The 68,709-nt window shown below is 36.3% G+C and overlaps 5 protein-coding genes across 5 annotated transcripts in view; all 5 read right to left on the reverse strand.

The window, feature by feature from the left end:
* LOC130743674 (NAC domain-containing protein 83-like) overlaps window positions 1–136 on the reverse strand; it is a 964-nt gene extending 828 nt beyond the window's left edge. Inside the window, exon 1 of the mRNA XM_057595905.1 lies at window positions 1–136. This exon is cut by the window's left edge and continues 48 nt beyond it. Coding sequence (XP_057451888.1) covers window positions 1–136 — 136 coding nt within the window.
* Window positions 137–30,347: 30,211 nt separating this feature from the next.
* On the reverse strand, window positions 30,348–32,120 carry LOC130743676 (uncharacterized). The gene is made up of 7 exons (XM_057595907.1): window positions 31,847–32,120; window positions 31,522–31,760; window positions 31,236–31,442; window positions 31,061–31,153; window positions 30,861–30,962; window positions 30,471–30,758; window positions 30,348–30,383 (listed from the first exon to the last, which is right to left on the reverse strand). Exons 1-7 carry the CDS (start codon window positions 32,118–32,120, stop codon window positions 30,348–30,350), a joined length of 1,239 nt encoding a protein of 412 aa, XP_057451890.1.
* Window positions 32,121–32,316: 196 nt separating this feature from the next.
* LOC130743677 (uncharacterized) lies at window positions 32,317–35,988 on the reverse strand. Its single transcript, XM_057595908.1, has 4 exons — window positions 33,671–35,988; window positions 33,271–33,585; window positions 33,129–33,198; window positions 32,317–33,015 (listed from the first exon to the last, which is right to left on the reverse strand). Exons 1-4 carry the CDS (start codon window positions 35,986–35,988, stop codon window positions 32,317–32,319), a joined length of 3,402 nt encoding a protein of 1,133 aa, XP_057451891.1.
* Window positions 35,989–40,978: 4,990 nt separating this feature from the next.
* Window positions 40,979–42,595, reverse strand: LOC130743678 (NAC domain-containing protein 2-like). Its single transcript, XM_057595909.1, has 3 exons — window positions 42,400–42,595; window positions 41,767–41,912; window positions 40,979–41,113 (listed from the first exon to the last, which is right to left on the reverse strand). Exons 1-3 carry the CDS (start codon window positions 42,593–42,595, stop codon window positions 40,979–40,981), a joined length of 477 nt encoding a protein of 158 aa, XP_057451892.1.
* Window positions 42,596–53,173: 10,578 nt separating this feature from the next.
* Window positions 53,174–54,655, reverse strand: LOC130743679 (uncharacterized). Its single transcript, XM_057595910.1, has 2 exons — window positions 54,004–54,655; window positions 53,174–53,844 (listed from the first exon to the last, which is right to left on the reverse strand). The coding sequence occupies exons 1-2, from the start codon at window positions 54,653–54,655 to the stop codon at window positions 53,174–53,176; spliced, it is 1,323 nt and encodes a 440-aa protein (XP_057451893.1).
* Between the last annotated feature and the right edge of the window lie 14,054 nt (window positions 54,656–68,709).

The raw sequence follows: 68,709 nt of genomic DNA on the forward strand, positions 1-68,709 counted from the left end.
CAGGGATTATTTGAATAGGAAGACGCTGAGAAAATACCCTCCTCTTCAAGTAGAATTCTACAAGAACCCCATCTGTGGGATCAAAAATATACCCAGGTAGCAACCTAAGAGTCTCATCATCATCCTCATAAGTCATGATTAGGTCCTCCATGGCTTGCTTGAACTCTTTGGGTGAATAACTGTTAAAAACTTATGTGGTTTGCACATCAATTTATAATGCATTGTCATATTGACAACAAAGAATGATAATATTAATTCATTCTTCCTATAATGACCATTGTTCCCAAACAAAGAATGATAACATATAGATGACTAATGTATTTTTCTCAAACAAAGAGGTCAACGTTTTTTTAAGGAAAAATAAAATATATTATAGTAAAAATATTTAAAAATATAAAAATTATTATTTGAAATATATTTCTAGTTTTATATTATTTCTCTTCCTATTGTTATGGTTATTAATATTTCAAATAATAATTTTTATATTTTTAAATATTTTAACTATAATATATTTTATTTTTCCTTAAAAAAACGACCTTTTTGTTTGAGAAAAATACATTAGTCATCTATATATATTATTTTGAAATTATCTATATATTATTAAAGTTGACTAGAGAAATCATGACTTAGTTAAATAGATCAAATTTACTCAACAATGTTTAATCATATGTACCATAAAAAACAATGTTTAATGGTTCTTTATAACAATTATCATAATTTTAAAATTTTGAAATTTATTTATTGTTGACGTAAAGAATGAATAAAATTGTTTTGATGATATTCCTTATTTATTATTGAAAAAAAATTAAATTGACTTAATGATATTTAATATAATTTTTGTGAACATTTTATTAATGAGAATATACTAATTAATAATTAATGCTCCTTTAATTTAATATTAATATTTCTTAGAAGAGGGGGTATCCTCTTGCTTTCTTTCCAATTAATAATATTCTTCTGTTTTAAAAAAAAATTAATATTTCTTAGAAAACTCCTCAATTTATATGATTAAAATAATAAATTCAATTGAAATAAAATGAAATGAATTAATACCAATTATTAAAATAGATATTAAAATTAGAAATAAGTAACATCTTTATAAAAATATTTTTAAATTATTCTTTTTCGAATAGGAGGGAACACATATTCCTCGTGTGGAGATAGTGGTTATTCTCCATGGGCTTTATTTGACCTAAACCCATGGGTACGAGCAGGGGAAGAGCCAGGAATTTTAGAAGGCGGTTAGGATCTAAAGGAGTATAATTTGTAAGAAAATTTTAAGTCCTATTATTGAAGGTTAAATCTTAAATGAGACTTTTTACAAACACTTGGTGTGTGCATAATTTTTATCACTTTTTTCCAAGCAAAATACAAGCATTACAAATTCAATCTCATATAATCAAACCAATTAAGCAACAAAAAAGAGAATTCAACTTATAAATTCGAGTTTGAACTCATGAAAATTTGAATATCCATAACAAAATCTTCTAAAACAACACTTAAAAAGGTGGAGTATATCCACAGTCCAGTGCCCAATACAAATGGTCACTCAATGCTCTGAAGCAGTGTTATCAGACTCGGACCGGTGATCGACTCGGTCGAGGTACTGGGTCAATGAGTCAATGGTTCAACCACTGGGTCACTGGTTGAACCGTTTAACTCGGTCGATACTAAAAAAAATTAAAAAAAATTCATAATACCATAATAAAATGTCACAAAATACCATACACATAAAAGCAATATGGAATTTTTTACCACAACAAAATGTCACAACTCACAAATAACTAAAATAAGTTTTAAACATCATCAAACAACATCGATTTTACGCTTTAATCACAACAAAAAGCGTATAAACAAGTTTAAAACAGAATCAACAACTAAGATCTTGTACATCATAAGCTAACAAATGATATATACACATGAAACAACTTGTATATAATCCAGTTTCTGATTCATGCTAGCTAAAAAGATTATCAATTTTTCAATTTTTTACAACACCAAAGCTTGTTATTCATATTCTTTAATTTGTCCTCAAAGAAACGACAAGAAGACTTTGCAAAGAAATTATATACAGAACAACTTGACTCATTCTATATTAAAAAATTAAAATAATTAATAATACTAACTAACATTAATTAATAACTTCATAATAAAAACACATAAATAATTATTTTAACTTATTGTTAAATAACGTTTTTGAAACAATTGTTAAATAACGTTAAGAAATAGTTATTGTTATATATATATATATATAAGTAATTATTATAATGGTTGGGTTGTGTTTTAGTTATTTTGTGTAACACTAATTTCGTTCAAAAAAAACTAATGTTTACTTGTCAAAGATTTGTATAGTATTATTTTTGTTTATATAAATATAATTAATTGTAACCATTATATCAAAACACTTGTCTAGCCTAGTGGTAAGGTTCACAGCATTGAATCTTGAGGGAATGGGTTCGAATCCAAGCTAACCACTTTTCCAAATTTTTTTCGCAACTAATAAATGCTAAGAAAAAAAAAAGTGCTATGTTCAAAAAAAATGTAGGAAAAATGAAAAGGCCGGTTCTAAGAAAAAAAGTGCTCTGTTCAAAAAAAAATGCAGGGAAAAAAATAGGTTGGTTCTAAGAAAAAAAAATGCTCTGTTCAAAAAAAAAAAGGCCGGTTCAACCGAGACCGGCCGAGTCTCTGGTTTAATCATAAAAACCGGCTGAGTTGACCGGTTCACACCGGGCGGCTTGCATGGCCGATCCGATGCTCGGCTCGAACCGGTCTAGGGTCCGGTTCCCAGTTCAACCAGTCGAACCGGCCGGTTCGAGCCGAGTTTTATAACACTGCTCTGAAGAGAAAATACATTGTAAGTACAACTGTACAAGCTTTGTATTCTCTTGTTGGGCTTTTGTCCCACCTTTGAAATGAAAACCCGAATTCTTTGACAAAAAACAACAACTGTACTAGCAATGAACCATAGTGCTCCTCTGTTCCTTTTTAAGTGTTGTTTTAGAAGAATTTTTTTATTCCTATTTAACTATCGTTTTGATGTTTTAAGGTTACAATTTGTCAATTATACCCTTAATTTTTAATAACTCTATTTCACATTTTCCATAAAATTCTCCTTTCTTAATACTAACTCTAACAATCCACTATCTTGTTTGGAGAGCTTTATGACTTTATGATTGGGATGTGAGATGGTAGAATGGAAATAAAACTCTAATAATCCACTATCTTGATTTGAGAGCTTTATGCTAAAACGACACTTAAGAAGGAACGGAGGAAATATCTTACTAGGACAAAAAACTAGTGCAAATCAGAGGAATTGAAGACCGAGAAACATTATGACTTTTCCTTGCGAGTTGTAGTTGACGTGCACCTACTTCCTTTGGCAATTAATAAGAAAATTATCATAGCCATAGCATACTAGCTTAGCTATGATAATTCTGTTCTGATCCAAAACCCGCCCACAATTGCAATTGCTTTTCCCCTATCATAGCAAATCAATAATGTTACTTACACACTTCTTTTTAACAAAGAAAATAACTTTGTTTGTCTTTGCAAACATAACACTTGGCTTGCATACGTAGTTTCAAGCAGGATAAAGTTAATTTTTACAGGTTTGATGTTTGAAAGATTGAACCCATGATATAAAACAGACACAGAGGTATGCAAATAGAAGATGAGTGTAAGTAAAAATAGAAAACAATATGGGTAAGCCTTAACTACAATGAGGGTTGATAGAAGCACATACATGTATAGAAAATGCATCAACGACAGTAAACAATACCAGAAAAATAACATCAGGAGCAGACAGCAAACAGTACACCATCAAAACAGGAGACAACAGCCACAGTAAACAGCAAATAGAAACAACAGATCAGCAAGCAGCAGCCACGCAATTCTTAATAAATTTCATTTTTTCTATTTAAGTTGATTTATGCTCTTTAACTCTTGCTTGCCTTGAAAAATATTTTGGTTTTGAAGAATTTCGAATTCAAACTAATTGCGTTTTAATTGTTATTATCCAAGCAAGTTCATTTAGTTAGAGGATTCTTTAACTGCTGATGAGACGATGAAGCGATTGTGAATTTATTCTCTAAGAACGTAAATCTCTAATGCTGATCGGTTGTTAGCTTTGAGGATTCAGTGATAATAGATAGTTCTTGTACTTTGAAGCAGCGATTGCTAACCTTCTTAACTTGAACAAATCAAATTTTGAACAATTTTTCAGTGGAGAATCAAGATTTCTATCTCATGATAATGAGTTGGGATTCGACTCAAAGACTTAATAAAGTAGAATTAATCTTTTATAATCAAGTTTATTGCACTTGAATGTTATAATTCGAGGACTAACGCTTTCTCTCTTCTAATTGTTTTCGTTTACTCTGTCTTCAATCAATTGTTCATCAAGTCCTCGTGATATCGATCTTGTGTTCAACAAATTGTACTGTATTCAAAGCAGAATACTTTGGCACACATCACGACAGGGCGTTCATCACCTGCCACTGAGCAAATAGAGGATTTGAAACGGGAACACCATTACGCAAAGTTGGGGTGATAGTCTGTACAAAATTTTGCTGAACAAATTTTGAGAGAGGATCAACTATAACATCAACAATATCATACAAGTTCTAATTCTGAAGAAGAGCGGTAACATGTTTACGCTATAGAAGAAAAGTATCTGGTTTGAGTTTCAGTGTAATCACGTGCACCAAGGTGGAAAATGGCGGAGGAGTAGTATTATCAATCATTTGAAAAGTCAACACCAAAAGTCAACGGTCAAAGTCAACGATGCGGAAACCGAGGAGATAGGTCGGCAATGGAAGCGTCACGAATCCTGAGACAGGTCGGCGCATGGAAATCGAGACTGGTCGCTACACGCTTTGTAACGCCCCGATTTCTCGAGTGTCACACAGTAAACCAAACATCACCATTTTCGTAAAGAATTTTCGCCGTTCAATTATTAATCTTGACTTAATGACAAAAGTCCAATTATTACGAAACTCTTGAAAACTTTACGATATAAATCTGCGGAATAAATAAGACATGTACTTCTGAATAAAATACTCGTAAATAAAGAAAATGTAATTCCAAAGTACATAAATTAAACCTTGGGCTGAAGCCCTACATCAGAGTACATCAAAAGAAAACCAGAAAGTAAAAATGATAAATAATAGTTCGACACGAATTCTCAGCCCCACAGAAAGGAACCCTATAATTCTGATCCCGCTCCGGAATGTCAGCTCCCGCTCCACGCGCTCTCTTCTTAGACTGCTCCAGCTTTATCACGCTCTTCCGAGGTCCCACTCTAAAGCACTTTGGACGCCCAGGTACACGCTGCGCACAGACTCCCGACTTGGCCTCTGGTGGTGAAGACTCCACTGCCTCCTCCTCCTCGACCAACCGTGACTCCACTGTAGTGTTCTCCGAAGGATCTTCTTCCTCCTCGTCCACTGTAGTCTAATGAAACCTAGCGGGAGGATGTGGCAGCACAACAGTCCCATCCCTAAGGATCTGCCTCTCCACAACCGTCCCAGATCTGTTCCTCCCTAAGAGCTCTGCATCGCCGACGTAGACTCTCCGCTGGCCTACTCAGAACGATCTCCCATCTCACGATAGTCCCTAATATTGTGGTGGTCACCATATACCCCCCCCCCCCATATAAGCACATAAACAAATAACAGGGTCAGATCACATGTTATCATAGAAACATTCACATGTTCATGTATTCTCATAAATAACAAGGTATAATAAGCATAATCTTTTCGTTATATCACAGTCAGTCACCTAAGTTCAGTTAGGCTAACGTCCTCACCATTCACACAACCACCTCAACACCAATGGCCATAATCACGATCATCCGCAGATGAACAATTCTCGGAGGGGACACACCGTACAACCCTCATTCATGTGGGGGGACACACCGTCCGTCCACAGAATCACAAGGTGACCGCAGTCAACCAAATCACGTGGGGACACACCGTACAACCCACAAAACACCCTCTCATGCAAGTAACCGTTTGTCTCTAACGGTACCATCGTTCTCATGGTCCATAGTCCTCACTAGACCTATGTTCCAATTACATCACATTTTACTTGCAAGCGATTAAGTTCTCATTTCTCTTTATTAAGGCTCTATTAGTCAACCTAGAGTCTTAACATTTTCACAAGACTTATACAACTTAATCACAATAATAACCACAGCACCAAAAGGAATTACACAGCTAGATGAGCGACCTTTTGGCAATAATCAAGATAGGCAACATATAAGTCATACCAAGGCACTTAGACATGTTCTCATGCATATCAATACTTAGATCATGGCAACTTCACCAATCAAGCTATCACATAAACTTGTGCATGAGTCGGAAGGAAGAAATCTTGCCAACAACCACAAAAGTGGCTCGGCTGAACCCTACAGGGCTCAAGGGTTTTCAAAACAATTCCTTCCTTCCATATCAACTTCACAAGTCAATGTCCAGCCAACAAACATAAGCATATACTCTCCAAAAATCCAGAATTGATCATGTTACAAATTGCTTGTTAAAATCATGTGAAAATCTAGGAAAATTTGGCATAAAATCATGGTTTTCATACATAAGACCTAGGGTCATTTGTCAAACATTAATCTATTGATCATGGCGTCACCCAAGCTTCACAAATATGGTAAAAATTCCAGTAGCAATCAGCAACAATCAATACATCAAGAAGCAAAAGAAAAATCCACCAAAACCGCATTTTTGTACACATGAAATCATAGCTTTTCACATAGAAATCCCTAAATTCTACCCATTTCCTAGAGATCAGCCCTTACCTTGATTTCTTGATCTGAAAAGAATGGAAGAATGAAGCTTGGATAATCTGCTCCTTGCTGTCCAAGTTCCTCTTCTACTCGAACCCTAGCATTTAGACAGCAGGAACAGTGTGCATTAAAACTGGTCTCCAGAATTCATTTCTCAGCCTAAATTGACATACTATACATGCCTGGAAAGATATTTTGAAAATCTACAACTTTATAGTTTGTCACTTTTTCATCTGAGACCCATAATTAGGTGATATTAGGCTCTGAAGCTCGCTGTCCAGTACAGAAAACTGGCAGTGATACTTTTACCTTCAAATTAATTTCTAACCATTTGAGTCCAAGGTTTCTAGGCCATGTTCCAGCAAACATACAGCACATATTCCTCCTCTAAATTCCAGTAGCAACATCTCATCATAATCATTAAGAATTTAATCAATCTTAGGCATATGAATCATCATGAATCGGATCTAAGCAAAACTCATAGCAAGGATGACATCTATAATAGTGATTTGCAAAGAGGCATGGCATCCATCATCTCATCATCTTAAACAGTAGGCATCACGAGCATATGGCAGATAGTCAAGCCCTAAACCCCTCATGCATTCCCATACATCATTTATCATCACAAAGATTCAACCCTTAATCATGCTTTCATGAAATTTTCATCAAGAAACCTAGACTCTACCCTTACCTTGGCTGCTGGGAATGAGAGAGATGATGAAAAGATGAATGAAGAAGCCCTCTCCTTGCTGCACCTTCAGCCTTGGCTTGATCTACTTCTTTCTCTCTTGATCTCTCTTGCTTTCTCTCCTTCTTCTTCTTCTTTCTTTCCTTGCCGCCACCCTCTCTCACTCTCTCACTCTTTCTTTCTTTCTTTTTTTCTTCTGAATGTGTGTGGGAAAATGAGGGTTTGTGTTTGGGTTTCTCACTCAGCTCCTTTTGTCTCTCAAAAATCAGAAAACTCTCCCCCTTTTACCCTCAAACCGGCAGCTATACACACCCCTCCTAAGCCTTCACAAAACTTCCACCAATTTGAAAAGAGACAAGGCATTAATGGCTCATCATTTGCCTATAATTCCCTTGTCCCAAAACTGATCAGCACTTAACTAAGAGACATAACTCCCAAATTTCCCCTTGACTCATGCACACCAAGTCAAACAAGTCTTCCCTCATTCCTTCCTCATGGAATTCGGCTAGCATACATCATGGGCTAGGTTTTCCTTTTCTCTTCTCCCTTCATAACTTGGCCCAAGTCCCACTAATTACCCTCCTAACTACTGAATAAGAGGATAAAATAATTCAAGGCAAACTCCTTCCCTTGATTTTAAAGAAGTAAATTCGGAATTAAGAGAATTTCTTCTTGCAAAATTGCTTGTACAGAACAGTCTGACCTTCCGTCACTAAAACATGGCTATCTCGGGCTACAGAGGTCGGAATGACCTGAAACCAACGATAGAATTTAGCTAACTCAGAGAGCTACAACCCTCATGAAGGAAGCTTTTCAAGATTAGGTCTTTAAGACCTCTCAAAAATTCACACAAGGTCACAGACAGATTAGCAATTAACTCAAACTTCACTAGAAACTTCACTTTTATTCAATAAATCACTTAAGCAATACATAAGCAAGGTTAGGGTCTTACACGCTTCCTGAGGCGAGTGGTTTTTTTTGTAAGCAAAATGAATTCATTAAAATAGCACAAGCAGTGCTGAAATAACAGTTCACATCACAACACAGGCCACAAAAGCCAAAGAATAGAAACAAAAACGAGAAAGGTAACAAAAATAGAAAGTAGAAAAAACCAGCAACAAATACTGGTTTACAAGTATTTGTTCCTGAGGCGGGTCGTGGCACGATTCTTGAGGTTGTCCGTACCACGATTCCCAAATCAATGGCGGACGGCAGCGGGGTCTGAAACTGAAGAAGAAGGAAGAAAGGTGGCGGCACAAGGTATGGAGGCTAGGGTTTGGAACCTAAACATGATATCATGTAAGATTAATAACTCTCACCACAAATTGTATGTGAGGTAGACAATGTTATTTATAATAAGAAAAACACAGAATATGCTAAGGAGTATTCTGAAGCATAATTTATCAAATAAAATAAAAAATATCTCTAACCGTCTCCTAGACTAAACCACTTACACACAGTTGAAGGCTGCATTTAGAAGGTTGGGCAGAGTGGGGGGAGTTTTTATACAAAAACACGGGAAGAGAAATATATAGGAGGACTAAATTTGGATTTGTGAGATTTCTTATGAAAGATTTATTGGTTTACTTGTCAGTCACTAAAAGTTAACAATCCAAAACGCCAAAGCTGCTTTTCGTGGCCGAAAATAATCCATTGATACATGTTGGGAAATAATCTGTTGGGGAAGATGTTGCAACTCCTGGATTGATGAAGATGTTGATGACAGAAGCACTTGAAGATTCAAAGCGTGCATACGCACTAACCTTTAGATTCAATTTGCCCCCACAAATTAATGTATATTGGATGCAATTGAGAAAACCAGCGAATTCCCTTCAGGATACCTTGAATTCCTTGATGTGGTTTGCACTAACACACCAAGCCTATCTTTGATAATAGTTCACAGAAGTATGATTCTCACACTTCACTCATGCATTAGTGAAGTGAAGGATGATTTGAAATTGGCCAAAATGAAGTCCAATTTCGTGCATATGTTCTGTCTAGTTTTCTGCCCAAGTATCTCTTTATATAGAGATATTAATATCCCTCGGTGAAGAGAAATATCCCTTTGTGAAGATTCTCTTAAAACTGACATATTGTATTAATGTTCAAATTAAAATATATCCCTATTGTCACGTTGGTTCATCTGACAAACATGTCCAGTCACATGGACGCGTCTCGCGAGTTCGAATCCCGTCTTTTGCACCTTTTGGCTAAAATTTTGAATTCTTGATAATTCAAATTAAATAATGCAAAACGGAACCAACAAGATTCAAACCAGATGCGACGGTAAGTGGCTTGTTAGCCATCCGCTAGTCCACTATCAACATAATGATATAATTATGAAGTTTAAACATTATAACCATTAGAAAAGTACATATTTCCAATTTATATTTTGGAAATATTTTCTCACAATACCTTATTCCACCTCCATTTATAGTGTGGGATATAATTAAATAGAAGTGATGAGAGAAGTACTAAAAGATATGGTGTGTGACGCGATATAAAAAGAAGAGAAATATAGAAATAAAAAATGATGAAAATAATAGGAAAGAGTATATAAATTGTAAATATATCAAAATTATTATTTGGGAATCAAAACCGGAATACTGAATAAATGCATTTTCACTGCTAAACTCTAAACCTTAAACCATAAAATTGTAATTTAAGTAATTAAAACCAATGAATAAAAGGATCATTGACCAAAATTGTGATGATCACCAGCCAAAATAATCAGATTACTTTACTACCTACAAAATTGATGAATCCAAATTCGTGAAAGGCTTTTTTAGAATCGTTTGGTTTCACTTGTTCTATATAACTTCACATCACATTGCATCCCCTGGTGTTCTCCTCGCTGAAGTAGTTCCATGCTGGCTGAGTCGGAGGCTGAAGTCTTGGCTGATCAACAAATTGGTAGTGTTGGTAGTGCTGTTGATCTTGAACAAAAGCTGGAGGAGTTGTATATGAAGTTGGAGGCGGCATTACATAATAGGGGGCTGCAACTGCACAAGGTTGGTGTCGGTGAATGCAACAACCCTGAGGATGATGATGAGTTTGGATGTTACTATTTGGGTTCATGCTTGGAGCTGGAACCAGGGAATTATTCACTTCTGGATTAGAAGAAGAATTTGCAAGCATGTTCTTGCTTCCATCACCACTATCTTTTTTCTCTTCTTTCTTTTCTTCTTCTACTTTCGCAACGCTGGACAGTTCTGCAATCTTTCCAACTTTTCGAAGCTTATTAATCAAAAGGCGTGGATGCACCTTTCCAATTATAGTTATCTTCGGCTCCTCAGGGTCTATAGCTATCACCGAAACACCTAACATAACAGATTAACAGTGTGAACCAATTACCATTAGAATGCATTAACCGCAGAAATAACAGAAAACTAGTAGTAAATCAAGATTTTTCAAAAGGTGCCAGTGCTAGTTTAGTTGGATTGAGAAGAGAAGGTTACTTCGGAGGAACACCGACACCCGTACGACACCTATACGACACGTGTCAGACACTTTCTAACGTGTCTGATTAAAAAAATATTTTTTTCAGGTTCAGACAGCTGAGCCGACACCTCTTCTTGGCTTGACACCTCTAGGACACTTGTATTTTTAAAAAACATATAATTTTTAAGAGTGAACCATGACAAAAAAATTAATTTATCACTTGAAGAACCAGAGTCAAAGACATTTTCAATGATGATAATCAATAAAGGAGTAAAAATCAGTAGATAGGTTAGTTCTTTTTGTAGACAATTTGTCTTTTTACAAAGAAAACATTAAAGCAATTTCTTAAGCTTTATGATCAGAGTTTCATAAAAAATAACAAAGATATATATATATATATATATATGTGTGTGTGTGCGGTGGCCCCGTGTCTTGCTTTTTTTACTTTAGCCGTGTCGCGGTACCGGTGTCGTGTCGTGTCAGAGTGTCCGTGTCAGAGTCCGTGCTTCCTAGTGCAGCAGGCATATTTCAATAAAAAAATTCAAAAGGTTTTATATTAATGTATTGTATTTATATTATATACCTTCAATGCCTATTAGTGCCTTCTTAACTTTCTTCCTGCATCCATCACAGCAGTTAACGTACACCTTCAATTCAATCTAGTGGAGTAAAGTCAAGGGAAATTCGTTTTAGTTCAACTTCCATCATGTAGGAAAATATCACAAAGAAACAAAGGAAAATCACAAAGAAAATATAAATTATTTGTCGGGAAAGGGACCTTTAGTTCCACTGTAATCTGGGCAGTACTAGACATTCTCTTAGTGGGCTTCCCAAAACAGAATGAATGAATGCCTCTTAGTCTCTCTGCGTCTAATGAAAATTGGAATTACAAACAAAAATTGAAATAAACAAGCAAAGCTTTGCAAAATTGGGAAAAAAATAAGGCTTAAATACTCTAGGGGTCCCTGAAATTGTACCCCGTATCAAAATAAGTCCCTGAAATTTTTTTTTCCGATTCCGGATCCCTGGAATTGTTTTTTTAATCAGAATAAGTCCCTACGCCGGAGAAGACAGTGGTTGACGACGGCGGTCATGGCGGCGCTACGACCAGGGTGTTGGGCCGGCTTCGTCTCGTCCTCAGGAACTCAGTGGTGGTGGTCTCGTGGGCTGGGTCGTCACAGTTGAAGAGAAAAGGTCAGTCGCAAGCTGATTTCTTCTCGCCGGAATTTATGGAGCTTCTCGGTTTCTTCGTTTTAGCTTTGTTTCTTGCGATTTCTTCGCCCAGATCAGATATATGAAGGTCTAGGAGTGTTTTAAACATGTTATTTCATGGTTTGTGGAAACAATGAGGAGGCAACCACTGTCTTCTCCGGCGTAGGGACTTATTTTGATCAAACAAATTTTTCTAGGGACCCGGAATCGGAAAAAAAAATTTCAGGGACTTATTTTGATACGGGGTACAATTTCAGGGACCCCTAGAGTATTTAAGCCAAAAAATAATTAATAAATGAATGAGAAGAGGAAAAGAGAGAATTTTTTTTAAAGAAAAATATATTGAATGGAATTATGGTAAATTTCTTAGAACATCTCTCTCAATAAGATTGATAAACAATCCAAAAACCTCCAACAAAATAGAATTGAATATGACAACAAAGACCAACAAGTATATATTAGCCCACCAAATCCTAGGAATAAGAGACCACGCACAACCCATCAACACACAACTTATACAAGGAAAAACCTCCCAAAATCATCCAAACCCTCCACCCAATCGAACAACAAACAGAAAGGAGCCTTTCAGAAAAGAAAAAAAACACCCAAAGAGCCCAAAATCACCCAAATACACAAGAAAACAGTAACAATATCCCAGAAACCAGAAACATGCAGATTTAAAATCTCTTCCATAATAAAGCAGCAGAGAAAAGGAGAGAATGATACAATTGATGCTCATAAAATAGTATTAGAAACTAAACAAGAAATACATGGTAGAGAGAAATAACCTCCGGAGGATAAAGAATACTAATTGTAATTTCAGAATTGAACTATGCGTCTTATTAATAGGCTAGATAGAGCATAAAATTGAGTTAATTATAAAAAGATCATTGAAGATTGAATTTTATTATATTGAGTTTCAGAACTTAATTTAAATTAATATTTAAAATCAATCATTTATTAATTATAATTTAGTGCTTGATCTCTTTTTTTTTTATAAACCATCTATATTAAAATTAAAAATCCTTAAACACTGGGTAATCCTTCTTGATAAAATTAGATTGACAAGATAAGACGATAATATTTTTTTATATGTGGAAAAGAGAACACAAAAAAAAAACTAAGCTAAAGCATCTTGACAAAAAATCGCAATAATACTAGAAAGAGGTAATGCCCAAATTCGAATGATAAGTATTTAAATATGCTAAATTAAATATATGAGTTGGTTTTTTTACTATATATATAAATAATTCCTATCTTACTTAATTTTCACATTTTAAATTAAATAGTAGTATCTTTTATATTCATTAATTAATTTCGCGGATATTCTTCTTCTTTACGACATAAGTTAAATTGTGTTTTTTTTTATACACCGGAAATTAAAGATAAATGACATCCGTCAGGAATCGATCCATGGACCTTCCTCTATTCAACTCATATGTCCTCAGCTTCTACCACTTGAGCTATCTTACAGGGACTGTGTTATTTTTATTACATTATTACTAGAACTTTCACCCTCGCACTTTTAAGTTTTAGTCACACATTTAAAAAATATATATAAAATTTTGTGAAAAATCTCAAAATTTCTAATAACCGATCACTAAAAAAATGTATTTTTTAGTGGCATTGATATTGTTAAATATTGTAGCATTTAATATGCCACAAGTGTTATTACCGACATTCATTCACCTTCAATGTCACTATTCCAAGTACCACAACTACCTTTGTGGCAATTTTTGCTTAAATGCCGGTTTTATATGCCACAAATCGATTTAGTAATTACTGACACATTTTAAATGCCACAAAAATGCAACAAAATCCAAACTTCACATCTAGCCTTCTGCAAGTTAATTCCCAGGTAATTTTCGCAGCAAATTGTTTTGCAATAAAATAAAATTGTAGGTAAATGCGCAGATAAACTGTGTGCAAATTTTTCAAATAAATTTGCAAGAAATCACATAACGATAAATTCAATTCATTTCAACAATCATCTTCTCGTGCAAGAACTAAACTAAGTAAACACATTCATAAATCTACATCTAAATAGTAATCAAATTCTTATTCTCTTGAGGCATGTGCACTTTTTCTCAAACAAAAATAAGGAGCGAGCAGGGTATGCTACATGCTACGTGTGCAACATGCTGATCAACAAACAGAGTGATCCATGAATTCTAGAAAATTATCAAGATATAAACGAAGAAGATGAACATCCACATACCTAAAATTCAACAGGTTATAAATACTAAAGAATCTGCTTGATAAATACTAAAAGTCTACTTTCGGAAACAGAGTGATACTTACCTTTCTCAGATTTTCCTTAGGGCTTGTGTTCTTTCTTTCCTTTCCTTTCCTTTATTCAGTTCATCTTTTCCACTTCCTCTAGTGTTCTCTTGCTCTTTCTTTTCTTATGAGTCGTAAATTAACACAATAAAAAATAACAATAATAAGAAATAAATAATGGTTAAAATAATTCATAAACACAAAGCCAAATGTGATTGAAAACTTTGCAATAGAATAGATAAATACCTTGACCACAGTTTGACTGAACCTAGAAATGAGACAATATTGATTCAAATACCAGCCACTGCAATAAGGGCACCAAACTGCATTAGAGCATCCTAGGAAACTCCCTCGGCTAAGCACTCCTTCCATGTAGAGGTTAGTGTTCAATTCACATTGTTATCAATATGGAACTAGAAATAAATACAAGTAGGGACTATATAACTGCAACAAATATGCAACAAATATCTGCTTCCCATTACATGAAGTATCATTTATACGCTCTTTCTTTGATACTAATGGATTTTACAATGTATATTCTTAGGAAAAAAATCTTCAACATGATAGTCTTAAGTGTGCTACCATGATACCTTTTTCAAATAACCATCCATAGAGATTTTCTTGCACATCTGTAGATGTCAAAGAGAGAAAATACATCAAGTCAAATGGAAAAACAATATTCCCATAATCTAAAATGTACAAGATTAAAATTTACAAGCAAAGAAAAAAGAGCTAAATACTGCATAAATACTTGGCATTTCATCAAACAGTTCGTCCACAGTTAGTCGATATTGGTCATTTCAACACATATTGAGAAACAAATAAGGTACCTGATCTAGTGATTGTAGATAAAAGATGAAAAATAACACAATAAATCAAAGAAGGGAACGTTGAGCAATTGAAGCTACCTGGAGACCACCACAACCTGCTGCGATTAGTCATGATTTACTTGTGGAAGCAGGGAAGCCCAAAACCATTCAAAGGACTAGTAATTACTTGAATTTTTTGTTTGTGACGTAAAAAGCTTTTAGAAACTTAGTAATGAATGTTTGACAATTGAGCTTTGCAGAGTCTCTAGCGCACTAGTAATTAGGTGATATCACCACTTTAGAAAATTTGCTGCCAAATAGCTACTAAGTAGTTAGGAATGTGGTCTTAAATTAGTGGCATTCTAATTAAATGTCAGAGTAATATCAGTTTGTTGCCAAATAGCAACTAGTAGAAGTAAAACATGAAAGAGAGAGAGAGAGAGAGAGAGAGAGAGAGAGAGAGAGAGAGAGAGAGAGAGAGGGGGGTATAGGACGGTGGCAAAACAAGTGGTTTGATCAGGAGGTAGCAGGTGGAGCTCGAAGAGATAGTAGAGGGGAACCGCGAGGGGATATAACCTCATTCTTCTTCTCCAATATTTCAGAGAGCGTAGGTGAGTTGGATCTTTGGCAAGCCTTTCAAAAATGGGGAAGGATTTGGGACATTTTTATTCCTCAAGAGAGATTGGTGGGGAAGGAGGTTTGGCTTTGTAAGGTTTATCAATGCTCTGAACCCCTCTTTGCTGGTAGAACATATGGACCAGCTAGTGGTGGGTGGAAGGAAACTTCATATGTGAACTTTCCTAGGTTCTCTAAAGCAAAGAGCGACACCATTAGGGTATCTGAGTGCAGCGCAACCATAATCCTGGTGTGTAGGGTGTGGATAGAGGCCTAGTTTGCTCCAACGCTAATCACGAACATGGCTATAGTACAAAGAGGAGATCTTATGCAGAGGCACTCGCCAATGTAGGTAACAGAGAGACTGTTCTGAGTGTAGACAAGCACTTAGAGAAGAAGCTCCCTCGAAGAGAAGTGGTTAAGCAAGTTTTTACCCAAAAAATGGACCTTGATATCCAAGTGGATGAGATCAAATGTGAGTGGTTATCAAGAAGCTTTGTTGCAAAACTTACAATCTATGGAGGTGAACCTTTTCATGATATCGACTTGCAATATCAAGGTCAGGTACATGGGTGACAATTTGGTGCTTTTGACAGAAGAAAAAGGGGATGAGTTGGATTACTTGCTTAAAGAGGAAGATGGTTGGAGTAAAGATCTGTTTGATTTAACTAGCCATGGAGCCCTTTGGTGGTGCCACAAAGACGTCTTGTTTGGTTGAGGTGTGAAGGTGTTCATTTGAACCTCTGGTCCAAGACTTGTTTCGAGTCTCTGGTGAGCAGGTTTGGAGAGTTGGTGTCGCTGGATGAGAGATCTTCATCTCTTGAAAAGATTGATGTGGCCAGGCTTTGTGTTCGAACGTCAAGACTAGAACCCATCCTCAGCACTCTGCAAGTAAGACTGAATAAGAGACTGTACAGAATCAGGATGTTTGAGAAGGTTGCCTCTTTTGAAGGTGCACGATGTCGTTGTTCGTGCCCGACGATGAAAACATAAAGAAGTCCCACATTGCTAAGTTGAGAACAAGTTGAACAGTTTATAAAGCTGGAGAGTTGCAATCCCAATTGACTTAAGGTTTTTGGGTAAATCTTCTACTCCATCGTCACAAGTCCACTCTCTCTGATCCAGGCCCGCACGCATCCAGACCCAACAGTGGTATCAGAGCCCACTTGCCCAAAGGCTATGGAAAAAAAGCCTGAAAAAAAAATCCAACCAAAAAAAATTAGAGAGAAAAAAAGAAAAATGGGTTCTAAAGAAAAATAAATAAAATCATGGGCCTCTAAGACTCAGGTACACACAGAAAGAGCACAAGTCCACAACGACGGCCTCTGAGGTTCCGCTTGAGTACAAGCCCAGGTAGAGCAACTCTAACTCGACTACTCCAGTTAGACTTGAGGGGAAGTGATGAAAACATAAAGAAGTACCATATTGCTAAGTTGAGAACAAGTTGAACTGTTTATAAAGCTGGAGAGTTGCAATCCCAATTGCCTTAAGGTTTTTGGGTTAAACTTCTACTCCAGCGTCACAAGTTCGCTCTCCCTGAGGCGTGGTCTGTCAAGGACGGTGATGTAGTTTCCAACGACCAAGGTGAGGGTTTCGAGCAGTGGGTGATGGAGGCGCTAGTAGCCGGCGACAAGGTGCATGCAGGTGGCAGCGGCGAGGGAGGTAGCCAATTGTCTCAACGGTTGGGAAATAGGGATGATGCACATGACGATACTTTGGGTGCGTCTAACAGTGACATGATTGATCGACAGTTTAGAGGCTCCAATGATGTTCACCAAAGAGGAAATCTGGCCATGTCACAAAGCAGGGTAGCCTTAGAGCAGAATGAGAGGCTAGTAGTCAACCTCATCTCTGAAAATAGCTTGGTACTCAAGGGTGATGACAAGGAACCTTTGGGTATTATATGTACCCATCTTTATTTGGAGAAACTGTGCATACCCTACCTAATCTTAACCTAGTTATTTTAAAAAGAGGGAGGGCCCCACCAAAGGAGATGTTGTTAGCTAAAGGGGAACATGCAAGAAGTTTGTAACAGGTTGGGCCTTTTACCCAGCCCAGTGAACCTTTTAAAACAAAATTTAGATGATGCAAATAACTTCGGTGTGTTATTGAAATTCTGGCGATAGTAACTGGAATGTTCTACCAGATGTCTAAGACATCTTGTACAACACTATGAACAACACAACAAATAATGCAGCAAGATAACAACTGAAAAACAATAAAGAACACAGGAAGTTGTTAACCCAGTTTGGTGCAATATCACCTACGTCTGGAGGGTTTTCACCTAAGAGAGATAATCCACTATTATAGAGAAATTGTACAAAAAGATCTCACACAAACTGCCCCAGTTCAACAATCTTTTCTACCTATCTATACCCGTGGACTATTACTTAGGTCTCCCCCTAAGTATGAGCACTCCCTCTCACTCTCTCACACACTGCCACTGTGATTGAACTCAAGTCTGAGTTACAAAGACAGATCTCAAGATCACACACTGAACACTCACTCTTAGCTCACAACAATGACATAAAGCTGCTAAGAGTACAAACCGGTATGAACTCAATGAAAACCCTAATACAATCAAATGTTCCACACACAGAGTATAGGTCTTGAGTCTTCATATATAGTCTTCCGGGCCTTGTCTTCATTGGGCTTGAAAGATCACACGGTCCATACACACATCAGGAAGTTGTTAATATTGAAAACCAATCAAGCAACAAATCTGCAGAGGATCCTCGGCCAATTAACACTAAAAGCAGATTTCAACTTCCATATTTATCTTCAATTTAAACCCCCTTGAACCAGGTTTAAATACACCACAGGATATTCCTTGACAGCGCACAAAAGCTTCCAGTAAAACCTAACTTGAAAACGAAGCTTTACAAAATACCAAATAACCAACTAACATCAGATACTGCAGGACAAATGTCGCAGGCAAGATGTTACAACATCGGGTTCGACAAGTTGGCACATACAGACTTAGCTAAAATGCAGACAACCAAACAAAGGAACAACAATCTCCCCCTTTGTCAAATTTTAGCTAATACACCACACTACCATAAAGCATGTTCAGAACCCCAGTATCAACTTGAAATACCAGAGAGAAGTGAAACAAATTAAACCAAGGTAGCTTCCAGCATCTTACAACAACATAGCTAACCTCAGCAACTATAAACATCTTGATGCAGTAACAAAGACTAACAGAGTATAGCACAGTAGAAACAGAAGCATGTCTATATAGCATCAGAATCATACCATTTGTCCCCCTTATTAGCATAATTTGGCAAAGGCTCACCAAGAATAGCATACTATTATAGAACATCCAGTAGAGAATCCAGGATCACAAATCCACAAACAGACTTATTACAGACCAAGAGCAAATGTAGTAGATAAAGAGCCACACAAGGCTATTGCAAATACAAAAAAAAACTAATGAAAGGTGCTACGAGGGCTAGAACTGGTGGAGCCAGTTACATCCTCCTTCTCTTCTTCATCAGATTCCTCATTATCTCTGTCAGATTCATCATCTTCCTCACCAGCAGTTTCATACTGAGCCTCTTCTTCCTCAACAGCAACATGATCACCCTCAACCGCCTGAGCAACTCCTTCACTGGTACCTTCCTCAGCAGCAGGAGCAGGACTCAGTGTCAGAGCCTTGATGAGCTTGTCCACATTCTACTTTCTAATTTTGCAGGCCTGAATAGTGGCATCCATAGAAGTTGAGTACACCCACTTCCAGCAGCTATATATTCAGCCTCAGCAGTAGACAGTGATACACAATTCTGCTTTTTGCTGAACCAAGATATGAGATTATTACCAAGAAAGAAACATCCTCCTGACGTACTTTTTCTATCATCTGCATTTCCTGCCCAGTCTACATCACAGTAGCCTATCAAATTTGAATTAGAGTTGTGAGCATAAAAAATTCCATAGTCAGCAGTTCCCTTAATGTACTTTATAATCCTCTTGACTTGAATCAGATGACTCTCTTTAGGTGCAGCTTGATATCTGGCACACACACCAACAGAAAAAGCAATATTTGGTCTGCTAGCAGTGAGGTAAAGAAGACTCCCAATCATGCTTCTGTATAAGCTTTGATCAACATCAGTTCCACCTTCATCTTTAGTTAGTTTGATATGAGTAGTTGCAGGAGTTCTCTTATGAGTTGAGCCTTCAAGACCAAACTTCTTAACTAGTTCCTCGACATACTTGCTATGAGAAATGAACATGGAGTCTTCCATATGTTTTACTTGCAACCACAGGAAGTAACTTAAATCACCAACGAGACTCATCTCAAACTCAGATTTCATATGTCTAACAAAATGTTCCACCATGTGGTCTGACATCCCGCAAAAAACAATGTCATCTACATATATATGAGCTATCATGACTTTTCCACCATCACTTTTCACAAATAGAGTTTTATCAATTCCTCCCTTGTTGTACCCTTTACTTACCAGGAACTCCGTTAGCCTTTCATACCAAGCCCTTGATGCTTGCTTTAATACGTACAAAGTCTTTCTCAACTTGTAAACATGTTCTGGACAGGTTGGATCTACAAATCCCTTAGGTTGTTCTACATAGACTTCCTCATTCAGGTATCCATTCAAGAAAGCACTCTTCACATCCATCTGGAACATCCATTCAACAGCTAGTCCTAACAACAATCTGATAGATTCCAATCGAGCAACAGGAGCAAATGTTTCATCAAAATCAATCCCTTCAATCTGAGTGTATCCTTGAGCAACCAATCTGGCCTTGTTTCTTGTCACAGTTCCATTCTCATCTGACTTGTTCCTGAAGATCCACTTGGTACCAATTACATTTACACCTTCTGGTCTGGGAACGAGATCCCATACTTCATTTCGCTTGAATTGACTTAATTCTTCCTGCATGGCATTGATCTAGTATTCATCAGTTAAGGCTTCCTTGATGTTTTTTGGCTCAATCTTGGAGATAAAGCAAGCATTTGCAATATTGTCTCTTGATCTAGTGATAACTCCTTCATTCAAATTTCCAATAATGTTTTCTCTGGGATGTATCTTCTGAATTCTGACTGAGGGGACAATCTCCTAAGATGACTCATGTTCTTCTCCTTCTTCAGGTTCTATGTCTGACTGGATGTCACAGTCATTTGGTCTCTCATCAACTATCTAAGGCACATTATCATCTCCATCTGCATTGACTTCATTCAAACTACTTACTCTGTCATCCACAACCACGTTTATGGATTTCATCGTAGTTTTTGTGCGAGAGTTAAACACCCTGTAGGCCTTGCTCCTCAAACAAAAGGTCATGACTTTCATTCAACAGGCATGGTCTTTGAATCCTCAAAAGCTCAAATTTCAAGATTTCTCAAGATTTTAAATTGAAGGATCCAAAATTAGAAATGTGATGCCCACAAAAGAAAAACACAACAACGATACTCATGCACATCCATACTGAAAATCAATATGCATACAATTCATTCCTATCTAACCAAAGAATACTCATTCACTCATCAGTTCATTATGTTCAAACTAAGGTGAATGTTTCACTCAGTTCACTCACTGAATCACATAAATCAATTTTGTTATCCGTCTCCGCAGTTATCAAGGCTGCATGTTCAATCAAGGATCTCTAAGGTCTTTGAGGGTTGTAATTTGGTTAGGCTTCAAAGAAAATTGGTTTTTCTGGATATGCAAGGTACTCAACAAGCTAAGAGAGCAATCATAGCTCAAACCAACCATAAATGATAAGTTACTCTAGTGCTTTTACCAACTCTCTCATTCACCATTCTTTTCTTTTCTTTTCACCCTTTTCATCAATCTATCTTTTTTTTTTAATTCTCTTTTTCTCCTTTTTCAACTTTTTCTCTTTTTTTTCACTTTCAAGTATGTACAAACAAATTGATACACAAACCACACAAAAATAGCACACTTATTCTTCTCCCTCCAACTTGAATACAACCATATCATGAACAAGTGCTCTCTTAACCCATTCAGCTTTGGTGAGATCATTGTTTTTCTTTTAAGGCTCAAGGTTATAAACACGAACAAATCACAAAAATATTCTTTTCCAGGCTCAAGGGGGCTAACAATGGAATTAAAATGTAAATGGTAGGTTATATGGCTAAGTGGTTGTATATACCGAATAAAATATGCCTTGATCATTTCCAAGAAATTGCATACAACAATGATAATCGGAGACTCAAAAAAAACCAATCATGCAACACAATGAGGAGTCTCTCAGCTCACAAGTGTATAGGAACACTCCCTCACATTGGTTTGGATTCAAAGCATTCCCTAATTTTCAAAAAATTTCATGCTATGCCTATGAATTCCATGCGAATCATACAATCATATCAAATCATGCTATCTGTGAGTGCAAACACCAATTAAATCAGGGAATCAAACAATTCAAATTGCATTTAAAAGCATATCATGCAATTATATTGATGTTTCATTAACCATGCCAGTTAAAACCAGTCAGCTATCGATGAAATCTACACAAAGTGTTAGTTAATATATATACCAAAATGCTAATAAGATATTAAAAACAAAAGAAAGAAGGACAAAAAATACTCCCTCATGATGCTTTGCATTTAATCCAAGGTTGCTCATCAAAGCTCTCACCCCCTCCAAGAGATTAGGAATGTCCTCAAGCCAAATGTAAATATCATCATGAACCTGCCTTAAAGTCACTTAAAATCAAGTTAGAACGCAAAAGAGGGGTAAGAATAATCAAATTATGAGCTTAAGCATAATAAATTTCAAAAAACACCCCTTTTAGCACTTCAGAACTCAAAACAGTGTTTTTGAGTATGTATTTCGCTTAAGCTTCGCTTGAGCCAACCTTTTCCAGTGGAAGATGCATTTTCTGGGCAAGTACTTGGCTTGAGCAAAGTTGTGTTGGCTTAGAGTTTGCTCAAGCCAAGTTTTTCCAGAATCATGAAGTCAAGTTCGCCTAGGGGTTGATAAGTGTTCGCTTGAGCGAACTGTATGTGGGCTTGAGCGAACTACAAGAGAATTATGCAGATTTGACAGGATTCCAGGGAATTTCTCAAGTATTTCACAACTCCATACCCCAAAAACCAATTCATGCTAAAAATTTACCCCAAACTTGATTGAACATGATATAATCATCAAGGAAAACTTGTGGAAATCTTAAAATCTAGCATTTAGACATTGAATCCACAAGATCAAAAACTCAGTTCATAAAACTAAAAAACTGAAACCTCAAGAGCTGCAAAGTGCTAAAATCAAACCAAACTTGAAATTTAACAAACCAAAACACCAATACACAAAACACAATGCATAAATATACTAAACTAACATTGAACATGAGAAAATTCAAAGGTCTTGGAGAGCAACCTGCATAATTGTGCAGAAAATTCACTTAAAGGCATGATTTTCTTCTATTTTACCACAACCTTACACCTCAGATTTTGCAATACTTACCATCCTTGTTTTCCATTCCTCCCTATGCATGAAAAACACTATTTTGGACCTGTGTCAAGTCTCAATTGCAGATTGTTAGAATCAAAAGCACATAATCCAATTCACATTCCATTCCACATGCAAATTCAACAAGTCACACCCCCAAAATTTGATTTTATCACATTTGTTGCATCCAAACCCATTGAACAATCTTAATATGCTAAATAAAATTTGTGAAGCTCATAAAAACTCAGATTTTGGCATAACTTCACAAAATCACTATCCTAGTTCTAAAAACACATAAAAAAAACTCATGGTTTCCAAGACTTATGGTGATATTGTGATTCAAATAACTCAAAATAGGATATTCATATAAACTTGCAAAAGATCACTCAAGAACCAAAAGTGAGGAATCCTTAGGGAATTTAAAAACAAAAAGAAGAAAACAAGAATAAGAAAACAACAAATATGTACAATTCACATACATAAAACAAACCTATGTATCAAAATCATCATTTCATGACAAGTGACCTAATTGAGATGAGATTCACTAGCTGATTCATTCTAGGTCAGATTCAAAGAATTTCAAATCTTAAATCATGTTATAGGTGATCAGGCTACAACTAGCATTAAGAACGAGAACAAATCGGTGAAATTGACACATAAGAACAAAACATTGAATATGTACATTACAACTCAAATCAACATTCCACTAGTTTCACCAACATTTCAAACACAATCCCCGACAACTGCGCCAAATTTGATAAAGGTTTTTTCCTTGTTAGTACTGCTTTGGAACTAAACCCTTATGATTCAATCATAGCAAAGCAGATTCGGGTTTATCGTCCTCAGGGATTGTGTGAACATTAGTTCCACCAGTTAAACATTGATCTAAGTGGATACAAAGATGTTTGATAAATTGTTTTTGTGATTTTTGAATATAAATGAAAGCAGTAAAAGAAAGTTTACGGAGGTAACAAAGAAGAACACATATTCAAACTGCATTTTCACCTAATCCTCTAATTGCTTTCAACTCAAACACTTTTGTAATGGTTCATTTCATTTATGATGTCGAGAGCTATCCACCTAACTATCCCTAGCCTAGGTGAATCTATCAGTTGGAAATCCTAGATGTAATCCCTTACCATCTAGAAAACCAAAATGAACACTAAAGCTCAAATTCTCTCTCAAAGACATTCCCAATAACCTATCTATCCTAAAACAAGGTACCCTTGGCTTGCGAATCTCCGTTGTCACTCCAGAAATTCCTATTAGAACTCAGAACCCCACCTGTCATGTGGAAATCCTCTATTGCTCTTACCTAAGATATTCTCACCTTAAGACAATTGGTTCAGTGAGTGGTTTCTCTCTTGAACCGGACCCGCAATTATCTCCCGATCTCATGCTAGTCCTCGGAAATCTAACGCAAATCAATCGATACTTGAAGCAAGGAAAGTAAAACTTTAACACAGTGTTGTGACCTAAGACATAGGAACTCTACTTTCATTTATCTAAGCATTCACCAACTCATGTCAACCTCTCAATCTATTTATAAATTAGTGAAGCTCTTTTGATTATCAATTGATAGGTTAGAAGCATGAAGCATAGAAAGAAACACCATACATGAAATATTTCCATTTACATTCATGAAAAGAGTTTACAACAAATCAAAGAATCAAGTTTCAATAATCTAAATACAAAAATAGAAACAACATGTACAAGGGATAAGGAAGAAGAGACGAAACCCAGAAGAACAGCGAAGGATCCACGGCGATAGAAGCTTTCCCAAGCTTTCCATCGCCTCCGAGAGGTTGTCACGGTCCTTCGGCGGTCACCGCCACGCTCCGAAGCTTCAATCCGTCAATCCTAGACCCAGGGACCCTTCCTCCATGAAGCCCAGCCTCCTATGAATGTTTAGGGAGGAAAAAATGGAAGAGATCCTGAAAATTTCGTGGTCTGCCCTTTTATAGAGTTTATGGCCGACCTTAGTTTGCTCAAGTCAAGCTAAGTTGGCTCAAGCAAACCTTTCTTCACGATGAAGTAGTTAAAACCGACTTCAGTTGGCTCAAGCTAACTCAAGTTGGCTTAAGCGAACTATGCTGAAAATCTACTGTAAAGTGATGGCTTGAGCCAACTTTCCTCACTTGGTTTTCTTGCTCAAATCTTCATGAAACTCCAACCTACATCAAAAACCAAAGATTAAACAAAAAACTCACAATATTTACACGATTTCTACATCAAAATTAAGTATTTACTAAATCCACTACTTTGGGGACTAAAATGATGAATAAATGAAGCACACACGTAAGATAAATGCCTAAAAAGATAACCAAATATGCGTAAAAATGACACTTATCACTGTTTATTGAGTAACCCAAAAACAATCCTTCATCACTCTTGGGATCAAGTTTCCTCCTCTGTTATCTATCAGTTAGAATGTAGCACCTACTTCCAAAGACATGAAAGTATTTAACAGTAGGTTTCTTCCCTTTCCATAGCTCATATAGAGTAGAGTCAGTTCCTGACCGTATAGTTACCCTGTTGTGAATATAGCAAGCAGTGTTTATGGCTTCAGCCCAGAAGTGATAGGGAACTTTCTTAGCATGAAGCATTACTCTAGCAGATTCTTGCAGTGTTCTGTTCTTTCATTCAACCACACCATTCTGTTGTGGAGTAATGGGAGCTGAGAACTCATGCTTGATTCCTTCATTTCCACAATATTCTGAAAATCTTCCATTCTCAAATTCCTTTCCATGGTCAATTCCTAGTTTTTGATGCCACATTTTTGCATCATTTTCCTTTGATACTAAGCATACTGAAGACATAGCCTTGTTGTGTGGAGACCACATGTAGCAGTTGTCTTTTGATCTTACTCCAGTCATGACAATTTCCTCATTCTCATTAGTCACAGTGCAGCCAGCTTTGTTGAATGATACATTCAATTCCAAATCACATAGTTGACTTATGCTAATCAGGTTAGCAGTCAAGCCTTCTACCAGCAGAACATTACTCAGAACATTCAATTCCAACATTAACGTTCTTCAGAGGTTGGATTAGGTAAGAAGGCTTGTCGGTCTGGTGGTCGCTCAAAGGGTGAAAAAAAAAGGAATAAAGAAGGGAGATTAGACAACTAACTCTCTCTCTATGTGCAACTCATTGTCTGATTCTGGGATGCTCAATTCCAACAGGCTCTTCTGGGATAAAATGAAAGAAACTGAGGCAAGGAATCTTTGGGCTCTAGGTAAAGAATAGGGGGTGTCTTATGAAGGGGATGAAGATATAATGACCACAAGACTGCAACATTTAGAGAAGAAAGATGATGATAAATTGGCTGCTAGAGCAACCCAAAAAAGATGTGTGCTTCTTCTTGATGCGGCAGACTACCTCTTTCTAGATATATTATATGGACCAAAGAGTGGCTCTCCGCGGAGTTCATTCCGATGAAGGGATCTTGTTCGATGAATGCTGGAAACGGATTTTCTAAGGGAGATACAAGGTCATACATCTCTAGTTCAACCAGCCCCTAAAAGAATAGGTTCTGTTTGGCCAAGTGAAAGAAGGCGAGTCGTAGCGGGAGGGAGGCCAATGTTCTGTCAGATACCACGGCCCATGGGCAAGCTAGTGACCTTCCCCTCCTGAAATACCTTCGGCCTCCTTTAGCTCTGGTGGGCGTGGTTCTGTTAGCATCTCTCCGTACCCTGGACAATACTCTCGCAGTTCTAGCTGGCTAGGCCCGCTTGACTACCTACAATGAGAGCTGCTACTATGGTACAACATCAACTACTTGAGCGCTCAAACTACTGGAATAGAAGTTTGAACTCCTATATCATCGATTCTGTTATGTGGGGTTAATAATGCAATTTAGTTATGAAGATCCTCAGTAATAATACTAGGGGGCAGGGGAATCGTATAAAATGGAGATCCCTTAGAAAGATAATTTTGAAGGAGAAGGTAGATATGGCCTTCTTTCAAGAAAAGAAGTTGGAGAACATTGATAGAATATTGTGCAATTCAATTTGGTGGGACTCTTCATTCGAGTGGGCTTCCATCCCGACAATTAGTAGGGGGAGGTCTTTTATGTTATTTAGCAACAAGGAGCTTTTGTTTTGGAGGATTATCATTGGGGAAGAGGCTTCATTTCTTGGAGGGGGCTTGGGGTGATAATGTTGTGCCTTGCGTTATTACTAATATTTATAGTCCTTGCTCTTTAGAGGAGAAGAGGGTACAATGGGAGGAGTTGAAAGCAACGAAGTCTTCGAGCTAAGTGTCAGCATAGTGTGTGTTAAGCGATTTTAACTCGGTGAGATCCTCTCAAATTAATGGTACCATTTATTGTATGGCCATTATGACTGCGAAACAGAAAGAACAAAATGAAAAAAAATTGAGAAGTTAAACTCCATGTTTCAGGCATATGATAAAGGGTCCATCAACTGTACATATGTATAACATCTTCATCCAAACTCAACCCTAACCCAAACCTAGAAATAAATCCAACCCAAAAAACATACCCAGCAACCCCAAAACCATCCCCACCCTTCTCTCCCTCTCAATCTCCCTCCACACTTCCCACAATCAACCATAGTAGAAACTCAAACCATAACCCAACCCCTTTTCATAAGAAACTTGAAACTGTCATAATCTGTCTCACTTTTCAAGCAAAATTAGAAACCAAACCCAACAATCACCAAAAAGAAATCCACAGAATGCTCAAATAAATGCAAATCGAAAATCGAAAGAAGTCAAATCTGAAAAGATCTTTCCTTGTTGATTCAGAATGTGATCGAAAGAATGACAGCGACAACAAGTGTGCGAGCAAGGAAAAGGACCAAAACCTCCAACCCACAAAACAGCAGATCCGGTTGATTGTTGATAGTTCTGCGAGGGAGATGGCGGCGGCCGATCCGGTGTATGAAGATGCAACACTTGTCCTTGCGGTGCAGGAAATTGGCGAAACGAAAAGCTTCGAGCGATCCTCAACCTCATGCAGTTGTGAGGGAAAAAACCCGAGAAGCAAAGGGAGGATCTGAGCATACTCTTGATAGAGTGTGGAGATCCGAGGTTGAGATTTTCTTCCAAAATGAAAATGCAACCAGGTTTTGGAGAGAGAGAGAGAGAGAGAGAGAGTGTGAGGTAAATAGATGAAGGTGAGAGGCAATGGGATGAAGGTTTGGATAATGTTTTAGATGAAAAGTTAGCTGAAGTTAATGGAAGAAGAGGGTCATAACAAAAATTAGAAACCTTCATGATCAACTTTGAATTATCTGAAATATTGTTTGGGGTCATACTAGAATTTATAGTAAATGTGGGCCAAAAGTGTAAAAAAAAAGTGACCTGCTGAAAACCTACACTAACCGGTAAAATTAGGTTTGTGCAACCATGCACAAGAAAATCCTTGTGTACGGTAAATGAACCATAATTTCATTTTTTTTAATTTCAAGACACAATTACTAAAGATGTCAATATATCATTTTAAATAAAATATATTATTCTGATATATGTTATAGACTTAAAATATTTGTATATTTATCAATGATATATTTCATGATATATTAATTTTATATCTTGATAATTCATAATTTAAAATATAATTAAATGAGTTAATAAATTGCACGTGCATTGCACGAATTTTTATTTATATGCTATTTTTCATATGGTTCACAAGAGTACATCTTTAAATTATTTTTAATATTAATGGAAATAATAATATTAGGCCATATAGGGATGGCAATGAGTCTCGGATCCATAGAGTACCCACAAAAAATACCCACTATGGATAGGGTTAAAACCCGCCAGATGGGTATGGGGTTGGGTATGAGTAATTATCCGCATAAAGTAGTGGGTATGGGTGCGGGCACTACAAGAAAACAGGGTTTTGGCGGCGGTTAAAAGTAGGACCAACGGCGGTTAAAACCGCCGCTAAAAATCACTCCTGGCGGTTGGTCATCCGCCGCCAAGTTGAGCGTCGCGGACATATTTACCGGCGGTTGGGTTAACCGCCACGCAATCTGCCGTTAAATATTTTGCGGCGGTTATAACCGTCGCCAAAAGAACTGGTTTAATGCTATTAACTGGTAGGATTAACGGCGGTTTGAACCGCCGCAAAAGAACTTGAATATTTAGGGGCGCTTGTAACCGCCGCCAAGTACCTTCCTTCAACAGATGTAAACTTGGATGTTGCGGCGGTTCCAACCGCCGGTAACATAAAATAAGTTATCTATTCTTTGTAGACCTAGCGGCAGTTGTAACCGCCGGTAAAACTCCAGAAAATTAACATTGTTTTTCCTTTTTTTTCCTATTTTCTTTTTTAACCTTCTTTATAATTTTCGTTGCATATTAAATTAATTAACAAAGGGAAAATGTTGTGGCAAAGAAAATTCATTCAACCGCCAAATACTTGCATAAATATATATATCCATCTATTTTTCACAATGAAGCTAAGAGTGCTTAACACAAATCCAAAATATAAGTTATATATGTTCCACAAAATGCACATAACATATATGTTCCACCAAAAGGAAATAAACACAATGGTATTTTCCACACATGGTCTACGAAGTTCATAACATGAAAATTTCTAAATCTAAATAGTCTTTTGTGATGATGTTCCTTGATCTTCAAACATGACTAGAGGAGGAAGACGGCCTCGTTTCTCTCGGTGATTCCAAGTTAACAACTTGAAATTAAAAAGAAATTATAGAGTAAGTGAAAGCTATACTAGTTTTGGTGTTTAAGTTTTATGCCTTGTAACTCATTAAAATCATGTTCTATGGTGTTAAAGCCACTTAAAATAAAGCCTACATATTCTGAAAGTGGTGAGGATTGAGGAGAATTCATAGACAAAGACTAAAGGATTTCAATAGAATAGAACATATTTATCATACTTGAAGGGTCTGCTCATTGATACCGCAACAAAATCAATCAAACAATCATTTACAAAAACTGCATGTCCAGAAAAACTTTTGCCAAAATATATCCACCAACTTCATAACTCATATGTTCAAGTGGGGATGCAAAGACCACATATTCTATTTCAGTAACTATGTGCATATATGATGCATGTGCAATTAAGAAACTAAGTACTATTATATTGCTCAGCAGAGACATAGTGACCACTTCAGATTTATTTCCTAAGCAAGTTTATACACATATGACATAAAAATAAAAATGTTTAGCAAATTTAGTATAAAATTCTTTACCCCATTTTTTTTATGAACTTGCATAAGAAAAGCAAGTTGTTCCTTCAAAACATCCATCTCAGTAACTTGTGCTTTTAAAGCATCAACTTCAGCAGCTTTTTCCTTTAGAGATTCAATTTCAGATTGCATTTTTTCAATCAAACCATCATTTTGAAGGGTTGACCTGTTGAAGCTAGGTATAGTGAGCTGACTTGGAGTTACTCCAAGTCCCATGCCACGTACATATCCAGGACGTTCCTTCCCAAAAGTATCAACAAAGGCTTCATTCTCAGAAGAACAATTTTCAATTGCGGTACGCAATTGGTCCTGCATATAATGTTGAACAGACACATATGAAGTGTACCAATCAGCCATAGTGATTAAGTTTCCAATGACAATTCGAAATGACTAATAATAAACTATACGTACACATTTGAGTCTAGCCTCATCATTAACATAAGTTCCATCATTCTTTTGATGAGAAACAAGATACATGTCTGCTCTACTATATGGTCGTCCATCTTGCAACTCCTAAGTTTTTGCACCATATAAACAATATCCATACATTTAATTCATGCTTCTGAAAATTTCAAATACCAACAAATTGAGTAAGGATCAGAATTTCATACCAGCTCATCTCTCTTTCTTGCTAGTGACTTTGATCCCAGTGTATGAGGGATCACTTGTTTAGCTCGATTTGCTGCATTTTTTTCAGATATTTCCTACATTATTAACAAATACAATGATCAACCAATCATAAAATAAGAAAGAATAAGTTCAAAAAAATGAATGGATTCTTCTTACCCTTTGTTTATCACTTAGCTTGTGCTGCACAAAAAGTATCCAATGATCTGGCTCAATCCCTACTGGGGGATTCTGAATATTTTGTGCCATAGAAACTTCCCAATCATAATTCTCAAGGAACAGTTCAGATTTGTTGTCTCTCCATTTCTTCCCCAAACTAGTTAAGATAAATTTTCTATGATCATCATCATTTACCACGAATTTTTCCTTCAACAAAACATTATGAAATATGTTAGAACTTCAAACCATAATACATCAAATGCATTCGATTAATTAAAATTAGTACCTTGATGGTGGCATAAACACTATCCTTGTAATGATCAGGTACTATTTTCCAGTTCTCATACACTATTGGAAAATGGGAAAAATTGCTCGCCAGAAGCCCCAAAGCTTGACCCAATAAGCCACCAGACTCTCCTACTGGTTGGCTACGTGAATTCCACTGGGTTAGTATCCTATTGGGAGTTCTTGTAGACAAGACATCAGCTGCTCTTAACTTTGATGGAATAATATGACCATCGGGATCTAACACGACATGTGGGCGAATATAAGATTGCAATGGAAGTATAAGATCAATAAAAAACTGAAGTTGTATAAAAAAAGTGACATACCTATGACATTCACATTCCAACTAGCATTTTTAGGCTTTCTTTGAGTTGAGGATGAAGCTGCAACTTGGGGCCCATCCTGAGCATTTGCATGTACCTCATTTGGACTGGTTGGGTTAGTTTGAACACCTTCCTGAGATGATGATCCAGTATTTGTTATCGACGCACTATGATTGCTGCCAACTTGTGCACTTGGCAGATTCATTTGTGAAGAGCCAGATTGATCATTAGGTGTTGATAGACACCTACGACCACGAGTATTGGGTCTACGAGTCATACCTGCAGAAAATTCAAAGTAGTTGCACAACTATACAATCAAAGATTGAATACAATATGATCAAAGAGACAAGTTTTGAATAATACAAGGTCATGGATGCATTTAAACAGTCATTGAATTAAAGTAAAAATTTAAACAGTCATTGAATCAAAACAAGTACGCAACTTTCAAAATTACACCCATAGTTATCATGAAATTAGACATCATCCTCATTATCAGAGCTTAAATCATAATCAATGATGGGTATGTCTTCAGGATCATCATCTGTAGTCATTCTTGCCAATGGTATGTGATTTGTAGCATCAGAGAAAACTTGTTCCAAATTTTGTGATGGGTATGTCTCATCGGATGCCATAATTTCTTCATCTTCTCCCATCTCATACAAGTCTCTTGGCTTCAGATGAACTGGTATGCTCCAACCTTGATCATTTTCATCGTCCACATAATATACCAACTGAGCTTCAGAGGCCTTAATATACGGTTCGTCATCTTCATGTGCTCCAGTATGTATTAGTCTTCCAAAGTTGATAGACACAAAACCCAATTTATCTTTCTTTAAGCCTGTTTGGTTTGTAGTATTAGCCCATTCACATTTGAACATGGGTACAGTGAAACCATTATAGCAAATTTCAATGATTTCTACCAATCTTCCATAATAAGGCACCCCTCCAAACCTCATTTGAGAATCACTACTGCTTGAGTAACTTCTTGTTCCAAACATGCCATAAACTCCACTATTCTGAGTTTTTAATAACTTGTCTCGTGCTAAGGTTCGAAATTTGTATCCATTGACATTAAATGCAGTGAACTTTCTAGCTTGGTTAAAAGGACCTTGTGAGAGACTAATAAGAATATCTTTATCTGGTCCGGAAATAGTGTCGAGATTATTTCGGATCTACAAGTCACACCACACAATGTTAGTCACATTCCAATTAAAATATAAACGTTAAATACGTACACACAAACACCTACACTATTAGAGAACCAACGAACAAACTCTCTGTGAACCTTCTTGTCAACCTCAGGAGTATTCCTTGTACCACTCCTTAACTGCCTTCGTACAATAGCTCTAAATTGCCTATTCATTTATATCATGTTAGATACATGAAGGAAAAATTTAGTGATCAATCCAAATGAAAGATCAACTTACTGAAGATAGGAATCAACTGCTGGGCAGTTTGTCAACACGTGCCTGTGAGCTTGTAACTTTTCCATGTGTGTAAGAGTGTAATTAGAAGAGCTACCAACTGGCCTCCCAACATTAGGAAATAATTCAGCTGCACGTGATTGAGATTGTATATGATTAGGCTCATCATCAACACGGTGAGGTCGATTCCATCTTGTCTCAATGTTATCTAAATATCTTGAACAAAATGTAAGAATCTCTTCCATCAGGTAGCCTTCTGCTATGGAGCCCTCTGGCCTTGCTTGATTACGTACATAGGATTTTAGATGTCCTAAGTACCTATAAGTTAACCCAAAGAAACGTGATTTAATAACCATATATGTTAGCAAATGAAAAACAAAAAAATATTGTAACACCCTTTTACCTTTCTATCGGATACATCCATCGATAATGGACAGGACCTCCAAGCTTAATTTCCTCAACAAGATGAACAACTAAGTGAACACTCACTGTGAAGAACGAAGGAGGAAATAACATTTCCATGTGGCATAAGGTGAGGATGATTTGATCTTGCCATTTGTCTAAATCCTCCACTTTCAACACTTTACCACTTAACTTTCTGAAGAATGAGCAGAACTCCATTAATATTGTAGTAACCTCATCAGGCAATGTTGATCTCATAGCTAATGGCAATAACTGCTCCAACAATATATGAAAGTCATGGCTTTTCAGCATTCCATTCAACTTATTAGTATTCAAGTCAATGCACCTAGAAATGTTGCTCGAATAACCATCAGGCACCGTGATATTCTTTAAGGTTTTCAAAAATGCATTCTTCCCAACATTAGTCATTGTAAAGACCGCCAAAGGATATTTTCCATTTTCATCAGGCCAAAGGTCGGGTCTTATGTCCATAGCTTCAAGGTCTTTACTGGCTTTGAGATGATCTTTTGACTTTCCACTATCATTAAGCAAAGTGAATATGAGATTTTCACAAACATTCTTCTCAATGTGCATCATGTCAAGATTATGGCGTAGCTGATTATCCTTCCAATATGGAAGATCAAAGAATATACTGCATTTTTTCCATTGCTCAGTGCCACCTTGTGAAACCTGTTCATTGCGTCTTATTTTTCTTTTTCCTTTTGCATCCCCTTTCTTCTTTGGCTTTCCACCAAATGTAACCTTAATATTCCGAACCTGTTCAAAAATTTGATAACCAGTGGGTGTTTCAGGTGGATCACGCAGATCTTGCTCACCATTAAAACGGACCCTGTTAAATCTAAACTTGTGTTTTCGATCCAGAAAACGACGATGACCCATAAAGCAACTTTTTTGACTATGAGGGAGACGACAACGGATAAAGTCAAAGTTACATGATGGACAAGCAAGTCCAGTGTACGTGTTCCACCCAGAAAGTGCTGACAGCCCAGGAAGGTCACTGATTGTCCACATTACAGCTGCATGTAGCTTGAACATCTCTCGCTTGAAAGAATCATAGGCATCCACACCTATCGTCCACAACTCCTTCAGCTCTTTTATCAAAGGTTGCAGGTAGACATCTATGTTATTTCCTGGGTTTTTTTTACCAGGGATTATCAGGGACAAAATGAAAGAGGACTGTTTCATACACACCCATGGAGGAGTGTTATACGGAATGAGAATAACTGGCCAAATACTGTGACTTGTACTCATAGTACCATAGGGATTAAAACCATCAGATGCTAATGCAAGACGCACGTTCCGAGGATCTTGTGCAAACCATCCATGAGATTTATCAAACTCCTCCCAAGCTTTAGAGTCTCTGGGATGCCTCATTAATCCATCGTTGTTAGTATTGCTCGCATGCCACCTCATGTCCTCTGCTGTCTTTGTTGACAAAAACAATCTCTGTAGGCGGGGTTTTAGTGGAAAGTAATGAAGAACTTTTTTAGGTACTTTCTTCCCGCTACTTCCATCACCACTTGACTTCCACCTAGAGGTCTGGAAATTTTTGCAGATCTCCCTCTCTTCATCCTCCTTATTACCCCAATAGAGCATACAATGATATTTGCACGCATCTATCTTTTCATAATTCAAACCAAGCTTGGAGATTGTCTTCTTGGCCTCGTAGAATGAACTAGGAATTTTTGCGTGTTCAAATGCATCATTTAGTAGTTCTAGTATCATTGTCATGGCCTTGTCACTCACTCCAGAAAGACACTTGATATGATATAGTTTCACCAAAAACGATAATCTTGAATACTTTGTACATCCTTCATACAAGGGTTGTTCTCCATCTCTGGCCAATTCATAAAACTCATCAGCTTCAAGCCTTTCTTGAGATGCAGGTGTCGTTTCTTCTTCATCCATGTCAATATCCACATTTTCTACAATGAGTACTTCATTTTCCCTGTGCCTATCGACTCCAAATGCATCATTGATCATGTTTTGAACAGGATCTTCAACAATTGTTGTGCCTTCAGTTGAATTTGAGGGGTTGATGAAAGAAGCATTATGAGTTTCGCCGGTTGCACTCTCCCCATGATAGGACCAAGAAGTGTATCCTGCTGGAAATGGCGTACAGATTAAGTGATCATACACCTCATCTCTACTCTTCCGTTTTTTGAAATGACAACGTTTACAAGGGCATATTATTTTGCCATTGACCGAGCGGTGTTCAAAGGCAAAATCAAGAAATCCCCTAACTCCTTGTTCATACTCAGTTGAGTTTCGTGGCTTTGGAATCCATGACTTATCCATAACTCTACACTTGAAACAACTTTCTACTCTGAATCAAAAGAAGAAGAGAAACTCACTGCAAAAGCATATACAACAAGTCTATATAATTCAAATTATTTATAAAAACATAGAGCATCTGTCCATGTAGATGATCATTGTGTAGATTTTAATGATATAAAGGACCAGACTAGCCAGAATAAATAACACTACATAAGTTAGGGATTCTGGAAATAGAATCAGTTAGGTTTCATCATTCGGTTCTGGTTATCTCTACTAATTCTTATATGATATAAATTTAAATTAACAACTACTTTTAAATTTGGTTTTTTCCTTAGCCAACTTTGAGATAAAACTAGTTCTTTTTTCGACAAAGGGGAATAATATAACATTAAAGGAATGAGAGTCATTACAAACAAGGTACGAAATAACACAATAAAACATGGCAAGCAGCTAGGAACTCATAAGAGAAATAAAATTGCAGTAGCACATTGCAACAGAAACAGTAGAACATAACATAGAACCCGAAAATCTCAAATCTTATCTGATCAAGGTGTATGTCAGTTCTTATTTGATCTAGCTAGATAAGCAATTGATTGATTCAATGTCAAAAGCATATATACCAGTAGCAAAAATAACCAAGACTAAGTAAACCACCAAAGTCTGCAGTAAGCCAGTAGAGATATATACCTGATAAATACAACACAGCTGGGAGAGATGCAGAAAAAGAGCTTAGATAATAAGGGGAGCCAAACTAGATTTCCAAACGCCGAATTAAGCTAGGAAACACAGAACCAAGGAAATTATGCTGCTTTTAGTTGGCTGCAATCAGTCGTAAGTTGTCACATTTGCAATCAGTCCAAGGAAAAAAAAGAGCAAATAAAAAACTAAATGGCAGCCATATATATAGCCTAGGACAGCAAAAAAGAGCAAATTAAAAACCCAAAGTGCTGTTACAGCAAAATAGAATAAAGGAGAACTAATTACCAACATAAAAACAGCAAACAAAGGATACATCCATCGATCTTAAACATGAAACAAAAAGGAACTAGAAGAAAGACATAAAGCTGGAAAGATAAAGAGCTATCAATTTAATTTCAAAAGATAAAGAAGTGTTGAAGAAATGGTATATGTCTCAAGTTGAATTACTCCAATTGCAACTATGTTGGACAAGGAAAACCATAAGCATGATATGCTAAACAGGCCTCAGTTAAACAAATAGAATCTTCCGCAACCTGGAAACCCAGCTAATAGGGGGCAGGCAAGTAGTGCCCCATCTCACCAAGTGATGTATAAACTCTGTCCTTTCACTCTCAAACTATTGTATACAACATAACTTGATAGAAAGAAAATCCATAGGTTAATAGACACAGACAAGGCTATGGTATAACGTCTTATTTACCTAGTACATTTTTTAAACGCCCGATCCTCCCAAATTAAGTGGAATAGATAGATTAACTAGAACAGGACTCAACGATGTCAAATCTACAATTGTTACTTGCAAACTCAACAAGTTTATGAGCTCAAGAGAGCTTCTTTACTACTTTACATTCTCAGTTGACAAAGCATTGTACTTCAGTAGCACCATATTTGAAAACCCAAAGCTTCCTACTCACTTCAGTGAGCTAACCTTCATCATTTTCCCAGAATTGAAAAATTCATAATCAAGTCATTACTACCCTAACCCATTTCATATATGCATATTCATATATCAGACATTGCCTATGAATTTGTAAAAGAGAAATAGGAAAAAAAACTACAAGAGAGATTGGAGAAACCCTTACCTTCTCAAGAGGAACAATCAAGCCAGGGGAGAGTGTGCCTTTCCTCCTTCGTGTGAGAAACCAGAATCACTATAGTGGGTCTTGTTCCCCAAATTCAAAGAGAGGAGAGTTAGTGATATATGTTGTGAGAGAAATCTAAGAAAATTTGAGAGAAAGAGATGCAAGACATGTGAGAAAGAGAACACACATACCAGAACCGTGAGCAAGAACTGAGAAAGAGAAGCAATTCGTGGAACTGAAAATCATTGAGCTTGAAGATGAGCCCTCACGATGACAGAACCGTGAGCAAGAACTAAGAAAGGAGCGTGAAGGTGACAATCGATTCGCGGAAGAATGAAATTTAGGGCCACATTGAGCGGAAGAAGGAGCGTGAAGGTGACATTGAGCGGAAGAATGAAATTTAGGGCCACATTGAACTGAGAAAGTGAGGAAGAATGAAATTTAGGGAGGGAACTGAAAATCATTCGCGGGTTTAGATTGGAAAATCGATTGAGGGAAATTAGGGCCGGCCCTTGGCAACCGTCGATAACAAGGAGTAATTTTAGCTGTAATGTTAGCGGCGGTTGTAACCGCCGCCAATAGTACATTTTTAAAAAAGGATCGACGGCGGTTGGCTATCCGCCGCGAAATAGTGAGTTTTAAAAGGGACCGACGGCGGTTTGCCCAACCGCCGCGAAATTTTGGCCACTAAGTTGCTATTTTGGTGTAGTGGGGTATGAGTACTACCCGCATCCATACCCGCACACATATTATTTTTATTCTTATTATTCTTATTATTTTTATTATTTAGTAATATATGAAAAAATTACCTTAAGCTATAGCTTTCAAACTTACTTATTTTAAAATAATAGGTGAGTATTTATGGTATTCATAATCATTGCTAATTTACTCCCACTTATTTTTCAAATTAGTAATTTAATAACCTACAACAACTTTAGGACTATATTATAAATTCAAAATTAAAAATTAAATTATATATTTCTTGCTTATTCATTCTAAAAAAATATTCTTAGTTGAAAGATTTTATTTTTTTAGTAGATAATCTTTTGTATTTATATTAATGTTTTTTATTCAAAAAATTAGTTGTATTTTTTGTTTTCTATTAACAAAAATAGTGAAAAATATATTTTAGTTAGTTAAATGGTGGGTAATGGGCACGGGTCCGGGCATATAGGTACCCAGATGGTACGGGGACGGGCATTCAAGTTGCTACACATGCAGGTATGGGGATGGGTACGAGTAATTTTTTAAAACGCGGGTATGAGGATGAGTACTATAGTACGTACCCTACCCAGACCCTACCCATTGTCAACCCTCCACATAATATTAATTCATATTATAGTTAGTGATAAATTTTATTTTATTTTACTCTCAGTATTCTATGAAATTATCACTTATAATTAATGGTATTGATATTTGAAATGTTTTACGGTATTGAAAACCAATAATGTTTCATGAATTTTTATATCAAATAAATTTTTGTTTCCCCAATGCTGAAATGATGCTCTGTTTATGTTGGGTTTGTGAGGTTTACGCCTCGGCACTTCTGGATTCTCAATGGATGCCTCTTCTCGTTGGTCGTTTAATGCTTGATCAGGGTTTGCTGCCTTGTATTGCTTTATGGGGCGAGTTTGGTTTTAGGTTTTATTATACTAACATTGAGAGAAATTTACTCACGTTGTTATGTGTTGTATGTAATATCGACCATTTTCCATCAAATAAAAGCTTATGTTTTAAAAAAAAAATATTGAAATATATTAATCATTTTTTATATTTGTTTAATAAAAGCATAGTAGCGAATTTTCATACACTTCAATTTATTGCGTCAAATATTACTGTGAATTTAAATTTTATTCAATCATGGTGTATATATTCTTTTAACAGAATATTTAATTGGTAACAAAAATCATATTGTAAGATTTTATGAAGTAATGAACTCGATCATAGGAAATTTAATACTATCATTTAATAATTTAATGCTTATAAAAAAATTAATAATTTAATACACAATTTTAGTATTATACTAGTTGAATACCCGTGCACTGCACGGGTGACTTTATAATTAAATTTGTGTAGTATTATCTTTTTTAAGTTTTGTAATTTTAATTGCACAAATATGTTTTAAACAACTTTTTAATTGCATAAATATATAAATGTTTGTTAGAAATATATATTTAATGAATTAAATCGTAAAAAAAATTATTTTGCTTATGAATTTAAATATTAATATTTTCTTAAAAATAATAGATGTTAATGTTAATTTAGAAAGATCTTTAGGATGATAATTTTACGTATGATATTTCAATTTAATATCATAATAATAAAAGAAATAAAATTAAGGGGTTAGAATGATAAACTTGCTTGGTAATTATTTTCATAATTATCAATATATAAAATTGGTGTGTCCCGCATTTAAAAAAAAATCATAAGAGGACCCGTTTTGTCGTTTGTTGACCACGTTACGTTCCGTAGAGGACGAACAGGGGCTTGATTTGCTTGTGTGAACATCTTTTAAAAAAATATATACATTTCTTTTGTTGAATTTATATTAATATTAATAATAATTAAGTTAATTAATAATATTATATTAACATCATATACTTCTAAAATAAATTCAACAAAAGAAATGTAAGAATTGTATCTATAAATTCAACAAAAAAAAATTATATATTCTAAAAAATGTAAGAAATGTATATACTTCTTGAAGATGGTTCTTTTAAGCATCTTCTGAATTATTATTATCTCCCTGTGAATTCTTGGTTAATTTTTCTATTAATCAATTAATATTTTAAAAACTAATATATTCCTTTATCAATTAAGGAAAGTTACTTTGGTGTTTAAATTAAAAATTTGAAAAGTTCCTTATTATAAATATTTTTACTAGATAACATTTTCAATATGAAATTTATCAAATGTTTGAAAATAATCAAAATATTAATCATTTTCATAGACTTAACTTAATTATACTACGTACTTTCAAAAAGTGGTCAACTACTACGCCAAAAAAAGAACTTTTGATTCAAAGTGTTTGAGAATAGGATGTTGTAGACATGTATTTTAGGAATAGTAGCTCTCTCATATCCTCTACAAATTATAGGTTTCAAAACTTATTATTGTGTATCATAACATGACATTTACTAGACTAAACAATCATTTAGTAGTCAGCTCTAAGAGGGGGAACCAAAAAATGACATGAAATTTTTTTGTTTAAAAAGGTTCACTACCCTCACTTAAGGAGTAATTGGGGGAGGTTGTGAGAATATGTCACTCTCAGTGTTCGAGCTTTCCATATTAGACCCTTTTATATTCATCAGCTTCTTTTCATCATTATTCTGAAAGATGCGATACACAGCCCAATTTGCCATCTGCATTTTGAGTAATAAAGAATTTTAGCAAACATAAAAGACTAGAAAACCAACCCAGCAATAACACACTAACCATATATACTTACAAAACTACTATTGATATTTTATAAAAACATTTTTTATTGATATTTAATAAAAACACTAACTACATAATTTTTAATTGTTAATTTGGTTGAACACATAATAATTTTATAACTCATTAATTTAAAATAATATTTATATGCATAATTATTTATATTATTATATAACTAAAAGGTTTCAATTACAAATTACGGTTTTTTATGCCTATGAAAATATTTTAAGAGTGTGTATCCTTATGTTAATCATAGTTCCAAAATTTTCATGAAGGGAACCAAAACGTATTGTTTGAGGTGTTTTTTCCATGTTAAATTTCACCTTAAAAATATAATAAAATAAAAAAACAAACTGCATGTTTCATGTTCCATTCCATTCGGATCTTCCCATCAAACACTACCTAAATTTCTCCTCAAATTAGATGATAATGAAAATGGCCAGTATATTCTTCTTCCCTTAATTTACCTTAGTTGGGTTTGCCACTAAGCAAGACAAAACTCATGCATCACCCATTTAGTCCTCCTAGCACATGCTTCTTGCACTTCCCAAAAATTCAGGGTGTTTCTCTTCCCAATCACCTCATTATTTCCAGGGATAGGAACACATTTTGCTTTCTCAATAACTCTCCATTGGCCATTCCCAGCAACTCTCTTGTCAATATTTTCAAGGTCACGACCCATAGTGTTGTTGAAAAAGAGCTTGCGCTCATTGAAAATATTTCGATCTGCAAACACAAATTAAATTCAAAACGCCATCTTGGTAATTCAATTCCCACTTGAAATTAACACGTAAATATTGGGACGTGGAAAATTTGTTTATTTGTGTCGGACACAATGCTCTTTTTTCTGGATTAGAACAAGTGATATAGAAGATTAAGAGTGTGTTTGGTTTTTCATTGAAATGTCCCATGATCAATTTCGGTAGAGTAAATCAATCATTGATGAAAACACTAATGTTTGGTAGTCAATTTTGAGAATTGATTTTAGACTCAAAAGGAATTCTATTATAACCTATAGAGAGTAGCTTTTTCATTGGACATATTGAGTTGTGAAATTTTACAATTGAATTTCCCAATATTATCCAACGGAAATAATTTTTTCATAAATGTATAGAAACATAAATAGCCAAAATCAATCATGGCTAACACTAATCTAAAGACACTAAATAACTCATAGAATAGTGAAAAAGAGATATTTACAAAAATCACTAACCTCCTCTTGGTAGACTCCAAGGCTCGGTTTGAAACACATCGAAATCGGAGATGATTTGAACTGGAAGACGTTGACCAAAGACCCTTCTTTTCAGGTAGAATTCTACAAGAACGTCGTCTGTGGGATCAAACATGTACCCAGGTAGAAACTTAACAGTCCCATCATCGTCCTCATAAGTCATGACCAGGTCCTCCATCTCAAAGAGGCTTGTCTGAATTCTCTCGGTGAATCACTATTGTAAACTTATGTGGTTTAGACATCATTTTATAGCTACAAGACATACAATGTAATCATTGTATGTGAGTTAGTGAGAGCGTTACAAATAATATCTCCCTTATGAATAGAAAATATGGAATTTCATTGGACTTATGGAACGGAAATCAATATTCGTTTATGAATAATCATTAATCTTCACAAAATGTATTCTCTATTCCCGTCATGTAACCAAAAAAAAAAAACCAAAATTTATATGCTACATCCTACATTAATGAAAAATAAATTGGATTTGATTTAAAAAGATTATATGTATTAATTTCACTATTCATCTTAGAAAATATGCTATATATAGTTATGTAAATTTTGACATGAAATAATCCATAAAGTCAAACTTCTTTGTCAACTATTTAAAATAAATAATACTAAGGATTTTTTTAATAAATAATCAACTTTGCATAAATGACATTAAAATAATTGGAAATTTTTATCTGCTAAAGAATAATTTCAATATAAGAAACATATTCATACATATTTTAAAAAGCTTATAATTTAAAATTTAAAATTAATATTAAGGTACATGATTATGAAATATAAAATTCATGTTAATAAGGTAATATGATTTATTTTTATTTTGGTCATCAATGACTTTCTTGTAATCCATTTTCACATGATGATTCTTCCTTCTTCTTCATCCTCTTATGGAAATATAAAATTCATGTTAATAACGTAATATTCTTTTATATTTGTCATTAATGACTTTTTTGAAATTCCTTTTTCATATTATGACTCTTCCAAGATATATACAATTATGAATAGTAAATTAGAAATATGAGAAAAACTTGATTATTCATTTTTAAAATTCTATGTATAAGGTTAATAAATAATCAAATAAAAATATTCTCAAAAAAAATAATCAAATAAAAAACTTAATGAAGAAATTAAAGTTTTCCTGGTCAACTATTTGATATAAATAATGATAAAGAAATATGTTTTTTTATAAATAACCAAGCATATATGATATCTACATAATTAGAAAATAAGATAATTATTTGTATTTGTAAAATGATAGTTTTGAATAAAGAAAATAATCTTCATGTTTTTAGAAATTTAAAATTTAAAATTTTCAACATAAGATTAGCATAAAAGTACAATTAAGGTTATATTAAGTTCATAATTACTTTTCAAAAAAAAATTCTTAATTACGAGCATACAAATTCATGTCAATATAGTAATTGAATTTTATTAATTTGGTCATCAATGACTTGGTTATGTATTCCTATTTGGACTCATTAACTCGTTGTTTCCATCTTTTTTTGTCATGTATTTTTACGACCCAATTAACATACTTTCATATTAGGGTTTCGTTTTGGGCTACTGGATTCATTGCTCTAGAATTTGGATACCAATTAGGCTGTAAAGTGAGTGGGCCATGCATTGCCAAAAAAACAAACGTGATCTCACTATTGGTTTTTGGTCAAAAATAAAGCATGTATTTTGTTTTTGCTAAACATGACAAAACTTAATGGGCTGGTCTAGGTATTTGTTATTAATTAATGCTTCTATTTCAAAAATGTACTTATGCATTTATATTTGTGACATTTTGTTTGTTCAGCTTCTTTTAAATGACAATTTTTTCTTCATGAAGTCTAACAAACTTTTGTTTCACTACATGCATGGATTTCTGAGAATTTTCCTTCCTCGGTCTTTGATAGGAAGTCGAACATTGTTCATTCTAAGGACATGCTCAGGGCTAGATGATGGATAATGTCAACGAGAATTTTCTCATCCATCAAAAGAGAATTTCCCTGGATGACCTTCTAACGGGCTCCGTCATATGGTCACCCTACGATAAACACATACCACACATGCCAATAGATCTGGTATGCCTGTATAGTGGGTCCATTCGCCATTCAAGTATGGTACACCCTCACTTGTCAAAGCGAGTGTTGATGTGATTTGATGGTATTCAAAAGGTTCTTACTCTACTTCCGTTCGAGAAACCAAGTTGTGAGGACACTAGTCGAATGTTTGCAGCATTCTCTAGTCATACAGTTAAGGGGGACCCCTCCCAATACCCATCTCAAACATCTCAAGATTACATGGGGTGGTATAAGAGAGTCTCACACCCCGTATCCTCCAGATAGAAGATATGATGAGGCAACGACTCTAGCAATAAGTTTTTGTCTTGTGATGCAAATACGTTAAAATATAGAATAACACTTATATTTCATTGCTCTACATTTTATTAGGGTATAATTAAGCAGTTAGCATGGAGTTTCATAGCAATGAACCTGGAGGAGGCAAGATATCAAGAGGGCACAAGAGTCTGGGAAGCAAACCAAAACATGCACGCCATCACAAAGCGGGGTGTGCATGTTGATGATGATAAAGAGAAAAAGGAGTAAGGAAGAAGCATTGAGCTCCGGAGGTGTGGACTTTGATTTTGTTTCGTGGATAATTTGTATGAATAACATTTGTTTCATGGATAAATTGTATGATTTCTTTCGGATAATTTGTATGGTTGAATCATGTTTGTTTAATGGATAATTAGATACTTTGTTTGTCATCTTTTTTTTTTGGTGCCTCGGAAAACTAATAACATAAAAGAAACAAGGAAATTAAGACACAGCCATTTTATCCCTCAACAGAATGATATCCAATTCAGCTCTCTAACACCAGGAATGAGAGACAAAGCTCCCTGTCTAGCAAGCCAATCAGTAACAATGTTGCAATCCCTTTGGGTCCAAGCCAGAGTGATCCTCCAATTCCTCCCCATCAGCTCGATAATTTCCTTCAGAACTGCAGCATGTTCATGGCGGTTCACTCGACTTTTTTTTTTTTTGGTCAAAAGGTTCACTCGACTCATGTCAACCAAGTTTTGTCCTTCAATTTTATTTTTGGACTATTTGGCCCAACGATCGCTTTTAGGTATAAAAAGTTTTTATTTATAAAACCTGGGCCTCTTATATGCTTGATAAGGCTGTAAAAGTGAAGTGTTATGGCCCTTATAATATAATGCATATAAAATAAAGTAATAAACAAAGGTGAAAAATAGTAATTATAAATTAATAACATTTTTATGTTTTAATGCAATTGTAATAGTAAATGTATATACTAGATGATTTTAATTTTAGAACTAGAAACTTATTAATTAATATTAGCTTCTTTTTTATTTTTTTAATTGACATATACCAATTAACTGCTTCATTCCATAACTTATTAATCCGTTTCTTGATCTGTTGATGTAGTGCTTTAACTGAGTTGATGACCAAAGTTTAATAACATTGGTTTAAATGAATGAAGTATCTCATCAACTAAAAAACATTGCTCATTTTAAAATCATTTTATATATTTACTTTTTCTTTAGAAAGCAACAGTTTTGTTAGATGAAACAAATGATCGTACTAAGTGAGTAATATCAACTTTAATATAAATTGATGAAGGGAAAAGACAAATTTGTGTGACGAATTTATAAGCTAGCATGCTACACGTTCGTACGGTATTCATATTTTTGTGTTCAACTAGCGCGCGCAATGCATGCACGTATAGATAACTTAGTTTAGTTCATGAACTTTAATTTGATTATCCTTAGCATAGATACTAATCCTAGCTATAATTTTTGTTTTCATCAATATTACGTCCATAAATTTTGACCACTAACTATAAATCTGTTAACAAATTTTTTTAATGATTACTAACAGCTAAATAACTATAAGGACGACGGCCTTTTTTCTAGCTAGATTTAATTCACTTTAAAAAACTCTAATTAACTCTTGTGTGATTGGAATGTGTACGTATTGTTTAAAATTCTATTCTGTGTTTTATAAGGGAACTTCTAGAAATGACAAATGTCCATCAAGTAATTGATGCAAAGGAAAAAAGAAAGTAAAATATTCCGACCTTTTTATATATTGTATCATCAAAAAATGAACTTCAACTAATTCTAATGGTCAAAGTATATCCGAAACCAATCCAAAAATAAATAATAATCGTAGTCAAATTAGTCTGCTTTCCTTTATCCAGTAACAAAGATCACATGGTTTTGAAATGGACCGCAAAACCGGTGAGTTAGTTTAACTGGTTTTTTGTTACATGTGAAGAAGGTTTAATTGGCTTTAAAAACCAGTTAAAACACGATTAATTAAACCCATAAAATCAGTTGTTCAACGGGTCAAAAAAGGTTGCACAAAAACCTCCCAAAGCATCGGAAATGAGCTATAGCTCGACATTTTATTTTTTGAACAAAAAAATTCAATTCATTAAAGCAAAGACATAAGGTCTCACAATGTCTAAATTGCATCTAGGACATGTCCAATAGATCCCACAGATCATTTTGTCTCATACATTCTTGTTTTGCAAAGGCATAAACAAAGTGGTTTAATTACCTCCTTAAATACATGTTAAACCCCAAACAATTAATCATCTCACAAAGGAAATTATTTCTGTTATAAGGATACTTCTCAGCTTCCATGCCTGTCCTTTGTACCATATTTTACCATCAGCCTTATTATCAATGAAATTCCAGCAGGATAACAAACCATCGAGTCTGAAAATTGATAAGACATTTGTTGCTGCATGCATCAATTCCTTCCTATCATTTACATTATGTTTGATATTTGTTAGTACGAACACAAACAAATTTAGTATGTTTTTTAGGATATGAAAAGTAAAACATTTTAATTTCTTATATATTGGACCATTATGAGTTTTTTGCTGATCGAAAGGAAGCCCAAATGTCACAAAGGAACTTTTCTAGGAAGTGGAACATGCATAGAGAGAAAAGCCTGCAGCCACATAATGGTGTCCACCGGACGGGTTCGGGCGGGTTCGGGCCCGAACCCCGGTTTTGGACGGGTGAAATTACACCAAACCACCAGCCCGTCGCCGACCGCTGAGCAGCATCGGATTTGTCGAGTTCGGTTTCGTCGGGTAGTCGGTTACCTCAGTCGGTTTTCACGGTTACAGATCCAGAAAAAAAAAATCACAAAAAAGAGAGGAGGAGAGGAGGAGTTCCATGAAATTTACAGAATATAACATCCACCAGAAACATAAAATTTTACTTCCATGACAAATGAACAATATATACCTCAAAAAATACATAAAAATATACAATCTTCAGAGACAATTTATGAAGAAATAAGAAATCGATGAAGATCTTCATCGTGGTGGTGTTGCATGTCCTCCCTCTAGCAATCTTCACCGTCGACGTCGAAGGTCTTCACCGGAGATCGCTTTCTCCATCGCAGAAAAGGAGAAGGAGGTGCGGATTGTGGCTAATGGAACACGATCGTTGGAGGCTAGGGTTGAGGCTTGAGAGGTGGCGGCGGTTGAGGGTTGAGGCTTGTGAGGTGGTGGCGGCTGGAGAGGAAGAGAAGGTGGCAGTTGAGGGTTGAGGCTTGTGAGGTGGTGGCGGCTAGAGAGGAAGAGGAGGTGGCGATTGAGGGTTGAAGCTTGAGAGGTGGTGGTGGCGGCTGAGGGTTGAGGCTTGTGAGGTGGTGGCTGTTGGAGTGAGAGAGGTGAGAGAGGTGGCGGCGGCTGGAGTGAGAGAGTGATGAGTGAATCAGAAGTGAGAGCATATTTATATGGCTAAGGTTAGGTTTTTTTTTTTTGTCAATAGGGTTAGGGTTAGTGGGATTGGGCTGGGCTGAAAAGTTTTTTATTTTTTAAAAGAGTTGGTTCGGTCGGTTCGGTCGGCTCAGAGGTTAAACCGAACTCGACCGAACCAAACCATTAGAGACCGGTTTTTTCCACCCGCGACCTGAACCGGCCCACCCACCCGCGAGGCCCTTTTTTGGCAGCGGGCCGGACGGGTTCGGTAGGCCCCAAAAAAATCTGGACAGGCCTACCACATATATCTTAAATGACATAGATACACTCATACACATCACCATGAAAGAGAACACGTGACCAAATAGGGCAACAATATATGGACCCAAAGCCCAAGGAACAAGCTACTTAGACCAGCTCCTCAAGGCTATTATAGCTTGCTTCTAGCTCCAAGCTTTGGGGGTTGTGGATTGTTGTGATGTTCTCGGCCGATAGACCGGGTATAGACTTTGACCTAAATTCAACAAGGGGTTCAATTTGCTATTCTCAAGTCAATCACCCAGACAAAGATGTCTACATTCGCCCCCCAACAAGGTCATAAAAGCTATTAGTGGGATTGAGACTCATTAATTCCCTCCCTCATTTCATATGATTTCTCATTCACCTCCTTGTACATAAAGAGGACTATTATAGAGACCTCGATTATATTAGAGGCACTCCTATATCCAGCAGTACACATGTTCGTATGAAATCTTAATTAAGTAAATATACAACATTACTTTCGGTCTACTTAGCTCTTAGGAACCCCCAACCATCCTGCACTCCTTGAAGAAGCTTTAGGCTAGGGGGACCTCTTTCCCCGCATCTCTTTATCATATGCAGTGAAGTTTTTCTGCTTTAATTAATAGAGCCCTTATAAATTCTTCCTTAAATGGATTGAGAATAGCTGGTCATTGTCCGATAATTTCTTACTTCTTTTTGTAGATGATATAATTATATTTAGTTGTGCAATGGTTGAAGAGCCTTTATGTATTAAACATGTGTTAGCGACCTATGAGCAAGCTTCTAGTCAGACCATAAACCTGGACAAATTGATGCTCTGGTGTAGCCGAAATGTGGCGAACAATGTCTAGGTTGAGTGCTTTGACATGAGCTAAAACAGGCTTCGAGTGTGAAATGAGCTCTCGAGTAGGCTTCGAGTGCAACATGAGCTGAAACAACTGTTAGGAGTTAAGGTGGTCGAGTGCTTTGAAAAATACCTAGGCCTTTTGTCGATCATCGATAAGTCTAAAACTCAGATTTTTTGTTTCGTTAAGGAGTGAGTCTGAAAGAAGATAAAGGGCTGGAACGAGAAAGCTCTTTCTAGAGAAGGAATAGAGGTTTTGATTAAGGTTCTTGCGCAGGCTATCCCCTCTTATGTTATATCTTGTTTGGTTTTACCAGATAGCTTGTGTAATGAGATTGAAGGTCTAGTTATTAGATTATATTCGTGTGGTGATGTAGCCAAAAGAACCATGCACTAGGTGAAATGGATCAGTTATGTAGTCCTAAGTGGATGAGGGACTTGGATTTAAAAAATTAAAATCTTTTAATTTAGTTCTCGTTGGAAAGAATTGGTGGAGGATTATGTGTCTCTCCTAGGGCGTTTATTTAAAGTTGTGTATTTTTCTCATTGTTCCATTCTCATAGATAAAAATGATATCATTAGAGTTATGCGTGGACTAACATCCTTTGCTCGGAGTGGGATTTTTAGAAGGGTAGCATATGGAATGTTGGCAATGGGAAATCCATTAAGTTTTTGAAAGATAAATGGCTATCGTCTGATGCTCCTCTTGTATATCGTATAGATGTGAAAACTGAATTGAGTATAATTTGTTTCTGATTTGCATTTACTTAATTATTTTATTTGGAACAAGTCCTTGATGGAATTCATCTTTTGGCCTCCAACTACCAAGACTATCCTCTCCATTACCTTCCCTATGCAATATCAAGAAGAGCGCTTTTTCCGGCCTTTTACCAATGATGGAATTTATACTTCAAAGTTTGGATACAATATCATTAGGAAAACTTTGGCCAAGTCGTTTTCTCCCTTGTCCTATGCTCTAGTTTTACCTCAAAAGCTCTGGAATTCTTTTTGAAAGGCTTCTACATTACCTCGTTGCAAGGAGACTGGTTAAAGGGCGGCACTTGGCTGTCTTCCCATATTCTAGCTGATTTTCCAACATGGGATTATTGCTAATCCTTCCTATCCCATGTGCTTGGCGGTGCCATAATATATTCTTCATGCTATGTTTGTCTGCCCAAAGCCCAGCAGGTCTTGTTTGCATCACCTGTTGGGTTGTGTTGGAAACTTGGCAGCAATAGGTATCGACTTCATGGTGGTTTTCCTGGATGAAGTTGATTCTCCAGCAGTGGGTATGTCCTTTCTATTTTATATTGCGTGTGGGAAGCTCAGAACGACTGCCTCTTCGGTGGGGCTTCTCCTTCGTTGGAAAGAGTTCCCAATCGAGCCATACCATTGTTGTCATCGTCGTAGATGCAACGTAAAGCCTCCATCTAGTAAGGAGCTTTCCCCACATTTCGTCGCTGCCTCCGATGGACATTGTGAAGGTCAACTTTGATGCTTCCTTCTCGTCGTCAAGGTTAACTGGTTGGGGTTTCATTGCGCGTGACTGTAATGGGTTGGTCCTTGCTTCTGCAACTTCCTCACCGAAATGGCTTTATCTTCAGTAGTGGTGAAAGCGCTTGGTTTCCGTTGGGCTCTTTCTTTGGCTTCTGAATTAGGTTTCCATTCGGTTTGTTTTGAAACTGAATATTTGCAGTTATTTAAGACATGAAAATGACCCTCTATGGTAGTTTCCTTTCTTAACTCTATTATTGTGATTGTCGCGGTATAGCTTCTTATTTTGATTATGTTGTTTTTTCTTTTGTTTGTCAGTCTAAGCACTCTATTGGCCATGGTTTGGCAAAATTTTCTTTTTCGTGTGGTTTCTTGATCTGAGTGGAAGAGGCTCCGGATTGAATTCTCCATTTGGTCCATTATGATGCATTGGCCTCAGTGCCTCCCTCTCTTGTTAATGAATGTTGTTTGTTTAAGAAAAAATGTAACAGAAAAACAACCCGTTCAATAACCATCTTTAAAACTTTTAGAACTCCCACATTGGCGGGAGATAGAGCATAGATAACCTTTATAAGGGTAGTGCAAACCTCAACTCTTGAGCTAACTTTTATGATTGAGTATATGCCTCCTAATTTCTAATATAGTATTAGAGTCTATCGTAGATTCATTTGTTGTTTGTTGTCGAGACCTCCCATGTTTGGTCACCCGTTGTTATTGATTCCACGTTCCAGTTTGTTCAGTCCTGGATGTGAGATGATGTGTTAGAAGTCTCATATTGCCTAGAAATAGAACATAGATAGCCTTTACAAGGGTAGTGTAAACCCCTTTAAACTAGCTTTTATGATTGAGTATATAGACCTCTAATTTCTAATAAAAACATTGACAAAAATAAGTACACAGCTAGAGGAGTGCATGCCGGAAAGAAAACCATAACGTAATATCAAGTAGTGTTTCTGAATGAGGGGGTAAAATTATCACAGGATCAAGCTATCAAAACTTTTCAATCCGGATTTCCTGTCTCACTCAAGTTTCTACTGATTTGAATTAATTTCTCTCACGACATTGGTGAAGTTTTAGTTAAAGATTTGGCAAACTGCAATTGAATCTGACTCCAATGCACTATATATACATAAGGATAAGATATACTTTGCGAAGGATTATAGATAAGAACAATATTATTATAAATCATTTTTCTTTTTTGCCTTTAAGCAGTTCCAAAGGACGTTGTCCTTCTTTACATCCTAGCCTATTCCTAGCTATTGTGAAATATTTGTATTTCAACTTAAATTCCAATATGGGTATCTATGGCGCCCCACAAAAACACAGTTGTATATCTTATATATTTATCTTTAATTTACGGATAAAATAAAGTTCTGGAATGAGGTGGGTTAGGCTTTTTAAGAATACTCACTTGATGATAGTGTTATATATGTACTCAAGTTATCTTTTAAGTCATCCAGCAATAATTTTTTGCTTTTGAAACAAAAGAGTTATAGAATCTAAAAATAAAATAAAAAAAATCTTCAATTTTTCGGTTCTGCATTTTTCATTTGGTTTGGTTTCAATTTTTTTTTTGAAATGTATTCAAATATATTGAAACTAAGCGGACACAGATGCCAAAATGTCGGAACGAACAAAAGCATATAGACCCGGCGGCCCCTCCTCTATCCAAACCAAAAAAGAGGAAGCACCTCGGGCTAAGAAGTCTGCGGCACTATTGCCGGAACGACGAGCAAAAGAAACATCCATGTTTGTAAAAGAAAATAAAAGTGAACGACAATCAGAAATAATAAGATCCAAGTAGGATTGTCCTCGGCTACGACGACGCCACCACTGAAACAGTTGCAGGGAGTCTGTTTCAAAACAAACGGTACGAAATCCAAGGTCAATAGCTCACTGCATCGCCCACCGGAGGCCAAGAGCCTCGGATAAACCTGCAGATTGCATCATGACTGGAGCTAAAGTCGCTGCCGCAAGAACCTCACCCTCCTCATCTCTGGCCACCATGCCAAACCTTGCAACGTACCTGCGCACGGAGGCATCAAAATTGATTTTAATCCATCCCGGAGCTGGCCTCCTCCATGTCGAGCTACCAACCACCGCTGATCGCTGTACAGCTGCAGGTCGAGGCAATGATTGGAGCGTTGCCACCCTCTCCATCACCCGCGGAATCTGGAACTCTTGGTCCTCAAACACCCGAGCGTTCCTTGCTTCCCACACAGCATACACAGCCGTAAACACTCGCTCCACCACCGCTGAATCCATGCCCTGAATGAAACCCGAAAGTAGCTCATGAAAATCCCCCCCACCGTCCACATGAAGACCCAAAGCAACGAACCAGAAACGTGCCACCACCGGGCACTGGAACAGAACATGGTTGGTCGTCTCCTCCTATATACCGCACCACGGGCAAGATGGATCAACATCCACGCCCCTTCGACGAAGCGACGCTCTAACCGGTAAGAATTCAGAACTTGCTCTCCAAACCACCTCTTTGCACCGAGGAATCGCCGTTGACTTCCAAATCCTTTGCCAAAATGTTGTAGGAAGGACAACAGCCGTGGAGGATGAAGCCTCCGCCTGGTATTGCCATCTCCGAATTAAATCATAGCCAGATTTGGAGGTATACCAACCGTCAGAAGTCTCCGGCCAGAAAAGTATATCAGAACACACCTGCAAAGGCAAGGGAACAACAAGAATACAGGTCGCCGTCGCCGGGCTAAAAACATATTCAATCAAATCATGTCTCCGAGTACCATTAGATATTAAATCAGCTACCTTGTTCAAGTGCAATTCAGCAAAAGCATCTTCCCGATAAAGCATGGGAGAACCATGTGGGAGCCAAGCATCGCCAATAATATTAATGGACTCACCATTCCCCACTCTCCACCATCCACCTCTTTCAAAGATCCAACTAGCTTTTAGCATACTTGACCAAGCATAACTTGGTCTATAGCCTTTGTTTGCACCCAGAAGATTGCCACTCGGGAAATACACCGATTTAAACACACGGCTAAATAAAGTATTTGGGGACGTATAAATCCGCCACCAATTCTTTGCAACTAGAACAATGTTAAAAGATTTAAAATCACGGAAGCCCAATCCGCCATCATCTTTAGTACGACAAAGCTTGTCCCATTTAGCCTAATGAAGGCTTCGTTTGGAAACATCACCGCCCCAGTAAAACTTACTAATCATGCCCTCAATCTGTTAACATAAACCATTTGGTAGCACGAAACAAGACATTACATAAGTTGGGATAGCTTGAGCCACCGCTTTTACAAGAATTTCACGTCCTGCTCGAGACAAAGATCTCTCTTTCCACCCCTTGAGCTTCTTCCAAACTCTATCCTTGACAAAATAAAAAATCTGGGTCTTAGACTTTCCAATGATCGTCGGAAGACCCAAATACTTATCAAAGCTTTCCACGGCCTTTACACCCAATAGCTGTCTCAGCTCATGAAATAAATTTTGTGGCACAGTTCGGCTAACTGAAAGCATTGACTTATCAAGGTTAATGGCTTGACCAAAAGCCCTCTCGTAGGAAGAGAGAATACCGCGAATACACTCTGCCTCATGCACATCAGCTCGTGCAAATATAACACTATCATCTGCAAATAGTAAATGAGAAATAACAGGAGCTGTCCGTGACAGTTTAACCCCATGCAAAGAGGAATTCAAAACAACTTTGTTAATCATAGCAGAGAAAACTTCACCACATAATATAAACAAATAAGGCGAGAGTGGATCTCCTTGGCGCAACCCTCTATGAGGGGCAAAAGGAGTCTGCCTGTTGTCATTAAGCAAAATGGAAAAGTTCTCAGATGATACACATCTCATAATCAAATCCACCCAACACAGTGGGAAACCCATAGCAATCATAACAGTTTATTTATATATATATATATATATATATATTAACTTTAATGTGTAAATTTTTTTAAACTTAAATTACGTAATTATATTTATTTAGAATAATGTCTATTGTTCTGGTATAGAATTACAAAACCTGATTAGGTAACGTTGGCAAGGTTTGTATGACTTGTGTACGTACGGGATGTTTCTTGTGAAGGTTCTCCTTCTTCTCGATGCAGTGATCAGGTAGGGGTATCAAAGGTACCTGCAATGCACTTTAACACTCAAGTTAGCAAAGTTGAAAGAAAATTAGGATTAGTGTTAGAGTGTACCTATGATCACTAAATGGTATGTCAAGTTTATCTTTAAAATTTAGAGTCGATCATGCTCTGATGCTAATAAACGTCGCTTAGTGTCCGTCAAGCCGACTCGAAAGTGATGCATAGCGTTAAAATTTTGTTTTATGTTACTTAAAAATAAAGTCCGCCCCCTAGGAAAAGCTAATAATTAGCACGACCAAGCCAATTCTACAGACCCTAATGGCTGACATTACGTCATTTTGTGAACTAGCACCGGCTTTATCTAACGCTAAATGGAAGGCCCATATGATATTGCTCAAACATGAGAGATCGTCCCTAAAATAGTAGTCCCTAAAATATCACAAAGAGGAACCTAAGTTTGATTTAACGATGGAGTAGAAAGTTGTTTTCTTCTTTTTCTTTTCTCTTTTGCACTTTGTATCTTACTTTTTCCTTTTTTTGGATTACTTCGAACACTTTTTTTCTATTTTCTTGATTTTTTCATTTTTTAACATTGACATGTCCTTTTACTTTAGTCTCTAATGGATTTTTACAATGATTCTTATAAGAAAAATAGAAGTATGCATGAATTGTGTACTAACTACATGCATAAGGATGCATCTGTTTGAAAAAATCCCTCCTACGCCTAAATCTTACATTGTCCCAAATGTAAGAACTAATAAACGTGACACGCGGAAAACAAAATGCAAAATGAAACGAAAAAAAGGGATGCATTTCATCGAGGTTCATCGAGGAAGATGAAGACGTCAAAGGATAGCTTGAATCTCATGGCGCTCCTCTCGTGCTTTTTCTTGATGTGCTTGAATTTTGTCTACAGAAGCTTGTGAGATGTACGTAAATAATACAAGAAATGAGGGTTTGAATTGTGTTCTTTTAAAATTTTGTTTTTTGAAAAGAATATATGTTTTTGAAAACTTTTCATAAACGTTTAGTGCAGCGAAAATGTAAACAGAGTTATCAAACGATTAGCACACACAGATTTATACCGGTTCACCTTTAAACGATGAGTTACGTCTAGTACTTGGCCACCACCAAGATTTTCACTAGCAAGTATCAAGGACTTCTCCAATACAAGTATTCTTCAGGACTTCTCCTACAAGTATTCAACAGAACTTCTCCTACAAGTATTATCCAGGACTTCTCCTACAATCTTTACAAGATCGTTTAGCTCTACAAAGATTCTCTTCTTACAAGAGTGAGTAGAGAATTTATGACACTGGAACTCTAAGTGTTTTGGTACAGATATAACTTTGGATCACTCAAGAGTTCTGATTCTTAGAGAGAAATAAATGAAGAGATTCGACTCTTTAAGGATCTAGGTTCTCTCTCTCTCTTTTCTTGCAGATTTGGTGGTCAAGGTTTTGACACTAAAAGAATTTATGATGTGAACTTGAAGAGCTTTGAATGCTTAGAAGAATGAAGGAATAAATGCTTGGTGTTCTTGTTCTTTCGGTCTTAACTCTTCTTCTTCTTCTTCTTCCTCCTTCAGAATCGCCTTAAATACTTGCTTGCATTTGTTGTAGCCGCTGTGAGACAAATCCAACCGTTGTTCTAGCCGTTGTGAGATAGATCCATCCGTTGATTCAAATGTCTTTGGTTGGTAGATGCATTAAATGCATGCTACTATTTATGTTTGTCCTTTTGCCGAAAAGGTGAGGCTTGTCAGCTAGTAGGTGGCAATAGACTTTGACTACTTCTCAGAAGTGAGACAAATTGAAAATTTGATGTTGATATGTTGTACTTTTTCTCTTTGGTCAGCGTGCTTCAAGGAAAGAGAAAATCTTCACGTGATCTCGTTTGAAATCTTAGCAATTGCTTGCATTCTGACTTTATCTTTGACGTTTTGACATTTGTCTTCAACTTTCTGAATGATGAGCTAGCATTAAACGATCAGAAGTGGATGTGGCTCAGCTTGTGTCACATGTGTGCCATACAGTCTTGCAAATTTGAGTCTTTATCTTTAGGATAGATTGACGTTGAAGTCCTTTATTCATAATAGAATAAATCATGAAATTCAAATTAATTGAGAAGTTTAGATTTCAGCGAAGTGCTTCTATATATATACAAAAATTGTTATTGATCAAAATTGGATTTTAAAACGATATAATACGTTTGAACTTAATAGGTTATAGAGTCTAAACTCTCTTATGAGCAGTTGCCGATCATTTCCAAGGGTTTATGCGCTTGTTTATATCTATTTAAGCCGATTTTTATTTCATATGACTTTTTTTGTTAGTTGGTGTTACTAACCTTATTTTTCTAGTGTATGCGAGCTAGGTATAATCGAATCACTTATGTTTGATCCAGAGATTGACCAAACCTTCCGCACCCTTCTCGCTCAATAAAGAAGTAGGGTACAATGAGATGACAGAAATACAAGAGAAAATGGAAGCAATGTTTCATGCTGAATTTGAAGTACAACTACAAACTAAGCTATGAATATGAGGACAACATTATCCCACCTCCTGACACACTAGATAACTTTAAGATGATATATCACTTTGTGACTTAAGTGAGCTAGAATCAGTTTGGGTAGAGTTCTTCTGAAGACCCTCCCGCTCATATGGAGAGGTTTACTAGACAATGTGCTACATTATATTGAAGAGGCGTTGAATCTTCTTAAGTGTGATTATGTTCTTATTCGTGCTCATTAGAGCATTATTTCTTCAAGTTATCACCGGATAGCTTGAGTTACTTTTTTTTTTTTTTACTTAGCACAACAAGACGAAAACGCTTTTTAATCCTTTGATCTAGCACAAGCGCTAGAAAACAAAATAAGGTGTTTTTTGAACTTAACGAATACATGATCTTATTGTTTATAAACCCCTAAACAGAGAGCCTGAAAAATTACCTTATTTAAATCCCCAAATTAATCTCTAGATGCATTTATTTATTTATTTACCGTGTTTCTCTCTCACGGGTGATCATTCTTATAAAAAGATCAAGTTATACTCTTAAATTAATTTTTATATAAGAAGTTCTGGGTAGTAGTAATAAATAGATTCGTGTAACGTAAAGAGGAAACCGAATCTACTATATATTCTCCATTTTATAGTCAATAAAATGAGCTCCATTTTCGGTGCACCAGTTAACTCAAATAAAAAAACAAAAGAAATGGTAAAGTACCAATCTAATGCACACTCACATGTGAGTCAGGCACCACAGCACAAGAAAATGCAGCAGCTCCATGTGGATTGTCTTTGTTCTTTTGTGTTAGTAAAATGAAAGAACAAAGCCATATAGGCGCTCATATCCAACAAAGACAAATAAAAAAACCCTAGGGATTGGCCAAATTTGTTTAGTATTTTTACTACATTTATGTGTCTGATCATGACTTTTACCTATAACTGCCTCTTGGTCCATTGGATTTGATAACTTCCATATCTCAAAATTTCTAACCAAACTATATAGCATGTGACATCAAAGGTATCTTAACCAACTGCCATGTGATATCAAATCAATCTTAACAAACTTCAACGGTTGAATTATTGTTTATATTAGAAGTACATTACAATAAATCAACTCCATGTGAAATTATGTCATAACAATTATTTAGGGAAGAAATATAATTTCAATAGCAATAATAGTTGAAGATTTTCCTTAGTGAAATCGGTTGAAAGAGATCAAATAACATCATATCCTCTTCACATGACAAAATTGATGCTCACTTAATTGATATTATACACAAGTCATGTTTGTTTAGATACATCATACATGGTTATCTAACATTAGAAAAAATACGAGCTAAATAATATACTCCTTTCAATTTCCTTATTATCAATAAGAAAATTTAGGGCCTGATTCATGTGTGAAAACATTTCATGTGTTTCGTTTCGTGAAAATAGTTTTCATTTTTTAATTTTGAAACATAACATGTTTGTATGTTTTACTTTTTTATCATTTTCACTATTATTGTTGTTGTCGTCACTGTCACTACCATCGCAGCTACAACCCCCACTTGAGTCGCCTCCATTGCCACTGTCGCTGCCACCACCTCTGTTGCCGCTAGCGTTACTAATGCCACCACCAAAATTGCCACTACCACCCTCACCGCTATAGGCCCCACCCTTACTAAGGCTTCAAGAATGAGACCCACATAGAATCAGCTAGAAGCAATAGACTCATTCCTTCCAGCGGACTTGACACAAGCACCGGTGCTTCATCTTGGCTAGCCCCATGTTTCGCGAGAAAATCCGCACAAGAATTTCCCTCCCAAAGCGTATGGCGAACCACCACTGTCCAATCCCGACTCAAAAGGACTTTAATATCCCAGATAAGAGAAGAATAGAGGTGCCTTTGTGCGTGTCTTACCCACCAGCTCAACCGCGTCCATCGAATCCGATTGACATTCTATCACCCGAAAGCCCATATCCCAAGCCATGGTCAGCCCATGAAAGATTGCCCGCAGCTCAAAATGGAGAATTTCAGTATCAGCATAATGGCCATAAAACCTCCAAGCCATTCACCGGTCACACTTCAACAACATAATTACTGTATATTGATTGTGTAAAAAGTCTTTTATAATTATTCAATTAAAATATATTAATATGTCATAATTAAATTTGAATTTAATAATATTTAAAATGATAAATAAAAAGATGAGATTAACTGTAAGTGTAATACTTTTTACACTTTTTTTGGTACAAGAGATTAAAAAAAACACAACAGGAAAAAAACCAGCAAAGAACAGGTCTGCGCTAAGACGTCACAAATGAGACACACATCACATATGCAAGCAGAAGTAAACTCATTTCCTCAAGGAGGAGAGGAAATAGATGCTCAACATGACAGGCATCATGCTTTGTTAGGAAATCGGCACAAGCATTTCCTTCTCTCAACGTGTGAGTCACCTCCACACGCCAATGTCGCTCCACCAAGTCCTTAATCTCCAAGATTAGTGAAGCATGCTTGTGCTGATGAGAAGGCTCACTCTTAATCTCCAAGATTAGTGAAGCATGCTTGTGCTGATGAGACGGTTGTCCAAGGAGCCTGTTTAATAATCCGTGAAGCGAAAGCCATTCTCCCAAGCTTTGGACAACCCATGAAATATAGCTAGCAGCTCTAAATGATGGATTTCGGAGTCAGGAAGATAGTCGAAGAAGCCCCCAATCCAATCCCCACAAGGATGCCGGAAACAACCCCCGAAACCACCTCTACGACGGTTCCCAACAACACTCCCATCTACATTTCAAACAATGCTATCAAACAAGGAAGGAGACCAAAGCAGTGTAAAAACCTTACACTGCTAGTGCGTATGAATTAAATCTATGTTGAAAAAGTTTGATATTAACTATAAACTTGTCTCACTCAAAACTATTCTCTCTATCTTTCCTGGACTTGGGATCGGACCTATAATGTAACCATAATTTAACTAATATAATCTCAGTAAATGAGAGAAAAAAAGTATTACCTCTGCCATAAGAAAAGGCCAAACTTGCGGTAACTAAGATACGGATTTAGTTTATAAAATCAAAGAAAAAAAATAGATTCGGCCGCGGATTAATTATTTAATTAAAAAGGTCAGAGATGCAACCTAAGTTAAGGGATAATGTAAAATAAGACACAAGATCAAGGTAATCTCAGGAAGTAGGGTCTATGGTTTTTCATTTTCAATGTTTTCAGTGGTTGGCAATTAGCATTTAGCATCCATCAGCAACAAAGGCCAATAGCCGCATGGCCCTGTGCCCAAGCTGTGTCTCTTTCTCTGGGGTAATTTCTTATTAGATTTGCCTAGTTGCTTTATATGCTCTCTTTATTGAAAAATCTCATTTGTCTGGTGTGAATGAATGACTCTAAAATGGGAGAAGAACAACAGCTTTTTATCTTTGATTCTGTGCTGTTTATATTGCTTTTATCCGACCAACCAATACAAAGTCTTCATGGAAAGAATTAATTGACAGAATCTCTTAGAAAGCTAATGTAAGAAAATAGAAGAGAAAAGAAGATCAGAATGAAATATCCTCTTTTTTTCTTAACTCTTTTCAGTTCTTCATTCATTAGTTATTTCCTTCTAAATGCCATAGACTTACCATGTCGGTACTATTCTTGTCCAGCAACCACTTATCTCAAAAGCTTAAATTATTGAGTAAGAGTCACATCAATGAATTTATATTATATTCTAACATGCCCCCTTACGCAAGAGTCTGTTGTGAAGCGTAGATAAATGCACAGACCCACCTACCATGTGCTTAATTAAAAGGCTTAAAGGGTCAAATGGCCCCTGAGATTACAAAGGGAATCAGTTCCAGAACCTAAAAAATATTTACATCAAATTGGGTCCCTAAGAAATTTTTTTTAATTCAATTAAGGACAAAGTGTGTCTGATGTTGAAGTGGCTTCAATTTTAGCCTACTCAGCTTTTCCACATGACATTTGAAATTATTTTTTAATTGAAAAATTCTAAAACTTAATTTTTTTAATTCCAACTCATATATTAAAGGATAAATAAAAAATAAAAAACTTAAAATAATTCCACTTCATTTTTTTTAATTCCAACTCATAACATTAAAAAAGAAAACCTATTCTAATAAAAAAAAACCTAACCTAATCTGAGAAAAAAAGCTCACCACTTAAACATCTTCATTCATCTGCATCCTCATTTATCTTTAAATCCAGAAATTTAAAAACTCAGAAATTTATCCTCCTCTTCATCCTCCTCTTCATCCTCATTCATCTTCAAATCACTAACACCAAACTAAATTAAAATTCCTCATTAACCCCAAACCCCTAAAATTAACAGCAAATCTGATTCATTAGCAGAAAAAATTGAGAAGAGTCTCACTCTCAGCTGTGATACAACCTGTACCTATCACAACCTAGTAGTGAAGGAAAATAATCCCAACAAGTCTTCAAGATGAACATTACAGCCCTAATTACAAGTAAATTAACCAAACAATATAATAAACAAATTTGACTGTTCACCATCAGCAAGATACCCAGCGTTGATTTAACAAAGGGACCATTCACCACCATCAACAATATAACAGAGTAATAGATTGATGGGTCTTCCAATTGCAGAGAAGAACGAGTCAAAAATGAAGAGAAGCATGTGAAAGAACCCAGACAGGAGAAGCAGAGAAGCATGAGAGAAACCCAGATCAAGAGAAAAATTAAAATCCCTAACCTAATGAAAAAAACCCAAGATCTGTAACCAAAAGAAAAAAACCCAAGATCCCTCATCTGATTCATCATCTTCATCCGCTTCCATCAACACCAACTTTCCCCTCGCCGTAGATCAAATAACCGCCGTCTCCAACCAGATCGTCTTCGCCATCCATCAGACAGTCGTCAACGGCGCCGCCCTTGTCTCCAGATCCCAAAACCTCACCTCTGTAACGCCCCAATTTCTCAACTGAGGGGTCACATTGGAAACTTGTCCAATCTAAGGACTTAAGTGAAAATCCTAAAAACCAAGGGTATTATTATTTTTTTTAAACAACTAAACTAATCTCAACATCGCTAAAGCGAATATACCTGACACGTGTTTAACCAGATACTTCAATCACGGGGTTGGAAACATTACATAACTTTATTTAAATAACCTGTTTCCCGACGTAATAATGTACATAACATAGAGTAGTTCACAACACCATAAACGGGGTTCCAAAATAAGTACGCTCACTTAGACAAGTGGCGAAGATAAGGTTTAAACAACATAGTTTTCAGATGGAGAAAGAAACTCAGACATAGTCCACCAAAAAGGGAGAAGCAACTGCTTCATCCACCTTTACTCGACCGCCCACAGTCACGGTCTACAACTCGAACAGCTAAGCTTCAGCGGAAGGCTCTCCATCGCCTAATAGCGTTAAGCGCCCAAACAACAAATAGCAAGTAGAAAGGGTTAACTCCATGCAATTACCATATATAAAAGAGAAAAGCATGTTATTCAAATCTAATACATGCCATGGTAAGTAAGCTACCAATTTAATTCAAGATAGATGACAACTCATCATATCGATCATGAAATCGAATCATATATTTAACAGAATTAAACATATCAGCATATCAGCAAAATCAACGATATGGTTTTAAAACAGATACCAACAAAACTTAACAACATAAACTAACTCAGGAATCAATAACTTAACAGCATAGGTTAATTCAGATAACAATAACTTCAACAATATAACATCAAATCAGATATCAACAATCCTCAACAATACAACGACAAATCAGATATCAATAATCCTCAACAATATAACATCACATCAGATATCAACAATCCTCAACAATATAACAACAAATCAGATATCAATAATCCTCAACAATATAACATCAAATCAGATATCGACAATCCTCAACAATATCAATCAAACAATAACGTCTCGCAAGACGGGACAGTCCTGTGAAAATATCCACTGCACTGTCACTAAGTAACGCCTCGAAAGACGGGATAGTCATGTGAAAATATCCACTCCACTACCACTTGATAACGCCCCGAAAGACGGGACAGTCATGTGAAAATATCCACTCCACTGCCACTTCAAGCAAATCAAAACATCTCATCCAACTCAGTAGTCACTCAAACAACAATTTCAAGTCAAGTCCAGTATCAACAATAACCATGTCTGATCTACTAGAAAGCAGTAATGACAGAAACCAGTAAACGGTCGAAGCCTCTCAGAAAACGGAGACACACGTCTCAATAAGTTTACTCGGCCGAAGCCTCCAGAAAACATTTTCCCAGTTCAGCATAATAATCAAAATCAAATGCCAATCCATATAAACATCTTCATCTCAAACGCATGCAGTGCGATAAATACATGCAAGACTCAAGGATACTCTAAAACTGAGTTACCCTTACCTTCGTGAGTAGAAGTTGTGCATGGAAGTTGCGAACCTAGAACAAGGAAACACAATCATCAACACAAGCCTCACTAGGAGCAACACGATCTAATAATACTAATCGAAATCGTAAAGAAAGTTTTTAAAGCTTCGGAGTTCACATCTGGGCACGAATGGACAACGGAGACTTCGTTCGCTAAAACGCGCATAACTTGAGCTACAGAACTCGGAATGACACGAAACCAAAGCCAAAATTTTGACAATCGAAAGAGCTACGCTATAGCTCAGGTCATAGAGACCCAAAAATTATTTTTGGACACGGTACCCTAACAAACAGGTTTCGGCCACTTCTAAAAAAAGGTTTCCCGAACTTTTTCTTCGATCTAAATCAATTCCTAAGTATTCTTAGGCGATATCTAGGTCAGGGAAACTCTCAGAAAAATTATCGGATCGAAAACTAGAACAGGGGTATTTTGGTCAAGATTTTTAGCTCGGAAACTCAAAATCGAAATTTCGAAAAATAAATTGGATGAGGTTGATACCAATGACGTTTATGACGACTAATCTTACTGACGCTAAGTTCAGTCGAGAGTTTTTGATTCAAAAAGCAGAACATCAGCATAAAATGGGTATTTTGAGCAGAATTGAAGTTCTGCGGCGATTCGACGAGATTCGGCGAAATGTAATCCGCTAAACATGCTCTTGGGCATGCAGGGAATAAGTTTAGACAGAGAAATCAAGTTATTTGGACAGTTTTACAGAAAAACTCAAAACTTTGAGCATAGAAAGACATAGAGAAAAGCGACAGAATTTACGATCAGAGGTAAGGAAAAACATAAGTACCTCGAGGCCTACGCGTAGCAACGAACAGAGCGACGATCAGACAAGAATCGGCGAAAAGCTCTCCTCCCTTTCTCTCCTTGAAGCTCGCGGGTTTGGGTGCTTGAATGGTGAGGATTTTTGAGTTTTTCTCCTATTTATAGGAGATGGAAAACGCGGGAAAATGAAAATTTCGCGATTCCGATTTTTCCTGCACATTCCTCTGTGAATTATAAGATAGAATCCGGCGACATAATTCCAGAACTCGAACCAGGTTTCTTGGAATTTGAGCAAACGATTCACTAACAGTGTTAATCGATTTAACCCGAAAAGTTACTTTTTGCAGTTGATGTCGAAAGAGAAAAATTCCTTCTGAAGAAAGGTCGAAAACATCGAAAGAAATGGGTGTACGCTGTGGAATCTTCATTTGAAGCTCCGAATAGAAAAAGTTTTCATCGACAGTGTACTTTAAGGTTCTTGAGCTATCAGGGATTCAGTTTAGGCAAACTTCCGAGAATTGAAATCGGTTGTTCGTACAGTCCAGGGTTTCGTGTCGAAACACTTGTCAAGGAAAGGAATAAGAGAAATTCTTATATTCCTCTGAATATTTTTTAATATCGTTTCTACAGTGCTTTAAGAGCAGATTGGCCATTTACTAACGTTTTTACCCTAAGGCGGAAGCGAATAAGACTCGTGCTATAACCTATAGCGACTATAGAACTATTCTTAGTCATTTCCTGAACTTTCTTTCTCATAATACTAATCCAAACATCAAACATAAGTCAAGTTCCTCTCACGCTTACACAGAATCCTATGCGTGAGGTGGAAATTAATTAATTTATTTTAATTCTAAAATCCTGGGTCTTACAACCTCCAACCTCCATGCCTGAGCCCTCAGTGAAGTAGACGCTCGATTCGAAGGTTGAGTTTAATAAGGGGAAAAAAACAGTAATTTTTTCTCCAAATTTATAAAATGATACTATACTATATATTTAATAGACGGATGTGAAATTCGAGTCATGGTCCTTGGTCGACATGGTAGTAGTGTCATGACAATCCCTAAAACTAACAATAATCATTCACACACTATGCTATAATGGTGACATAAAGAAACACTTTTTTTGCAATTTAATTTTGCTTCGTATGACAAACACACGTGGCGGGTTTTTTCTAATTTGTCATCTGATTTTGTGGAATCTTTATCTAGCCACAAGTCATATGTGCAACACTGAACAAACACGGATAAATATAATGCGACTTGATATTATTAAAAAAGCTTTGAAATAGCGACTTAATATTATTGAATTAAAGGGAAAGTTACCAATACACTTAGGAAAGTTAGAACACACTATTTTTATTTTTAACTTGTGAAGAATATACGTTCAAAAAAAAGAACTTGTGAAGAATATGAATGTGAGTGGAATGAAGATTAGATTTTGTTTGCTACAAATATCTTATGCACCACATTAAATATCTTATGCACCTCATTGTTCACCTCCACACCCCCCTAATTTTCTTTTAAGAAAATTATTCTTTAGTCTTGATGCCAACTTAGAATTACTAAGCATGCTCTTTAATTACCACCAACATATTGTGCACGATAGACGCTCCCATGGATAATGCATGTATCATTTCATATTGTAAGTGAGTTACTGAAACATAACCAGCAGTCACCCTCAAACCTGAGAAATTATTTTCTATAGCCCCACGAATTATCCCACTCAAACTCTCTACCACCAAAAGATAAATAAAAGACGCCATTAGATAACCCTACGTCAAAGCCCATATACAATATAAATTCTGTTATTGGGCTCCCATTTTAACTTTGGCCTGAATTTGAAGTGGTGTTGCCGTCAATCTTCGAAAGTACCAACAATTTGAATTTCAAGTTAATCATAGAATGGAAGGATCAATAATTTAAATCTCAATCCCTTACCCACCTTTGTCTTTACTTTTCACATTGTTAGAAGTCTCACATTGGCTAGAGATAGAGCATAGATAGCCTTTATAAGGGTTGTGCAAACCTCAACTCTTGAACTAGCTTTTGTTGTTGAGTATAGGCCCCCCAATTTCTAATATGGTATCAGAGCCTATCCTAGATCCATTTGTTGTTTATTGTGGAGACCTCCCATGTTTGGGGCACCCGTTGTTGTTCTCACGTTCCAGGTTGTTCAGTCCTGGACGTGAGGGGGTGTGTTAGAAGTCTCACATTGGCTAGAGATAGAGCATATATAGCCTTTATAAGGGTTGTGCAAACCTCAACTCTTGAGCTAGCTTTTGTGGTTGAGTATAGGCCCCCCAATTTCTAATACACATAGTAGTGATTCATCTTTCTCTTGGTTAACCTCTAAAGATTTGCAAACAATTCTCTACTCTTTAATGATTCTTTTTTTCATACAAGTTTCGCTCCTTCTTCCTCAAATCAAGTTGTCGAATCTCATTTTGTACATTACAAATTTGATTTCTCAACATACCAAAGTGTCCTTGAAGCCTCCTTTCTCGGTTACAGAACTTGTCGTTGCGAAGCCACGTCGCACCATCGTCGTCTAAGGCTCCTTGCCATCATCTCATACATTTTCTCTTTCTCTTGTGGTGTTCAAAGGTTAAAGGTGACAATCAAGTGGAGATAGATGAACATGGAGAAGTGTTTTGAGGCGGGAGATTTTTTAAGAGAAAAAATATGGGAATCATGAGATTTTAAGGTGTTGGATGGACATGGAGAGCGTTTTGAGGGCGAGAATTGTGTTGAGGGTTGATGTTTATGTGATTTGAGGTTTATGTTTAATTGTTTAGGTTCGATTAAGATGAACATTGAAGAACATTGATGGCCAATTATGGATATGATGAAAGAAGACAATGAATGTGGAATTAATGATGAAAATTAAGTGTTTTTTGATTAGTGAAATATTTTTGTATTTTTAAAAATTTTACTTTTTTTAATAATTAAATATATTTAAATGTTATTATATATGCGAAAATTAAAATTTAATTGAACATGACACATGACATGCGAGGTCAACGTTCACGCAACATTCAGCTACTTTGTCGAAGCTCAGCCCTCCTAGCATGACCAAAACCAAACAACCAACAATTGTTGAGATATGAATCCATCTTTTTTATAGGGAGGGGCTAAACTCAAATTCTTGTACAAATATATAAACTACTTAAATGATTAACCTATTTCAATGTATTGAAAAAATATGTTAAATGAGTGCTAGTAGATCTTATAATTTTAAAATAATCTTCTCCGGCTGATCAGCACGCTGTTAACATGCCTCTCTTATTGATTGATTTTGTCAAAAGCTAATGAACATGGAATCGTCCCTGGATGAATTTAATTAGGCTCGCGGTCCCCATAAGTGGCAAAAAATAGTCATAGTAGTCCCTGACGTTAAAATCCCCTAACATCCGTTAACCATTTACTGACATGGAATTTTTTTCCCACAATCAATGCCTACGTGGAAATAGAAAATGTTCCCCCCCTAAAATGAAAGATCCAAAAGAAGTCAAATTGGTCCCTAGGTATGTGTTGGATTCTGATTGGGTTAAAAGGTCACATTGGTCCTTGTTACAATCTCCCTCCATTTTAGAAACTCCTCCTATTCTCCATGAAAGCAGAACGTTGGTGAAGGTTGAGAGAGAGAGAAGAGGGTGAATCGGTTGTGCTGTGAAGAAGACACTAGTTGGAAGCTTGGAAGCTCTCTTGCTCGCTGGTGTTGTGAAAAATCGCTCTGTCGCTCGCTGAGGAAGAAGAACGAAGGAGGGCGAACCCTTCGTTTGCAGCGTCAAGGTATGTCTCCCAAACCCCAAGTCCTTGCAATCTGCGGTTGAAAGTTATTTAGAACTACCACTCATCTCCCTTCTCCCTTTCAATGGCAACGAAGATTGAAGGTTGGTGGAGGAAATTTCAGGATTCGAACAAGGAAGCTTGACAAATTGAAGGTTGATGAATTTGGGATTTTCCCCCAAATGTTAGGGTTCATCTTCATATAGATGATTTCAGGGACTAATTTGAAGTGCTTAACATAAACCCCCAACGACTATTTTCACGTAGGCATTGATTGTGGGAAAAAAAAAATTTCATGTCAGTAAATGGTTACGGACGTTAGGGGATTTTAACGTCAGGGACTACTATGACTAATTTTTGCC

This window comes from Lotus japonicus, chromosome 3 (assembly GCF_012489685.1).
Source record: "Lotus japonicus ecotype B-129 chromosome 3, LjGifu_v1.2".
Classification (NCBI taxonomy): Eukaryota; Viridiplantae; Streptophyta; class Magnoliopsida; order Fabales; family Fabaceae; genus Lotus; species Lotus japonicus.

Coding starts and splice junctions, on each gene's coding strand:
- LOC130743676 (XM_057595907.1), bottom strand. CDS start 32,120: ATGACTCGTAGACCCAATACTCGTGGTCGTAGGTGTCTATCAACACCT. Junction 30,759..30,860: donor ATGAGGCTAGACTCAAATGT/GTACGTATAGTT, acceptor CATTATATGCAG/GACCAATTGCGTACCGCAAT. Junction 30,384..30,470: donor AACTTGCTTTTCTTATGCAA/GTTCATAAAAAA, acceptor AAACTTGCTTAG/GAAATAAATCTGAAGTGGTC.
- LOC130743677 (XM_057595908.1), bottom strand. CDS start 35,988: ATGGATAAGTCATGGATTCCAAAGCCACGAAACTCAACTGAGTATGAA. Junction 33,199..33,270: donor GCAGTTGATTCCTATCTTCA/GTAAGTTGATCT, acceptor ATAAATGAATAG/GCAATTTAGAGCTATTGTAC. Junction 33,016..33,128: donor CTCCTGAGGTTGACAAGAAG/GTTCACAGAGAG, acceptor TGTGACTTGTAG/ATCCGAAATAATCTCGACAC.
- LOC130743678 (XM_057595909.1), bottom strand. CDS start 42,595: ATGGAGGACCTGGTCATGACTTATGAGGACGATGATGGGACTGTTAAG. Junction 41,913..42,399: donor TTGGAGTCTACCAAGAGGAG/GTTAGTGATTTT, acceptor TTGTGTTTGCAG/ATCGAAATATTTTCAATGAG. Junction 41,114..41,766: donor CTATCCCTGGAAATAATGAG/GTGATTGGGAAG, acceptor CTCAAAATGCAG/ATGGCAAATTGGGCTGTGTA.
- LOC130743679 (XM_057595910.1), bottom strand. CDS start 54,655: ATGGGTTTCCCACTGTGTTGGGTGGATTTGATTATGAGATGTGTATCA. Junction 53,845..54,003: donor TTGTTTCGTGCTACCAAATG/GTTTATGTTAAC, acceptor ACATTGTTCTAG/TTGCAAAGAATTGGTGGCGG.